We start from the raw sequence: 72,089 nt of genomic DNA on the forward strand, positions 1-72,089 counted from the left end.
TAGACTATAAGGGTACCATTTGGGAAGCAACAATTGCAGTCCACGGAGTAAGGATAGGGATATGGAGGGAATGACTTGTCCATGGAGTAAGGATAGGGATATGGAGGTAATGACTTGTCCATGGAGTAAGGATAGGGATATGGAGGGAATGACTTGTCCATGGAGTAAGGATAGGGATATGGAGGGAATGACTTGTCCATGGAGTAAGGATAGGGATATGGAGCGAATGACTTGTCCATGGAGTAAGGATAGGGATATGGAGGGAATTACTTGTCCATGGAGTAAGGATAGGGATATGGAGGGAATGACTTGTCCATGGAGTAAGGATAGGGATATGGAGGGAATGACTTGTTTACGGAGTAAGGATAGGGATATGGAGCGAATGACTTGTCCATGGAGTAAGGATAGGGATATGGAGCGAATGACTTGTCCATGGAGTAAGGATAGGGATATGGAGGGAATGACTTGTCCATGGAGTAAGGATAGGGATATGGAGGGAATGACTTGTCCATGGAGTAAGGATAGGGATATGGAGGGAATGACTTGTCCACGGAGTAAGGATAGGGATATGGAGCGAATGACTTGTCCATGGAGTAAGGATAGGGATATGGAGGGAATGACTTGTCCACGGAGTAAGGATAGGGATATGGAGCGAATGACTTGTCCATGGAGTAAGGATAGGGATATGGAGGGAATTACTTGTCCATGGAGTAAGGATAGGGATATGGAGCGAATGACTTGTCCATGGAGTAAGGATAGGGATATGGAGGGAATGACTTGTCCACGGAGTAAGGATAGGGATATAGAGCGAATGACTTGTCCATGGAGTAAGGATAGGGATATGGAGGGAATGACTTGTCCATGGAGTAAGGATAGGGATATGGAGGGAATGACTTGTCCACGGAGTAAGGATAGGGATATGGAGCGAATGACTTGTCCATGGAGTAAGGATAGGGATATGGAGGGAATTACTTGTCCATGGAGTAAGGATAGGGATATGGAGGGAATTACTTGTCCACTGAGTAAGGATAGGGATATGGAGCGAATGACTTGTCCATGGAGTAAGGATAGGGATATGGAGCGAATGACTTGTCCATGGAGTAAGGATAGGGATATGGAGGGAATGACTTGTCCACTGAGTAAGGATAGGGATATGGAGGGAATGACTTGTCCATGGAGTAAGGATAGGGATATGGAGGGAATTACTTGTCCACTGAGTAAGGATAGGGATATGGAGCGAATGACTTGTCCATGGAGTAAGGATAGGGATATGGAGCGAATGACTTGTCCATGGAGTAAGGATAGGGATATGGAGGGAATGACTTGTCCATGGAGTAAGGATAGGGATATGGAGGGAATGACTTGTCCATGGAGTAAGGATAGGGATATGGAGGGAATGACTTGTCCATGGAGTAAGGATAGGGATATGGAGGGAATGACTTGTCCACTGGAGTAAGGATAGGGATATGGAGCGAATGACTTGTCCATGGAGTAAGGATAGGGATATGGAGGGAATGACTTGTCCATGGAGTAAGGATAGGGATATGGAGGGAATGACTTGTCCATGGAGTAAGGATAGGGATATGGAGGGAATGACTTGTCCATGGAGTAAGGATAGGGATATGGAGGGAATGACTTGTCCATGGAGTAAGGATAGGGATATGGAGCGAATGACTTGTCCATGGAGTAAGGATAGGGATATGGAGGGAATGACTTGTCCATGGAGTAAGGATAGGGATATGGAGCTTGTCCATGGAGTGAATGACTTGTCCACGGAGTAAGGATAGGGATATGGAGCGAATGACTTGTCCATGAGTAAGGATATGACTTGTCCATGGAGTAAGGATAGGGATATGGAGGGAATGACTTGTCCATGGAGTAAGGATAGGGATATGGAGGGAATGACTTGTCCATGGAGTAAGGATAGGGATATGGAGGGAATGACTTGTCCATGGAGTAAGGATAGGGATATGGAGGGAATGACTTGTCCATGGAGTAAGGATAGGGATATGGAGCGAATGACTTGTCCATGGAGTAAGGATAGGGATATGGAGGGAATGACTTGTCCATGGAGTAAGGATAGGGATATGGAGCGAATGACTTGTCCACGGAGTAAGGATAGGGATATGGAGCGAATGACTTGTCCATGGAGTAAGGATAGGGATATGGAGGGAATGACTTGTCCATGGAGTAAGGATAGGGATATGGAGGGAATGACTTGTCCATGGAGTAAGGATAGGGATATGGAGGGAATGACTTGTCCATGGAGTAAGGATAGGGATATGGAGCGAATGACTTGTCCACGGAGTAAGGATAGGGATATGGAGCGAATGACTTGTCCATGGAGTAAGGATAGGGATATGGAGGGAATGACTTGTCCATGGAGTAAGGATAGGGATATGGAGGGAATGACTTGTCCATGGAGTAAGGATAGGGATATGGAGGGAATGACTTGTCCATGGAGTAAGGATAGGGATATGGAGCGAATGACTTGTCCACGGAGTAAGGATAGGGATATGGAGGGAATGACTTGCCCATGGAGTAAGGATAGGGATATGGAGCGAATGACTTGTCCACGGAGTAAGGATGTTATGTAAGGATGTTATGGTCTGAAAGGTAATGAGTGAAACGTAATGGATGTTCTCCATTCACATCAAGTCAGGAAATTAACTGTAATGCTCTGAGCTGTCTGTGTGACAGACCTCCATCTCAGAGATTAACACTGAGAAGGGGGACAGGGAGAGGGAGAGAGACATGTAGAGGGAGGGATGGAGGGAGGGAGGGAGTAGAGCATTGCAGAGAGAGGGGGTGGAGAAACAGATAAGAGTGAGCTAAATTAAGAGGGAGAGACAGGGCAGGAGGAGGAGAGAGAGAAACAATGGAGAGACGGGGGGTTAAAATGATGCACAGAACACAGTGTCACCCAGGCACTCTGGGAAGAAGAAGAAACCAAGTAAGGAAACTGAGTATAACAGAGGAGAGGAAATGAGAGAACTATTTAAAGAGGCAAATATATTGGGAGACATGGACTTGCATTACCTGAGTGACTGATGTGAATAGGATGCACTCTTCTGTCTCCTCTCAGGACATTAGGTAGAACTGAGCTGTCTGGGGAGAGAGATGAGATCTGAAGTAGGTGCTAAGGAGAATGAAGAAGAGAGAGAGAGAACATTAGGTGGAGAACATTAGGGTAGTGAAAGCTGAAGAGTGTACTAGTCAGCAATGTTGCTCAAGATCCACTTCGAAATCTAACGTCCAGGTACCCATGATGTTGGGAGATGCCTTCAAAACCGGCCACTAGGGGCAACAGTGAGTGCTACTGCCATCAAGTAGGCTTCTGTTTTGGTAGGGCGTTGTGGATGGTGGATGGTTTGGGATAGTTAAAAAAGAAATAAATCCAATACTAAAATTGAAAGGAATAATCGACCCAAAACCACTAATTACTATGATTTACACAGTTGAATATCTCTAATATGTGAGAACAGCATTTTTCGTGAACAAATGTTTAATTTCGTCGTTATAATGAGATTGGGGGCAACATGTGAAAATCGTTGTGGAAATCTGTTGCAGCTAAAGTGGACTACAAAACCCACAATGCAGTGCTCTCAGTCTGGTCGTTACACACAATAATACCAAAGTCAATATCAGCATGTGACGTCGCTAACTCGCTGTAAAATTCCAGAAACAAACTGCTATCAATTTAGGAGTTCTAAGTTGACATATGGAACTGGTAGCAGATGTTTTAAGATGTTTGAAGATGATAGCATAAATAGTATTTGTTTCCTTTCGAAGGTCATACTATGGACATTTAGCTATTTGATTTGGAATTTTAGGACGCCTTTAGGTATAAAAAAAAATCCCACGAAAATATTTGATAAAATATTGAATTTGGCCTTTACTACTATAGCCCATAAAACGCATTGAATAACACATTTATAAATGGCAATAAAGACAGTCAAAAGGTAAATCATAAGGAACAAGGTTTTGAAGTGTCTGTCCTATATAGATAAAAGAAAGATCAAAATATATGTCCCGGTATCAGATACCTACATTCTCCCAGTGTCGGTTACCTTCATTCTCCCAGTATCAGATTCCAACATTCTCCCAGTATCAGATACCTACATTCTCCCAGTATCAGATTCCTACATTCTCCCAGTATCAGATACCTTCATTCTCCCAGTATCAGATACCTACATTCTCCCAGTATCAGATTCCAACATTCTCCCAGTATCAGATACCTACATTCTCCCAGTATCAGATTCCTACATTCTCCCAGTATCAGATACATTCATTCTCCCAGTATCAGATACCTCCATTCTCCCAGTATCAGATACCTTCATTCTCCCAGTATCAGATTCCTACATTCTCCCAGTATCAGATACCTTCATTCTCCCAGTATCAGATACCTACATTCTCCCAGTATCAGATTCCTACATTCTCCCAGTATCAGATACCTTCATTCTCCCAGTATCAGATACCTTCATTCTCCCAGTATCAGATACCTACATTCTCCCAGTGTCGGTTACCTTCATTCTCCCAGTATCAGATACCTACATTCTCCCAGTATCAGATACCTTCATTCTCCCAGTATCAGATACCTACATTCTCCCAGTGTCGGTTACCTTCATTCTCCCAGTATCAGATACCTCCATTCTCCCAGTATCAGAAACCTTCATTCTCCCAGTATCAGATACCTCCATTCTCCCAGTATCAGATACCTACCTACATTCTCATCGGATACCTACATTCTCCCAGTATCAGATACCTTCATTCTCCCAGTATCAGATACCTTCATTTTACCGGTGTAGGTTACCTTCATTCTCCCAGTATCAGATACCAACATTCTCCCAGTATCAGATACCTTCATTCTCCCAGTATCAGATACCTACATTCTCCCAGTATCAGATACCTTCATTCGCCCAGTATCAGATACCTACATTCTCCCAGTATCAGATACCATCATTCTCCCAGTATCAGATACCTGCATTCTCCCAGTATCAGATACCTTTATTCTCCCAGTATCAGATACCTACATTCTCCCAGTATCAGATACCTTCATTCTCCCAGTATCAGATACCTACGTTCTCCCAGTATCATTTACCTTCATTCTCCCAGTATCGGTTACCACCATACTCTCGGTGTCGGTTACTGGGAAGTATCGGTTACCACCATACCCACGGTGTCGGTTACTGGGAAGTATCGGTTACCACCATACTCCCGGTGTCGGTTACTGGGAAGTATTGGTTACCACCATACTCACGGTATCGGTTACTACCATACTCCTGGTGTCGGTTACCACCATACTCCCGGTGTCGGTTACTGGGAGGTATCGGTTACCAACATACTCACGGTATCGGTTACCACCATACTCACGGTATCGGTTACCACCATACTCCCGGCATCGGTTACCTTCATACGAGTCCTGTGATACTTGTGGGGGTCATAGACCCAACAGAGAACACAATCGGGTACATGAGAATCTCCCCTTTCCACTGTCGGGTCACATTAGTGGGTACGTGAGAATCTCCCCTTTCCACTGTTGGGTCACATTAGTTCCACGCTACAGACGTTTTCGTGAGATGACCGATTTTTGGGATGTCTCCTTCCCTTCCCTTCCCTTCCATTCCATCCAAGGCGGCCATTAGCGGATTGAGGTGGATTGAGATGCAGAAGGCGGCCATTAGCGGATTGAGATGGATTGAGATGCAGAAGGCGGCTGTCGGCAGATTGAGGTGGATTGAGGTGCAGAAGGCGGCCATTAGCGAATTGAGATGGATTGAGATGCAGAAGGCAGCCGTCGGCAGATTGAGGTGGATTGAGGTGCAGAAGGCGGCCATTAGCGAATTGAGATGGATTGAGATGCAGAAGGCAGCCGTCGGCAGATTGAGGTGGATTGAGGTGCAGAAGGCGGCCATTAGCGAATTGAGATGGATTGAGATGCAGAAGGCGGCCATTAGCGGATTGAGGTGGATTGAGATGCAGAAGGCGGCCATTAGCGGATTGAGGTGGATTGAGATGCAGAAGGCGGCCATTAGCAGATTGAGGTGGATTGAGTTGCAGAAGGCGGCCATTAGCGGATTGAGGTGGATTGAGGTGCAGAAGGGGCCATTAGCGGATTGAGGTGGATTGAGATGCAGAAGGCGGCCATTAGCGGATTGAGGTGGATTGAGGTGCAGAAGGCGGCCATTAGCGGATTGAGGTGGATTGAGATGCAGAAGGCGGCCATTAGCGGATTGAGGTGGATTGAGATGCAGAAGGCGGCCGTCGGCAGATTGAGGTGGATTGAGGTGCAGAAGGCGGCCATTAGCGAATTGAGATGGATTGAGTTGCAGAAGGCGGCCATTAGCGGATTGAGGTGGATTGAGATGCAGAAGGCGGCCATTAGCGGATTGAGATGGATTGAGTTGCAGAAGGCAGCGTAGCCTAGTGGTTAGAGCGTTGGACTAGTAACCGGACAAGGTACAAATCTGTCGTTCTGCCCCTGAACAGGCAGTTAACCCACTGTTCCCAGGCCGTCATTGAAAATAAGAATGTGTTCTTAACTGACTTGCCTAGTTAAATAAAGGTACATTTTTTTTTTACAAAAATATATATATTTTTAAAGGCGGCCATTAGCGGATTGAGGTGGATTGAGATGCAGAAGGCGGCCGTCGGCAGATTGAGGTGGATTGAGATGCAGAAGGAGATGCATCTCATGCAAAACAGATATCTCTATCTTCAACTGACAGATTTTGAAGGGAATTGTTTTATTAAACTACTTAGATTGACGCACCGATGCGTCAATAGACTCTAGGGGGTTTTAATCATTCGGAATGAATGCCTAAACTTAAAATCAGCCGCGAGATGCGGACGACAGCCGTGGAGCAACCCGGGAGGCAGCTGCAGCAGGAGGAGCAACCTGGGGTGCAGCTGCAGCAGGAGGAGCAACCTGGGGTGCAGCTGCAGCAGGAGGAGCAACCTGGGGTGCAGCTGCAGCAGGAGGAGCAACCTGGGGTGCAGCTGCAGCAGGAGGAGCAACCCGGGGGGCAGCTGCAGCAGGAGGAGCCACACGGGCTGTTTAAAACACCTCAGAATTTGACATTTGGAGCATCTAAATGTGATGTTTGGAATACAAGAAGTCAATCTGAGAGATGTTGTTCATTAGATGTTTATTTTATTTAACAAGTCAGTTAGTTATGAACAAATTATTATTTACGGTGACATTCTACCCCGGCGATACTGGGCCAATTGTGAGCCGCCCTATGCGATTCCCCCAATCACAGCTGGATGTGATTCAGTCTGGATTCAAACCAGGGACTGTAGTGACGCCTCTTGCAATGAGATGCAGTGTCTTAGACCACTGTGCCACTCGGGAGCCCATATTGTGGAGAGCAGAGGAGAGGCATTAGAATGTAAAGACACACACAAACACACAAATTGAGACATTAGGGTAGTGTATGAGTGTATCCATTTGTTAGAACAGGAGGCCACTGGCTATTTGTTCTGAGACTAAGTGCAGACTAATGAGATCATACTAACATGACCTCTCCTGCTCCATCCCAACTGTCAGAGAAAGACAGAACGAGAGAGAGTGACAGAGACAGAGAGAGAGAGAGAGAGAGACAGAGAGAGATCGAAGGGGGAAAGGATGGATGAAAGAGAAAAATAGAGGGTGGAGAGAATGAGAGAGAGGGTGCGAAAGAGAGTGAAATTGTGAGCTCAGCCGAGAAAGAAGGAAAGAGAGAGAGAGTAAGCGAGAGAGAGAGAAAGAGAGAGAGAGAGAAAGAGAGAGAGAGAGAGAGAGAGAGAGAGAGAGAGAGAGAGAGAGAGAGAGAGAGAGAGAGAGAGAGAGAGAGAGAGAGAGAGAGAGAGAGAGAGAGAAAGAGACAGAGGCAGAGCAGAGTCATTACACATCACTCCCACATCCAGATAACTCAGGAGGAGAGAAACATGTAAAAAGGAAGAATGGAGGAGAAGGCTACTATACCGCTACATCTATACACAACATTATATGCTCGACCCAGATCCCTCAACACAAGAAAAGAGAGGGAGGAGGAGGAGAAGGGCTCCATTACACAGCAGTTGGATGAGAGGGGATGAGGGGATGAGAGGGGTAGGAGAGGGAGTGAGAGCGTATAAGAGGGGGTGGAAGGGGGGATGAGAGGGGTAGGAGAGGGAATGGTGGAAGGTGACATGTAAAGAGAAGTTGAGTAAATCAAGAGGAGGAGAGGAAAATAAAGAGGACAGGGAAGAGGAGGGCAGAGAGGGAGGGAGGAGGGGAGAGAGGAAGGAGGGGAGTAGAGGGAGGGAGAAGGGGAGAGGGGAGAGAGGGAGGATGGGAGAGAGGAAGAAGGGGAGAGAGGAAGGAGGGGAGTAGAGGGAGGGAGAAGGGGAGAGGGGAGAGAGGGAGGATGGGAGAGAGGAAGAAGGGGAGAGAGGAAGAAGGGGAGAGAGGGAGGAGTGGAGAGGGAGGAGGGGAGAGAGGGAGGAGAGGAGAGAGAAGAGTAGGTTAGCGAGGGAAAAGGAGGGGAGAGAGGGAGGAGAGGAGAGAGAAGAGTAGGTTAGAGAGGGAAAAAGAGGGGAGAGGGAAGAGGAGGGAAGAGGAGGGGAGAGAGGGAGGAGGGGAGAGAGGGAGGAGAGGAGAGAGAAGAGTAGGTTAGAGAGGGAAAAAGAGGGGAGAGGGAAGAGGAGGGAAGAAGAGGGGAGAGAGGGAGGAGGGGAGAGAGGGAGGAGAGGAGAGAGAAGAGTAGGTTAGAGAGGGAAAAAGAGGGAAGAGGGAAGAGGAGGTGAGAGAGAGAAAGGAGGGGAGAGAGGGAAAGTAGGAGACAGATGGAGGTGAGAGGAGGAGATAGTTGGGAGAGTGGGAGGGAGGGAAGAAGGAAGATGAGGGGAGAGTGGGAGGAGGAGGGGAGACAGAGAGGAGGAGAGATTGGGAGGAAACAAGAGAGGGAGGAGGGAAGAGGGGAGAGGGGAGAGGAGGGGAGAGTGGGAGAAGGAAGCAGGAGAGAGTGGGAGGGAAGAAGGAAGAGGAGGGAAGAGTGAAGCGGTGGTGAGAGTGGGAGGAGGAAGGGAAACGGAGAGTGGAAGAAGGGAGGAGGAGAGAGTGGGGGTAGGGGAGAGTGGGAGGCAGAAGGGAAGAAGGAAGAGGAGGGAAGAGAGAAGAGGTGGTGAGAGTTGGAGGAGGATGGGAGACAGAGAGGAGGGGAGATTGGGAGGAAAAGAGAGAGGGAGGAGGGAAGAGGGGAGAGGGAAGAGGAGGGGAGAGTGGGAGGAGGAAGGGAGATGGAAAGGAGGGGAGATTGGGAGGAAAAGAGAGAGGGAGGAGGGAAGAGGGGAGAGGGAAGAGGAGGGGAGAGTGGGAGGAGGAAGGGAGATGGAGAGGAGGGGAGATTGGGAGGAAAAGAGAGAGGGAGGAGGGAAGAGGGGAGAGGGAAGAGGAGGGGAGAGTGGGAGGAGGAAGGGAGATGGAGAGGAGGGGAGATTGGGAGGAAAAGAGAGAGGGAGGAGGGAAGAGGGGAGAGGGAAGAGGAGGGGAGAGTGGGAGGAGCATCTCTTTAACAGGATATTTATGCTACTTTACATCCTGAGGCTTTTGTAGATCTCTGTATCTTTCCTTGCAATGAGTGATACAGTATAGCAAAGAAATGCACACAAAACTATCTTTGTTCCCTGAACGATTCTGGAATATTCAGTGTTGCAGTCCTCTATTCTCCAACCTAGATCTGTCCAATGTTGTAATCATTGTCAGAACGTTCCTTCAGAAAACATTCCAGGAAGAGTCAATAAATGTTACCAGAGCTCCAGGGGAACCGTCTTTTGAACGTTGAATTATGAAAAGAGGAGACTGTTCTCCACTGACGTTGTCAGAACGTTTTTGGATCATCATGCTTGACGAGGATAAAAACATTCTGACAATATTTAGAAAACAATCATTCGGAATGAAGCAAGGGAAGGGAAGGAGATGGAAGGGAATGGAGGGGAGGGAAGGGAAGGAAGGAAGGGAAGGGAAGGAAGGAGATTGAAGGAAGGGAAGGAAGGGAAGGGACAGGAAGGGAGGGAAGGGAAGGGAAGGAAGGGAAGGGGGAAGGGAAGGGAAGGAGAAAGGAATGGAAGGAAGTGAATGGAAGGAAGGAAGGAGATGGAAGGAATGGAAGGAAGGGAAGGGAAGGGAAGGGAAGGAAGGAAGGGAAGGAAGGAAGGAGATGGAAGGAATGGAAGGGAATGGAATGGAAGGAAGGGAAGGAAGGGAAGGAAGGAGATGGAAGGGAAGGGAATGGAATGGAAGGGAAGGGAAGGAAGGGAAGGGAAGGGAAGGGAAGGAGATGGACGGAATGGAATGGAATGGAAGGAAGGGAAGGAGGGAAGGAAGGGAAGGAAGGGAAGGGAAGGGAAGGGAAGGGAAGGGGATGGAAGGGAAGGGAAGGAGATGGAAGGGAATGGAAGTGAAGTGAAGTGAAGAGAAGGAGATGGAAGGGAATTGAAGGGAATGGAAGGGAAGGGAAGGGAAGGGAAGGGAAGGGAAGGAGATGGAAGGGAATGGAAGGGAAGTGAAGGGAAGGAGATGGAAGGGAATTGAAGGGAAGGGAAGGGAAGGGAATGGAAGGGGAGGGAAGGGAAGGGAAGGGAAGGGAAGGGAAGGAGATGGAAGGGAATGAAATGGAAGGGAACGAGGTGGAAGGGAATGGAATGGAAGGGAATGTAAGGGAAGGGAAGGGAATGGAAGGGAAGGGAAGGAGATGGAAGGGAATGGAATGGGAGGGATGGGAAGGGGAGGGAAGGGGAGGGAAGGGAAGGGAAGGGAAGGGAAGGGAAGGAGATGGAAGGGAATGAAATGAAATGGAAGGGAAGGGAATGAGGTGGAAGGGAATGGAATGGAAGGGAACGGAAGGGAAGGGGATGGAAGGGAAGTGAAGGGAAGGGAAGGGAATGGAAGTGGATGGAGGGGAAGGTGATGGAAGGGAAGGGAAGGGAAGGGAAGGAAGGGAAGGGAAGGGAAGGGAAGGAAGGGAATGGAAGGGGAAGGAAGGGAATGGAAGGAAGGGAAGGGAATGGAAGGAAAGGAAGGGAAGGGAAGGAAGGGAAGGGAAGGGAAGGGAAGGGAAGGAACGGAAGGAAGGGAATGGAAGGCAAGGCAAGGCAAGGCAAGGCAAGGCAAGGCAAAACAAGGCAAGGCAAGTGAAGGGAAGGAGATGGAAGGAATTGAAGGAAGGGAAGGGAAGGAAGGGAATGGAAGGGAAGGGAAGGAAGGAAGGGAAGGGAAGGAAGGGAAGGATATGGAAGGGAAGGGAATGGAATGGAAGGAAGGGAAGGAAGGGAATGGAATGTAAGGAATGTAAAGGGAAGGAAGGGAAGGAATGGAAGGGGAAGGGAAGGAGATGGAAGGAATGGAATGGAAGGGATGGGAAGGAGGAGGGAAGGAAGGAAGGGAAGGAAGGAAGGGAAGGAGAAGGAAGGAATGAAATGGAATGGAAGGAAGGAACGAGGTGGAAGGAATGGAATGGAAGGAACGGAAGGGGATGGAAGGAAGGGGATGGAAGGGAAGTGAAGGGAAGGGAAGGGAATGGAAGTGGATGGAGGGGAAGGTGATGGAAGGGAAGGGAAGGGAATGGAAGGGAAGGGAAGGGAAGGAAGGAAGGGAAGGAAGGGAAGGGAAGGAAGGGAAGGAAGAATGGAAGGAATGGAAGGAAGGAAGGAAGGAAGTGAAGTGAAGTGAAGTGAAGTGAAGTGAAGTGAAGTGAAGTGAAGGAAGGGAAGGGAAGGGAAGGAATGGAAGGAAGGAACGGGATGGAAGGCAAAGGCAAGGCAAGGCAAGGCAAAGGCAAGGCAAGGCAAGGGAAGGAAGGAAGGGAAGGAGATGGAAGGAATTGAAGGGAAGGGAAGGGAAGGGAAGGAAGGAAGGGAAGGAAGGAATGGAATGTAAGGAATGTAAGGGAAGGGAAGGAAGGGAATGGAAGGGAAGGGAAGGAAGGAGATGGAAGGAATGGAATGGAAGGGATGGGAAGGAAGGAAGGGAAGGGAAGGGAAGGGAAGGGAAGGAAAGGGAAGGAGATGGAAGGGAATGAAATGGAAGGGAACGAGGTGGAAGGGAATGGAATGGAAGGGAACGGAAGGGGATGGAAGGGAAGGGGATGGAAGGGAAGTGAAGGGAAGGGAAGGGAATGGAAGTGGATGGAGGGGAAGGTGATGGAAGGAAGGAAGGGAAGGGAAGGGAAGGGAAGGAGATGGAAGGAAGGAAGGGAAGGGAAGGGAAGGGAAGGGAAGGGAAGGGAAGTGAAGTGAATTAATGTGAAGTGAAGTGAAGTGAAGGGAAGGGAAGGGAAGGGAAGGGAAGGGAACGGAAGGGGATGGAAGGGAATGGAAGGCAAGGCAAGGCAAGGCAAGGCAAGGCAAGGCAAGGGAAGGGAAGGGAAGGGAAGGGAAGGGAAGGGAAGGGAAGGGAAGGGAAGGGAAGGGGATGGAAGGGAATGGAAGGGAAGGGAAGGAGATGGAATTGAATGGAAGGGAAGGGGTTTGACCGCTGCAAACATAGCCCGTTGCACTGTCTGGGTGGGCATATTACAGGGCATGAGGTGGACTGGAAACACACAATGGTACTCCATGAAGAGAACTAGAATTTCAAAAAGCACTTTATTGGGTCAAGACCCTACACGTTTGTGCATCACATCAACATTCAGACCTCAGATCTCATGCTCATGTGTACCAGCCTGTAGTTCCAGATTGTATGAAAACAAGGTTAAAAGGATTTACATCTCCAGATCCCCATCATCATTAACACAGCATAACGCCCCCTGAAGGCCTCATGTACTGACGACGGTTCCCCACCAGCAAAATTAAGGCAGTTTCTAAAATGTTCAAAACGTTACAATATATTCACAACACACCGTGTGCCCTCAGGCCCCTAATCCACCACCACCATATATCTCCAGTACAAAATCAAATAAAATCAAATTGTATTCGTCACATGCGCCGAATACAACCTTAAGTGAAATGCTCACTTTCGAGCCAGCAACCAACAATGCAGAATATATATTTTTAAATGAACATGAATAAGAAGCAAAAGAAACAAGCAATTAAAGAGCATCAGTACAATAACAACGGTGAGACTACAGGGGGTACCGGTACAGAGTCAATGTGCAGGGGCACCGGTTAGTTGAGGTAATATGTACATGAAGGTAGCGTTATTAAAGTTACTATGCAAAGATTTTTTTAAAAGACAATAGCAATGGTGTAAAAGAGGGGGGCAATGCAAATAGTCTGGGAAGCCATTTGATTGGATGTTCAGGAGTCTTATTGCTTGTGGGACAGAAGCTGTTTAGAAGCCTCTTGGGCCTAGACTTGGCGGCCCGGTACCGCTTGTAGTGCGGTAACAGAGAGAACAGTCTATGACTTGGGTGGGCCTTCCTCTGACACCGCCTGGTTTAGAGGTTCTGGATGGCAGGAAGCTTGGCCCCGGTGATGTACTGGGCCGTACGCACTACCCTCAGTAGTGCCTTGCGGTCGGAGGCCAAGCAATTGCCGTACTAGGCAAGGATGCTCTCGATTGTGCAGCTGTAGAACATTTTGAGGATCTGAGGACCCATGCCAAATCATTTCAGTCTCCTGAGGGGGAATAGGTTTTGTTGTGCCCTCTTCACGACTGTCTTGGTGTGCTTGGACCATGTTAGTTTGTTGGTGACTTGAACTCCAAGGAACTTGAAGCTCTCAACTTGCTGCACTACAGCCCCGTCGGTGAAAATGGGTGCGTGCCCGATCCTCTTTTTCCTGTAGTCCACAATCATCTCCTTTGCCTTGATCACGTTGAGGGAGAGGTTGTTGTCCTGGCACCACCCAGCCAGGTCTCTGACCTCCTACCTATACGCTGTTTCATCGTTGACGGTGATCAGGCCTACCACTGTTGTTTCATTGGCATACTTAATGATGGTGTTGGACTTGTGCCTGGCCATGCAGTCATGAGTGAACAGGGAGTACAGGAGGGGACTGAGCAGCCAACCCTGAGGGGCCCCTGTGTTGAAGATCAGCGTGGCAGATGTGGTGTTACCTACCCTTACCACCTGGGGGGCGGCCCATCAGGAAGTCCAGGATTCAGTTGCAGAGGGAGGTGTTTTGTCCCAGGGTCCTTAGCTTATTGATGAGCTTTGAGGGCACTATGGTGTGAACGCTGAGCTGTAGTCAATTAAAAGCATTCTCACATAGGTGTTCCTTTTGTCCAGATGAGAAAGGGCAGTGTGGAGTGCAATTGCATCAATTGCAAATAGTAGATTGTGTGGTCTACGGCGTACCATGATATACTCTACCTCAGGTGAGCAAAACCTTGAGACTTCCTTAGATATAGTGCACCAGCTGTTATTTACAAAAATACATAGTCCGCCGCCCCTTGTCTTACCTGTTCCCGGGAAAGCAGTATTTCATTCACATCGGGCTCGTCGGACTCGTTAAAGGAAAAAAAGTATTCTGCCAGTCTGTGGTGAGTTATCACACGTCTGTTGTTTTCAGTCATAAGAGACGGTAGCTGCAACATTATGTACAAAATAAGTTAAAAAAATACTTACAAAAAACGCAAAGTAACTAACAAAAAAACACAATTGGTTAGGAATACATATAACTTCAGCCTTGTTCTCCTGAGCCATCTTTCTAGTCCATCACCCCTTGTCTTACCAGACGCCGCTGATCTATCCACAATTAATGTGTATGTGTGTGTATAGTGCATAGTTGATGTGTATGTGTGTGTATAGTGCATAGTTGATGTGCATGTGTGTGTATAGTGCATAGTTGATGTGTATGTGTGTGTATAGTGCATAGTTGATGTGTATGTGTGTGTATAGTGCATAGTTGATGTGTATGTGTGTGTATAGTGCATAGTTGATGTGCATGTGTGTGTATAGTGCATAGTTGATGTGTATGTGTGTGTATAGTGCATAGTTGATGTGTATGTGTGTGTATAGTGCATAGTTGATGTGTATGTGTGTGTATAGTGCATAGTTGATGTGTATGTGTGTGTATAGTGCATAGTTGATGTGTATGTGTGTGTATAGTGCATAGTTGATGTGCATGTGTGTGTATAGTGCATAGTTGATGTGTATGTGTGTGTATAGTGCATAGTTGATGTGTATGTGTGTGTATAGTGCATAGTTGATGTGTATGTGTGTGTATAGTGCATAGTTGATGTGCATGTGTGTGTATAGTGCATAGTTGATGTGTATGTGTGTGTATAGTGCATAGTTGATGTGTATGTGTGTGTATAGTGCATAGTTGATGTGTATGTGTGTGTATAGTGCATAGTTGATGTGTATGTGTGTGTATAGTGCATAGTTGATGTGTATGTGTGTGTATAGTGCATAGTTGATGTGTATGTGTGTGTATAGTGCATAGTTGATGTGTATGTGTGTGTATAGTGCATAGTTGATGTGTATGTGTGTGTATAGTGCATAGTTGATGTGTATGTGTGTGTATAGTGCATAGTTGATGTGTATGTGTGTGTATAGTGCATAGTTGATGTGTATGTGTGTGTATAGTGCATAGTTGATGTGTATGTGTGTGTATAGTGCATAGTTGATGTGTATGTGTGTGTATAGTGCATAGTTGATGTGTATGTGTGTGTATAGTGCATAGTTGATGTGCATGTGTGTGTATAGTGCATAGTTGATGTGTATGTGTGTGTATAGTGCATAGTTGATGTGTATGTGTGTGTATAGTGCATAGTTGATGTGTATGTGTGTGTATAGTGCATAGTTGATGTGTATGTGTGTGTATAGTGCATAGTTGATGTGTATGTGTGTGTATAGTGCATAGTTGATGTGTATGTGTGTGTATAGTGCATAGTTGATGTGTATGTGTGTGTATAGTGCATAGTTGATGTGTATGTGTGTGTATAGTGCATAGTTGATGTGTATGTGTGTGTATAGTGCATAGTTGATGTGTATGTGTGTGTATAGTGCATAGTTGATGTGTATGTGTGTGTATAGTGCATAGTTGATGTGTATGTGTGTGTATAGTGCATAGTTGATGTGTATGTGTGTGTATAGTGCATAGTTGATGTGTATGTGTGTGTATAGTGCATAGTTGATGTGTATGTGTGTGTATAGTGCATAGTTGATGTGTATGTGTGTGTATAGTGCATAGTTGATGTCTATGTGTGTGTATAGTGCATAGTTGATGTGTATGTGTGTGTATAGTGCATAGTTGATGTGTATGTGTGTGTATAGTGCATAGTTGATGTGTATGTGTGTGTATAGTGCATAGTTGATGTGCATGTGTGTGTATAGTGCATAGTTGATGTATATGTGTGTGTATAGTGTGTATGTTCTCGTGTGTGTATAGTGTGTATGTTCTCGTGTATGTGTGTGTATAGTGTGTATGTTCTCGTGTGTGTGTGTGTATAGTGTGTATGTTCTCGTGTGTGTGTGTGTATAGTGTGTATGTTCTCGTGTGTGTATAGTGTGTATGTTCTCGTGTATGTGTGTGTATAGTGTGTATGTTCTCGTGTGTGTGTTTGTATAGTGTGTATGTTCTCGTGTGTGTGTGTGTATAGTGTGTATGTTCTCGTGTGTGTGTGTGTATAGTGTGTATGTTCTCGTGTGTGTGTGTGTATAGTGTGTATGTTCTCGTGTGTGTGTGTGTATAGTGTGTATGTTCTCGTGTATGTGTGTGTATAGTGTGTATGTTCTCGTGTGTGTGTGTGTATAGTGTGTATGTTCTCGTGTGTGTGTGTGTATAGTGTGTATGTTCTCGTGTGTGTGTGTGTATAGTGTGTATGTTCTCGTGTGTGTGTGTCACGACTTTTGCCGAAGTTGGTTCCTTTCCTTGTTTGGGCGGTGTTCGGCGTGCGACGTCACCGGTCTTCTGGCCATCATCCATCTATTTTTCATGTTCCATTTGTTTTGTCTAGTTGTCGCACTCACCTGGTTTCAATTCCCTAATACATGTTGTGTATGTTCCCTAATTTTTCCCCCATGTCCTTGTCGGGAATTGTTTATTGTAAGTACGTGTGGGCCAGGAGAGATTGGCATGCAGGTTATTTATGTTTGCTCTCTGTGTTCATCCAATGTCCACATTATTTAATACACAATTTAGTTGAGCTTTTGCGTTTAGTGCATGATCTGTCCCAAATACAGTGCTTTCAGTTTTTGAAATATTTAGGACTGACTTATTCCTTGACTCTAATTGGTCGTTGGTAAGCTCTGAAACTGGAGTATTCTGGGTGGTATGGTATTAGACTGGTGTATAATGGGTGGTATGGTATTAAACTGGTGTATGCTGGGTGGTACAGTTAGTTAACTGCAGCTCTTTGTTAGGTTTTGCAGTCATTTCAGTTGCTGTAGTAGCTGACGTGTATAGTGTTGAGTCATCCGCATACATAAACACACGGGCTTTGCTCTAGACATCTAGACAGCTGCAATGGGGTATTCTTGATTTTACCTGGATTATGTTGTAGAGACTTCCATTAAAGAACACCCTCTGTGTTCTGTTAGACAGGTAACTCTACATCCACAATATAGCAGGGGGTGTAAAGCCATAACACATACGTTTTTCCAGCAGTAGACTGTAATCGATAATGTCAAAAGCTGCACTAAAGTTTAACAAAACATCCCCCACAATCTTTTTATAGTCAATTTCTCTCAGCCAATCATCAGTCATTTGTGTAAGTGCTGTGCATGTTGAATGTCTTCCCCTATAAAAGTGCACTGAAAGTCTGTTGTCAATTTGCTTACTGTAAAATATCATTGCAGCTGGTCAAACAACCTTTTTTCCAAAACTTTACTAGGGATTGGTAACAGGCTGATTGGTTGGCTATTTGAGCCAGTAAAGGAGGCTTTACTTTTCTTAGGAAGATGAATGACTTGTTCTTCCCTCCATGCATGAGGGCACACACTTTCTAGTAGGCTCAAATTGAAGATAATTTTTTCACCTCTTCCAGACTCACTTTACAGAATTCAAAATTAGGATTATTGTATTTCATAATCTGGTCAGATATACTCGGATGTGTACAGTAGTGTCAGCATTTGTTGCTGGCATGTCATGCCTAAATGTGCTAAACTTGCCAATGAAACAATCATTAAAGTAGTTGGCAATAACAGTCAGTTTGTAATGAATTAGCCATCTGATTCATTGAATGATGGAGCTGAGTTTGTCTTTTTCTCCCAAAATGTCATTGAAGGTGCTCCAACACTTTTTACTGTCACTCTTTATGTAATTTAACTTTGTTTTATAGTGTGGTTTCTTCTTTTTATTCAGTTTAGTCATATGATTTCTCAATTTGCAGTACGTTTGCCAATCGGTTGTGCAGCCAAACTTATTTGCCATTCCCTTTTCCACATTTATTGAAGATGTGATCAATACATGTTGATGATTTCATTCCTGTGCTGTTTGTATCTACCCTTAAAATGTTTTGACTGATAACCTGCATAGTTTGCCGGAACTGGTTACAATTTGAAGCTTTTTCTTGAGTGAGCAGCTTGATAAAAGCCAGTCAATATTTAAATCACCCAGAAAATATACTTCTCTGTTGATATCATGTACATTATCAAGCATTTCACACATATTATCCAGATACAAACTGTTAACACTTGCTGGTCTAGAGCAGCTTCCCACAAGAATCGGTTTCAGGTGAGACAGATGAACCTGTAGCCATATTACTTGAACAGTATTTAACAATAAATCATTTAGGGCAGTTAGAGGGACATAAATTAGGTTACTTAAGTTGTTTCTACCAATTCCCCTGGTATAATGTACCAGAAGGACAAGGAAATCCTCCCTCTCCCACGCTTTACAGGATGGTGTGGGCCTCCGACAGATGGAGTAGCCCTGCTGGATCCAGATCAGGAAGGAAATAAAGGGAAGGAGTAGGAGTAGGCACAGAGGCCGCAGACACTGTACCCCCAATGACAAAGTTGCAGGAAGATCAGGCTCGAGGATGGCCAAACCATCTGAGCAGTACCCTGAAGATACAATTCAATACCAAGCTCTTACGACCCAACAACTGAACCCTGAAAAGAGTCCCCTAATTCAGTTGGTGACAGTGGGGGGTGCTGAGGTGAGACCTGTTCATAATAATGCCTGGAACAGAGCGAATAGAATACACCAGTCTAATACCGTACCACCCAGAATACACCAGTCTAATACCGTACCACCCAGCATACACCAGTCTAAAACCATACCACTCAGCATACACCAGTCTAATACTGTACCACCCAGCATATACCAGTCTAATACCGTACCACCCAGAATACACCAGTCTAATACCGTACCACCCAGCATATACCAGTCTAAAACCATACCACCCAGCATACACCAGTCTAATACCGTTACCAGCCAGCATATACCAGTCTAATACCGTACCACCCAGAATACACCAGTCTAATACCGTACCACCCAGCATACACCAGTCTAAAACCATACCACCCAGCATACACCAGTCTAATACCGTACCACCCAGCATACACCAGTCTAATACCGTACCACCCAGAATACACCAGTCTAATACCGTACCACCCAGCATACACCAGTCTAAAACCGTACCACCCAGCATACACCAGTCTAATACCGTACCACCCAGCATATACCAGTCTAATACCGTACCACCCAACATACACCAGTCTAATACCATACCACCCAGCATATACCAGTCTAACACCGTACCACCCAGCATATACCAATCTAATACCGTACCACCCAGCATACCCCAGTCTAATACCGTACCACCCAACATATACCAGTCTAATACCATACCACCCAACATACACCAGTCTAATACCGTATCACCCAGCATACACCAGTCTAATACCGTACCACCCAGCATATACCAGTCTAATACCGTACCACCCAACATACACCAGTCTAAACTGTACCACCCAACATACACCAGTCTAATACAGTACCACCCAACATACACCAGTCTAAAACCGTACCACCCAGCATAAACCAGTCTAATACCGTACCACCCATTATCTACCAGTCTAATACCGTACCACCCTACATACACCAGTCTAATACAGTACCACCAAACATACAGCAGTCTAATAGAGAGAGTTGGGTAGAGAAAAGGAGAGAGAGGAGAGTTGGGTAGAGAAAATGAGAGAGAGAGAGTTGGGTAGAGAAAAAGAGAGAGAGGAGAGTTGGGTAGAGAAAGGGAGAGAGGGGAGAGTTGGGTAGAGAAAAGGAGAGAGAGGAGAGTTGGGTAGAGAAAGGGAGAGAGAGGAGAGTTGGGTAGAGAAAGGGAGAGAGAGGAGAGTTGGGTAGAGAAAGGGAGAGAGAGGGGAGAGTTGGGTAGAGAAAAGGAGAGAGAGGAGAGTTGGGTAGAGAAAGGGAGAGAGGGGGAGAGTTGGGTAGAGAAAGGGAGAGAGGGGGAGAGTTGGGTAGAGAAAGGGAGAGAGGGGGAGAGTTGGGTAGAGAAAAGGAGAGAGAGGAGAGTTGGGTAGAGAAAGGGAGAGAGGGGGAGAGTTGGGTAGAGAAAAGGAGAGAGAGGAGAGTTGGGTAGAGAAAAGGAGAGAGAGGAGAGTTGGGTAGAGAAAGGGAGAGAGAGGAGAGTTGGGTAGAGAAAGGGAGAGAGAGGGGAGAGTTGGGTAGAGAAAAGGAGAGAGAGGAGAGTTGGGTAGAGAAAGGGAGAGAGGGGGAGAGTTGGGTAGAGAAAAGGAGAGAGAGGAGAGTTGGGTAGAGAAAGGGAGAGAGGGGAGAGTTGGGTAGAGAAAGGGAGAGAGGGGGAGAGTTGGGTAGAGAAAAGGAGAGAGAGGAGAGTTGGGTAGAGAAAGGGAGAGAGAGGGGAGAGTTGGGTAGAGAAAGGGAGAGAGGGGGAGAGTTTGGCAGAGAAAAAGAGAGAGAGAGACATTTTTGTTGTTTATTTCACTTTAGTTTATTATCTACTTCCCATGCTTTGGCAACGTTAACATAATATGGGAAATTGTGTTTCCCATGCCAATAAAGGCCTTAAATTGAATAGAGAGAGTGGGAGGGGGGCTTAGTGGGTTCTGAGTTCATCTAGAAGAAGAAAAAGAGTTTTTACGCTAATTTGCATCCTGACAGAATGTTGCACCTGTTTCACACATTCCACCTCTATCGGCAACATTCTAGACTCCTAGCTGTTGTAGTAGGTGATTAGTATAATTAGACCGTCCTACTGCAGGTAATGTAGAGATGTCATCAAAGACCATATGGAGACTCTCTCTCTGTCCAGAATATCTCCTGACCTGTGACCTTATTTTACTGTAGCCATGGCAACACGCTGTGTTATCAGGTAACCAAAGTTAATTGGAGTATTATCATGCAGTGGAAGTGCTTACAGTTTGGACTTGTACTGTTATGTTATGTTAGATATTTAGCTAGTTTTACCAAGGTATTCTAAAAGAGAAATTTAGTAATTTAGGTGATAATCCAATTAGTGTATATGTTGAACAATATATTCCTATTAATCTGTCGGATTATACAGATGTCTTTATGTATTTGCATTGTTCTCAGAAAACAATGACTGTTGGCCTTGTGCTTATTTACGGGATAGGGCTGCAGCGTGAGAGAGTGGTATTATATCCTGGATAGGGCTGCAGCGTGAGAGAGTGGTATGATATCCTGGCTAGGGCTGCAGCGTGAGAGAGTGGTATGATATCCTGGCTAGGGCTGCAGCGTGAGAGAGTGGTATGATATCCTGGCTAGGGCTGCAGCGTGAGAGAGTGGTACTGTATCCTGGCTAGGGCTGCAGCGTGAGAGAGTGGTATGATATCCTGGCTAGGGCTGCAGCGTGAGAGAGTGGTATGATATCCTGGCTAGGGCTGCAGCGTGAGAGAGTGGTATGATATCCTGGCTAGGGCTGCAGAGTGAGAGAGTGGTATGATATCCTGGCTAGGGCTGCAGCGTGAGAGAGTGGTACTGTATCCTGGCTAGGGCTGCAGCGTGAGAGAGTGGTATGATATCCTGGCTAGGGCTGCAGCGTGAGAGAGTGGTATGATATCCTGGCTAGGGCTGCAGCGTGAGAGAGTGGTATGATATCCTGGCTAGGGCTGCAGCGTGAGAGAGTGGTATGATATCCTGGCTAGGGCTGCAGAGTGAGAGAGTGGTATGATATCCTGGCTAGGGCTGCAGCGTGAGAGAGTGGTACTGTATCCTGGCTAGGGCTGCAGCGTGAGAGAGTGGTATGATATCCTGGCTAGGGCTGCAGCGTGAGAGAGTGGTATGATATCCTGGCTAGGGCTGCAGCGTGAGAGAGTGGTATGATATCCTGGCTAGGGCTGCAGCGTGAGAGAGTGGTATGATATCCTGGCTAGGGCTGCAGCGTGAGAGAGTGGTATGATATCCTGGCTAGGGGCTGCAGCGTGAGAGAGTGGTATGATATCCTGGCTAGGGCTGCAGCGTGAGAGAGTGGTATGATATCCTGGCTAGGGTTGCAGCGTGAGAGAGTGGTATTATATTCTGGCTAGGGCTGCAGAGTGAGAGAGTGGTATGATATCCTGGCTAGGGCTGCAGCGTGAGAGAGTGGTATGATATCCTGGCTAGGGCTGCAGCGTGAGAGAGTGGTATGATATCCTGGCTAGGGCTGCAGCGTGAGAGAGTGGTATGATATCCTGGCTAGGGCTGCAGCGTGAGAGAGTGGTATGATATCCTGGCTAGGGCTGCAGAGTGAGAGAGTGGTATGATATCCTGGCTAGGGCTGCAGAGTGAGAGAGTGGTACTGTATCCTGGCTAGGGCTGCAGAGTGAGAGAGTGGTATTATATCCTGGCTAGGGCTGCAGAGTGAGAGAGTGGTACTGTATCCTGGCTAGGGCTGCAGAGTGAGAGAGTGGTATGATATCCTGGCTAGGGCTGCAGAGTGAGAGAGTGGTATTATATCCTGGCTAGGGCTGCAGAGTGAGAGAGTGGTACTGTATCCTGGCTAGGGCTGCAGAGTGAGAGAGTGGTATTATATCCTGGATAGGGCTGCAGCGTGAGAGAGTGGTATGATATTCTGGCTAGGGCTGCAGAGTGAGAGAGTGGTATGACATCCTGGCTAGGGCTGCAGAGTGAGAGAGTGGTATTATATCCTGGCTAGGGCTGCAGAGTAAGAGAGTGGTATTATATCCTGGCTAGGGCTGCAGAGTGAGAGAATGGTACTGTATCCTGGCTAGGGCTGCAGAGTGAGAGAATGGTATGACATCCTGGCTAGGGCTGCAGAGTGAGAGAATGGTATGATATCCTGGCTAGGGCTGCAGAATGAGAGAGTGGTACTGTATCCTGGCTAGGGCTGCAGAGTGAGAGAGTGGTATTATATCCTGGCTAGGGCTGCAGAGTGAGAGAGTAGTATGACATCCTGGCTAGGGTTGCAGCGTGAGAGAGTGGTATTATATCCTGGCTAGGGTTGCAGAGTGAGAGAGTGGTATGATATCCTGGCTAGGGCTGCAGAGTGAGAGAGTGGTATTATATCCTGGCTAGGGCTGAAGAGTGAGAGAGTGGTATTATATCCCTGGCTAGGGTTGCAGAGTGAGAGAGTGGTATTATATCCTGGCTAGGGTTGCAGAGTGAGAGAGTGGTATTATATCCTGGCTAGGGTTGCAGAGTGTGAGAGTGGTATTATATATCCTGGCTAGGGCTGAAGAGTGAGAGAGTGGTACTATATCCTGGCTAGGGCTGCAGAGTGAGAGAGTGGTAATTATATCCTGGCTAGGGCTGCACAGTGAGAGAGTGGTACTATATCCTGGCTAGGGCTGCAGAGTGAGAGAGTGGTAATTATATCCTTGCTAGGGCTGCACAGTGAGAGAGTGGTATTATATCCTGGCTAGGGCTGGAGAGTGAGAGAGTGGTATTATATCACTGGCTAGGGTTGCAGAGTGAGAGAGTGGTATTATATCCTGGCTAGGGCTGCAGAGTGAGAGAGTGGTAGCTAGGTGAGAAGTTGAAAGCGGTATCACACTGTTCTGCTGAGAGAAGTGCTTTTCAGAGCTGAGTGTTTGAGACCCTTGATTGTTTCATGCTGACACCCACATAAACACCCCCCCCAGAGAGTTTCAGCAGACATGTGTGGGAGAACTAGATAGCAGTGTTGAGGGAGGAGTCCGTGTTTGATCCAGGGAGGGGGCACATTAAAACCACGGGAGGCTGCTGAGGGGAGGACGTCTCATAATAATAACTGGAATGGAGTCAATGGAATGGCACCTGGAAACCATGTGTTGGATGTGGTCCATACCATTCCATTCATTCCCTTCCAGCCATTACTACTCCCCAATTAAGGTGCCACCGGCCACCTGTGGTTAAAAAAAACATTCCTTCTCTGACTCAGCCACGCCAACAAGGAACTTCAGGAGAGTAATTCCATCGTTTTCAACTTCTCAATAGACTGCTGTGAACATCCCATGTGACCTTCTGCTTGAAACCATGTCTTACACACTCTGAAATAAAAACCCATTCTGTTTTTTTCTGCTTTTCGTTCCCTAACTTTCTGGTGCTTTTCAAAGCACTTAGCGAAATTGCATATTTTTAAAGGTTGAAATAGATTGGTTGGCGCTAGGCAAAGCCGTCACAGGGACAGTGTTCTAAATCTGCTTCTATACCGGAAACATGAGAAAAGGAGAGAGAACCCCAATTATTGGATTTAACACGATAAGAGAGAGAGATATCTCAGATTACTGGACATAACAACATGATGCTTTGGTAATGTTAACATATGTTTCCCATGCCAATAAAGGTCTTATATTGAAAATGTAATTGAGAGAGAGATAACCCAGATTACTGGATTAACAACACTATGAGAGAGAGATATATCCCAGATTACTGGACTTTACAACACAATGAGAGAGAGATATTTAACAACACAGAGCGAGAGAGAGATAACCCTGATTACTGGACTGAACAACACAATGAGAGAGAGCGAGAGAGAGAGAGAGAGAGAGAGAGAGAACCCTGATTACTGGATTTAACAACACGGAGCGAGAGAGAGAGAGAGATAACCCTGAATACTGGACTGAACAACACAATGAGAGAGAGCGAGAGAGAGAGAGAGAGAGAGAGAGAGGGAGGGAGAACCCTGATTACTGGATTTAACAACAAGATGAGAGAGAGCGAGAGAGAGAGAGAGAGAGAGAGAGAGAGGGAGGGAGAACCCTGATTACTGGATTTAACAACAAGATGAGAGAGTGAGGGAAAGAGGGAGAACCCTGATTACTGGCATTAACAAAACAATGGGAGAGATAACAATAAAGCTGATTACTGTGTGTATCATGAGGCCAATGGTGACTTTAAAACAGTTACAGAGTTGGATGGCTGTGATAGGAGAAAACTGAGGATGGCTCAACAACATTGTAATTACTCCACAATACTAACATAATTGACAGTGAAAAGAAGGAAACCTGTACAGAATAAAAGTATCCCTAAATGGTCATCCTGTTTGCAACGAGGCACTAAGGTAATACAGCATTTGGCAAGCAATTTACTTTTTGTCCTAAATACAAAGTGTTATGTTTGTGTGTGTGTGTGTGTGTGTGTGTGTGTGTGTGTGTGTGTGTGTGTGTGTGTGTGTGTGTGTGTGTGTGTGTGTGTGTGTGTGTGTGTGTGTGTGCGTGCGTGCGTGCGTGCGTGCGTGCGTGCGTGCGTGCGTGCGTGCGTGCGTGCGTGCGTGCGTGCGTGCGTGTGAACGCCCATGCACCCACACTCAGTGTTTTGTTCTGAGGTGAGATGGACAGATAGGGGAGCTGTTGATGAAATAACAGCACAAAAAAGAGAAGAGCAACACCAACAAATGGACAAAATGCCACCAGTCTAACAAAACACAGCTCTGTGTGTTCGCCTGGCTGGAGGAGAAGAAATTAAATTGGACTTTCTTTTTTATTTGGAGCAACGTGGAGCAATTTCCAGGAGAAACGTCCTGTATCTGATGACTCAGGCAGGGCTTCACTTCCTTTCTCCTCCACATCTCCTTTTACCACTGAGTCCACACCTTTAAAATGAACATAACCTTTTACCACTGAGTCCACACCTTTAAAATGAACATAACCTTTTACCACTGAGTCCACACCTTTAAAATGAACATAACGTTTTACCACTGAGTCTACACCTTTAAAATGAACATAACGTTTTACCACTGAGTCTACACCTTTAAAATGAACATAACGTTTTACCACTGAGTCCACACCTTTAAAATGAACATAACATTTTACCACTGAGTCTACACCTTTAAAATGAACATAACCTTTTACCACTGAGTCCACACCTTTAAAATGAACATAACATTTTACCACTGAGTCTACACCTTTAAAATGAACATAACCTTTTACCACTGAGTCTACACCTTTAAAATGAACATGGTCACATTCTGACCTTTATTTCCTTTGTTTTGTCATTATTTAGTATGGTCAGGGCGTGAGCAGTCTATGTTTGTTTTTCTATGATTTGGGTATTTCTATGGTTCGGCCTACTATGGTTCTCAATCAGAGGCAGGTGTCATTAGTTGTCTCTGATTGAGAATCATACTTAGGTAGCCTGGGTTTCACTGTGTGTTTGTGGGTGTTTGTTTCTGTGTCTGTGTTTTTCACCACACGGTACTGTTTTGGGTTTCGTTCATTCCACGTTTATTGTTTTTGTATTCAGTTGTTCATATGTACTATTTCCTATTAAAAGAACCATGGACACTTACCACGCCGCATATTGGTCCTCCGATCCTTTTCGCCTCTCCTCTTCGGAAGAAGAGGAGGAAATCCCTTACAAACATAACATTTGACCACTGAGTCTACACCTTTAAAATTAACATAACATTTTACCACTGAGTGTACACCTTTAAAATTAACATAATCTTTCTATTTCTCTATATGCTGTATCTGACCATCTGTCTGTATTTACCTGTCTATCATTCTGTCTCTTCCTCTTTCTATCTGTCTGTATATTCCCGTCTATCATTCTGTCTCTTCCTCTGTCTGTATTTACCCGTCTATCATTCTGTCTCTTCCTCTTTCTATCTGTCTGTATATTCCCGTCTATCATTCTGTCTCTTCCTCTGTCTGTATTTACCTGTCTATCATTCTGTCTCTTCCTCTGTCTGTATTTACCCGTCTATCATTCTGTCTCTTCCTCTGTCTGTATTTACCCGTCTATCATTCTCTCTTCCTCTTTCTGTATTTACCCATCTATCATTCTGTCTCTTCCTCTGTCTGTATATTCCCGTCTATCATTCTGTCTCTTCCTCTGTCTGTATTTTCCCGTCTATCATTCTGTCTCTTCCTCTGTCTGTATTTACCCGTCTATCATTCTGTCTCTTCCTCTGTCTGTATTTACCCGTCTATCATTCTGTCTCTTCCTCTGTCTGTATTTTCCCATCTATCATTCTGTCTCTTCCTCTGTCTGTATTTACCCGTCTATCATTCTGTCTCTTCCTCTGTCTGTATTTTCCCGTCTATCATTCTGTCTCTTCCTCTGTCTGTATTTACCCGTCTATCATTCTGTCTCTTCCTCTGTCTGTATTTACCCGTCTATCATTCTGTCTCTTCCTCTGTCTGTATTTACCTGTCTATCATTCTGTCTCTTCCTCTGTCTGTATTTACCTGTCTATCATTCTGTATCTTCCTCTGTCTGTAATTCCCTGTCTATCATTCTGTCTCTTCCTCTTTCTATCTGTCTGTATTTTCCCGTCTATCATTCTGTCTCTTCCTCTGTCTGTATTTACCCGTCTATCATGCTGTCTCTTCCTCTGTCTGTATTTAATGTCTATCATTCTGTCTCTTCCTCTCTCTGTCTGTATTTACCTGTCTATCATTCTGTCTCTTCCTCTGTCTGTATTTACCCGTCTATCATTCTGTCTCTTCCTCTGTCTGTATTTACCTGTCTATCATTCTGTCTCTTCCTCTGTCTGTATTTACCTGTCTATCATTCTGTCTCTTCCTCTGTCTGTATTTACCTGTCTATCATTCTGTCTCTTCCTCTGTCTGTATTTACCTGTCTATCATTCTGTCTCTTCCTCTGTCTGTATTTCCCTGTCTATCATTCTGTCTCTTCCTCTTTCTATCTGTCTGTATTTTCCCGTCTATCATTCTGTCTCTTCCTCTGTCTGTATTTACCCGTCTATCATGCTGTCTCTTCCTCTGTCTGTATTTAATGTCTATCATTCTGTCTCTTCCTCTCTCTGTCTGTATTTACCTGTCTATCATTCTGTCTCTTCCTCTCTCTGTCTGACTCTCTCGTCTCTCTTCCAATCCACCTGTCTCACTGTGTCTATATTTGTAGTTTTCCCTCGTTCCCTCAGTCTAACACCTTTAATATTTCCCTCTCCCTCTCTTCCACCATTTCTACCCCTCTCTTTTCTCCCTATCCCCCCTCTCTCCACCCCCCTTTCTCTCTCTCCCTTTCCCTTCCTCCTCTCCTTCATTATAGCTTGGTCTTGGCTGTGTCTGCTTTCTTCCCTTCTGCGGTGCTCAATTACTCTGTCTTCCCGGGCCAAGCGCTGGTGTCAAGCTACCCTAATGACTTTCTGATTATCTGTCTTTAACTGATGAATGAGATGGAAATGCACCACCTCGGCCAAACAGGGGACTGGCGCTGTGACAACAGGGTATGGGAGGGAGAAAGGGAGGTAGGAAGGAAGGAAGGAAGGAAAGGGAGGGAGGGAGAAAGGGAGGTAGGAAGGAAGGAAGGTAAGGGAGGGAGGGAGAAAGGGAGGTAGTAAGGAAGGAAGGTGAGGGAGGGAGGGAGAAAGGGAGGTAGGAAGGAAGGAAGAAAGGTAAGGGATGGAGGGAGAAAGGGAGGTAGGAAGGAAGGAAGGTAAGGGAGGGAGGGAGAAAGGGAGGTAGGAAGGAAGGAAGGTAAAGGTGGGAGGGAGATATTCACAGCACAAATAACATGAATATGCAGAAGTACAAGTATGTTGTTATAGCTCGTATAGAGCAACCTCAGTATAGGATCTATCCCAATGACAGACACTAAGCGTGGAGCGAGACTTTAACCTCTAAGTAACATACAGTATGCACAGTACCAGTCAAAAGTTTGGACACACCTACTCATTCAAGGGTTTTTATTTATGTTTTACTATTTTCTAAATTGTAGGATAATAGGGAAGACATCAAATCTATGAAATAATACATATGGAATCATGTAACAACCAAAAAAGTGTCAAACAAATGTATTATGTTCTTCGAAGTAGCCACCCTTTGCCTTGGTGACAGATTTGCACACTCTTGGCATTCTCTTAACCAGCTTAATGAGGAATAATTTTCCAAAGGAGTTCCCACATATGCTGAGCACTTGTTGGCTCCTTTTTCTTCAATCTGTGGTCCAACTCATCCCAAACCAACTCAATTGGGTTTAAGTCAGGTGATTGTGGAGGCTAGGTTGTAAGGCGTCTAGGTGTAGCAGGTAAGGCGGAGTCAGGCGCAGGACACAAAGATGAGTAATTCATATAACTTTACTCAAAACAACAAATATTCCAAGAAAGAAAATAATCAAGCTCACAGATACAGACCAACCTACAACGAACAAACTCGTACAAAACCATGGGGGAAACAGAGGGTTAAATAAAGAACATATAATTATGGGAATGGAAACCAGGTGTGTACAATGAAGACAAAACAAATGGAAAATTAAAAGTGGATCGGTGGCGGCTAGAATACCTGTGACGTCGACCACCAAAAGCCACCCGAACAAGGAGAGGGACCAACTTTTTGCGGAAGTCGTGACAGGTCAACTGATGCAGCAGTCCATCACTCTCCTTCTTGGTCAAATAGCCCTTACACAGCCTGGAGGTGTGTTTTGGGTACTTGTCCTGTTGAAAAACAAATGACAGTCCCACTAAGCACAAACCAAATGGGATGGCATTTCGCTGCAGAATGCCATGAATTCTAAATAAATCACGGACAGTGTCACCAGAAAAGCACCCCCACACCATCACAACTCCTCCTCCATGCTTCACCATGGGAACCACACATGCAGAGATAATCCTTTCACTTACTCTGCTTCTCACAAAGACACGGTGGTTGGAACCAAAAATCTAAAATTTGGACTTATCAGACCAAAGGACAGATTTCCACCAGTCTATTGTCCATTGCTCGTGTTTCTTGGCCCAAGCAAGTCTCTTCTTCTTTTTGGTGTCTTTTAGTCAAAGTTTTTTTGCAGCAATTCGACCATAAAGGCCTGATTCACGCAGTCTCCTCTGAACAGTTGATGTTGAGATCTGTCTGTTACTTGAACTCTGTGAAGCATTTATTTGTGCTGCAATCTGAGGTGCAGTTAACTCAAAGTACCTTATCGACATCACGCTACCACGTCCCCCTAGGGGTACCACACCCCCCGCTCAACTGAAACAGTGGCGCACAGAATGAAATATTTAACCTCCACACATTAACAAGTCCAATAGCTCAAATGAAAGATAAACACCTTGTTCATCTAGCCAGCGTGTCAGATTTCTAAAATGTTTTACGGCGAAAACATAGCACATATTTATGTCAAACCACCACCAAAGACACCAGCCAATATACAGCCATTTTGTCTAACAATAGATGCAATCACAAACGCAGGATTAAAAGAAAAATAATTCACTAACCTTTTGAAAATCTTCATCAGATGACAGTAATAGGACATGTTACACAGTACATTTATGTTTTTTTTCAATAATTTGCCATTTATATCCATAAATCTCTGTTTACATTGACGCCATGTTCAGAAAATGCTACAAAAATGTCCAGAGAATTTTCGATAACTCCGCCAGATAACGCCAGATAACAGCAATACACATCATAAACTTTGACTAAATATACATGTTCTACATATAGTTAGAAAGATACACTGCTTATTAATGCAATCGCTTTGTCACATTTCTTTTTAACGTTACAGAAATCGTTCATTTTTCAATAATCTGAGACGGCGCTCAGACATAAGCAATATTTCTCCGCTATGTTGGAGTCAACAGAAACACAAAATTACAACATAAATATTCCCATACCTTTGATGGTCTTCGATCAGAAGTAGTGGAAGGACTCATACTTACCGAAAACAGCGTTTGGTTTCCAGTAGTGTGTCTTTGTGTTATCAAACGCGTCAAATTCTGGCTGAAATGCAGCCAAAATTCGAGGGGTTGCGCATCAAAACTTCAAAGTTACATATTATATGTCAACTAAACTGGTCAAACTAAGTGCAGAATCAAGCTTTAGGATGTTCTAAACGTGGAAAACAATTCTCAACTCGAACAGACAAACTGACATCGTCTCGTGGTTCATGGTCCAAAGGACAATCCGAGCGCAATGCGCGCAAGAAAGTGCATGTGTTTTCTCGCGACACCAAGGTTTTTGCATGCCAAAGGGCCAACGCCCGCGGGATATTCACAATGACACGCTCTATTGAAAGAAGACATCTCGCCGAGGACCTAGAAACTGATCCCAGACCCATAGCTGGTTGGGAAGGGTGGGGGCGATGACGTCAAAGTTGGCCCAACTTTCCTGATGAGAGAAATAGTTTGGAAAATTGGCTGCCCTGTGAGTTCTGCTATACTTACAGACATAATTGAAACGGTTTTAGAAGCTTTAGAGTGTTTTCTATCCAATAATAATTATTATATGCATATATTAGCAATTTTGTACAGATTTTCTTCGGTTTACTATGGGCACGCAATTGCTCCAAAGGGGGCAGTATTCTGCCTAGCTCTAACTGTTTTTAACCTCTGCAGCAGAGATAATACTGGGTATTCCTTTCCTGTGGTGGTCCTCATGAGAGCTAGTTTCATCATAGCGCTTGATGGTTTTTGCATCTGCACTTGAAGAAACTTGAAGAAACTTTCAAAGTTCTTGACATTTTCTGGAATGACTGACCTTCACGTTTTACAGTAATTTCTCTTAGCTTTTTTAGCTGTTATTGCCATAATATGGACTTGGTCTTCTACTAAATAATATTCTGTATACCACCCCTACCTTGTCAAAACCCAACTGATTGGCTCAAACGCATTAAGAAGGAAACAAATTCCGTAAATTAACAAGACACGCCTGTTAATAATTGAAACCTGGAATATATTCCAGGTGACTACCTTGAATATATTCCAGGTGACTACCTCATGAAGCTGGTTGAGAGAATGCCAAGAGAATACAAAGGTGTCATCAAGCTACTTTGAAGAATATATCAAATATAAAATATATTTTGATTTGTTAAACACTTTCGTGGTTACTATATGATTCCATATGTGTTATTTCATAGTTTTGATGTCTTCAACATTATTCTACAATGTAAAAAATAGTAAAAATAAAGAAAAACCCTGGAATGAGAAGGTGTGTACAAACTTTTGACTGGTACTGTATGTATAGATCCTAGAGGACAGTTTTATGTACAGAGACGTACACTACATGACCAAAAGTATTTGAACACCTGCTCGTCGAACATCTCATTCCAAAATCATGGGCATTAATATGGAGTTGGTCCCCCCTTTTCTGCTACAACAGTCTCCATTCTTCTGGAACATTGATGCGAGGACTTGCTTCCATTCAGCCACAAGAGCATTAGTGAGATCGGGCACTGATGTTGTGCGATTAGGCCTGGCTCACAGTAGACGTTCCAATTCATCCCAAAGGTGTTCGATGGGGTTGAGGTTAGGGCTCTGTGCAGACCAGTCAAGTTATTTCTCACCGATCTCAACAAACCATTTCTGTATGGACCTCGCTCTGTGCACAGGGGCATTGTCATGCTGGAACAGGAAAAGGCCACAAAGTTGGAAGCACAGAATTGTCTAGAATGTCATTGTATGCTGTAGTGTTCACATTTATCTCCACTGGAACTAAGAGAACTATCCCGAACCATGAAAAACAGCCCCAGACCATTATTCCTCCTCCACCAAACTTTACATGGCACTATGCATTCTGGCAGGTAGCGTTCTCCTGACATCCACCAAACCCAGCTTCGTCCATCAAACTGCCAGATGGTGAAGCGTGATTCATCACTCTGGAGAACGTGTTTCCACTGCTCCAGAGGCAAATAGCTGCAAGCTTTACACCACTCCAGCCAACGCTCGGCATTGCAAATGGTGATTTTAGGATTGCGTGAAGCTGCTCGACCAAGGAAAGCCATTACATGAAGCTCTCGTCGAACAGGTCTTGTGCTGACGTTGCTTCCATGGGAAGTTTGGAAATCTGTAGTGAGTGTCTCTGAGCCGTCGCCCAATGCATAACAACATCTCCATCAAGGACATGATGATTGCAGCGTCTTAATCTCCACCACCACTACCATAATCCTCATTATCACCACCACCACCACCACCATCATCACACCACCACCACCATCATCACCAACCCCACCACCACCAACATCACCACCATCCCCACCACCATCATTATCACCACCACCACCACTATCACCACCATTACCACCATCCCCACCACCATCATCACCACCACCATCACCATTACCAACATCCCCACCTCCATCATTACCACAACTACCACAATCATCACCACCATCCCCACCACCACTACCACCACCACCACCAAACCATCATCACCACCATCCCCACCACCACCACCACCACCACCACCATCATCACCACCATCCCCACCACTACCACCACTACCACCCTCATCACCACCATCCCCACCACCACCACCACTACAATCACCACCATCCCCACCACCACCACCAATTAAGTAGAATGGCGTTGGAGGGGATGGCTGACGTTTTACATGCTCTTAATTAAGCCACGATGCTATTTTGTTCACGTTTTATTTTTGTTGCGTTGTTTGTAACTAGTTTTTTTTACGTATTTTGTACATAATGTTGCTGCTACCGTCTCTTATTAAAGAAAATAACTTCAGGACATCAAAACAACGATTACTCCCCTCAAACTGGAAGACGATTTTTACTTTAACGAGTCCGACTCGAAGGATAGGCTGCTATCTCTGGAACGGTCCCAAATCCCCGTCATTTGCGTGAAGAAGCCTTCTGAGAATTCATAGGCAAGTGAGTAAACCCCCACCTCCATCCGTTCTATTGGCCAACGTGCAATCATTGGGAAATAAAATAGATGACCTACGATCAAGATTATACTACCAACGGGACATTAAAAACCTCTTGTAACTACCCATCCTGGATCCGGGAGCGTAATCATCAACTGACACTAATTAGCATAACGCAACGGACATAAATATTACTAGAAAATATTCCTATTCATGAAATCACAAGTGAAATATATTGAAACACAGCTTAGCCTTTTGTTAATCACCCTGTCATCTCAGATTTTAAAAATATGCTTTACAGCAAAAGCAAGACAAGCATTTGTGTAAGTTCATCGATAGCCTAGCATAGCATTATGCCTAGCTAGCAGCAGGCAACCTGGTCACGAAAATCAGAAAAGCAATCAAATTAAATTGTTTACCTTTGATGAGCTTCAGATGTTTTCACTCACAAGACTCCCAGTTAGATAGCAAATGTTCCTTTTTTCCAAAAATATAATTTTTGTAGCCGAAATAACTCCGTTAGTTCTTCACGTTTGTCTGAGAATTCGAACGGAAATTGCGGTCACGAAAACGCTGAAAACTATTCAAAATTAGCTCCATAATATCGACAGAAACATGGCAAACATTGTTTATAATCAATCCTCAAGGTGTTTTTCAAATATCTATTCGATAATATATCAACGGGGACAGATGGCTTCTTAGTAGGAAAGAGAGAAACAATGGCCGCATTTGTCCTTTACGCACAAAACACTCTGAGAGACTCCAGCTGACCACTGACGCAATGTTGACGTTCAGGCTCATTTTTCAAAATAAAAGCCTGAAACTATGTATTGTGACACTAGACACATTGGGGGAGCCATAGAAAAAGGAATCTGGTTGATATCTCATTCACTGCTCAATAGGGACGCATAGGAACGCAGAGCTTTCTAAATAAGAGTCACTTCCTGATTGGATTTTTCTCAGGCTTTCGCCTGCAATATCAGTTCTGTTATACTCACAGACAATATTTTTACCGTTTTGGAAACTTTAGAGTGTTTTCTATCCTAAGCTGTCAATTATATGCATATTCTAGCATCTTGTCCCGACAAAATAGCCTGTTTACTTAGGGAACGTTATTTTTCCAAAAATGAAAATAGTGCCCCCTAGATTCAAGAAGTTAAAAACTGTAATATCTTATATTTCACAGAGTCGTGGCTGAACGACGACACGGATAATATAGAGCTGGCAAGATTTTTCATGTACCGGCAGGACATAGAAATGACGTCTGATAAGACGAGGGGTGTGGGTGTGTGTCTACTTGTCAATAACAGCTGATGTGTGATGTTTAATATTATAGAAGTCTCGAGGTAGGGCTTGCCTGATTTAGAGTACCTTATGATAAGCTGAAGACCACACTATCTACCAAGAGAGTTCTCATCTATATTATTCGTAGCTTTCTATTTACCACCACAAACCGATGCTGGCACTAAGACTGCACTCAACCAGCTGTATAAGGCATAAGCGAAGAAGAAAATGCTGGACGGGGGCTTGCAGTCAATGCAGTCAAACTTAAATTAGTTTTACCTCATTTCTATCAGCATGTCACATGTGCATCCAGAGAAGAAAAAAAACTCAAGACCACCTCTACTCCACACACACAAAGCTCTCCCCCGCCCTCCATTTGGTAAATCTGGCCATAATTCTATCCTCCTGATTCCTGCTTACAAGCAAAAACTAAAGCAGGAAGTACACATGTCTCGCTCAATATGGAAGTGGTCAGATGACTCAGATGCTATGCTACAGGACTGTTTTGCTCGCACAGATTGGAAAATCTTCCACGATTAATCAAATGGCATTGAGTAGTATACCATCTCAGTCATCGGCTTCATCAATAAGTGCATCGACTACGGCGTCGTCCCCACAGTGACCGTATGTACATATCCCAACCAGAAGCCATGGATTACAGGCAACATCCGCATCGAGCTAAGGGCTAGATCTGCAGGACACTAATCTGGACGCTTATAAGAAATCCCGTTATGCCCTCCGACGAACCATCAAACAAGCAAGCATCAATACAGGATTAAGATTGAATACTACTGTTGGTTAAGGACTTGTAAGTAAGCATTTCACTGTTGGTTAAGGGCTTGTAAGTAAGCATTTCACTGTTGGTTATGGGCTTGTAAGTAAGCATCTCACTGTTGGTTAAGGGCTTGTAAGTAAGCATTTCACTGTTGGTTAAGGGCTTGTAAGTAAGCATTTCACTGTTGGTTAAGGGCTTGTAAGTAAGCATTTCACTGTTGGTTAAGGGCTTGTAAGTAAGCATTTCACTGTTGGTTAGGGCTTGAAAGTAAGAATTTCACTGTTGGTTAAGGGCTTGTACGTAAGCATTTCACTGTAAGGTCTATACTTGGTGGATTCGGCGCATGAGACAAATACAGTTGGATTTGATTTGACCATCATCACCACCACCATTATCATCACCACTATCATCATCACCACCACCATCATCATCACCACCACCACCATCATCACCACCACCATCTTCACCACCATCATAATCACCACAATCATCATCGCCGCCACCATCATCACCACCACCACCATCACCATCAGCACCACCATCATCATCACCATCATCTTCAACACAGTTATCACCACCACCATCATCACCACCACAAGTACCACCACCATCACCACCACCATCATCATCACCATCATAATCACCACCACCATCATCACCACCACCATCATCACCACCACCACCATCACCATCAGCACCACCATCATCACCAACACCATCATCACCACCATCATCATCACGACAATCATCATGACCACCACCATCATCACCACCGCCATCATCATCACCACAATCATCACCACCACCATCATCACCAACACCATCATCACCACCATCATCATCACGACAATCATCATGACCACCACCATCATCACCACCGCCATCATCACCACCATCAGCACCACCACCACCATCATCACCAATAGCATCATCATCATCACCATCATCATCATCATCACCACCATCATCACCACCACCATCATCACCACAATCATCATCACCACCGTCATCACCACAATCATCACCACCACCATCATTACCAACACAAATACCACCACCATCACCACCACCATCATCACCATCACCACCACCATCATCACAAATATCATCATCACCACCATCACCACCACCATCATAACCACCATCATCATCACCACCACCATCATCACCAACACCATCATCATCACGACAATCATCAACACCACAAGCACCATCATCATCACCATCATCACCACCATCATCATCACCACCACCATCATCACCACCACCACCATCATCATCATCATCATCATCATCATCATCATCATCATCATAACCACCATCATCACCACCACCATCATCTACACCATCATCATCACCACAATCACCACCGCTACCAGCATCATCACCACCAGCATCATCACCACCACCACCACCATCATCACCATCACCACCACCATCATCATCACCACCACCATCATCACCACCATCATCATCAACATCATCATCATCATCATCATCACCACCACCATCATCACCACCATCATCATCAACATCACCATCATCACCACCATCATCATCATCATCATCATCATCATCATCATCATCATCATCATCATCATCATCATCACCACCACCATCATCACCACCACCACCATCATCACCACCACCAGCAGCATAATCACCAATATCAGCATCACCACCACCACAATCAGCACCACCACCACCACCATCATCACCAATAGCATCATCACCACCACCACCATCATCACCATCATCATCATCATCACCACCATCATCACCACCACCATCATCACCACAATCATCATCACCACCGTCATCACCACAATCATCACCACCACCATCATTACCACCACAAGTACCACCACCATCACCACCACCATCATCACCACCATCATCACCATCACCACCACCATCATCACCAATATCATCATCACCACCATCACCACCAACACCATCATCACCACCATCATCAACACCACAATCATCACCACCACAAGCACCATCATCATCACCATCATCACCACCATCATCATCACCACCACCATCATCACCACCACCATCATCATCGTCATCATCACCACCATCATCACCACCACCACCATCACCACCACCATTTCTATTTACCACCACAAACCGATGCTGGCACTAAGACTGCACTCAACCAGCTGTATAAGGCATAAGCGAAAAAGAAAATGCTGGACGGGGGCTTGCAGTCAATGCAGTCAAACTTAAATTAGTTTTACCTCATTTCTATCAGCATGTCACATGTGCATCCAGAGAAGAAAAAAAACTCAAGACCACCTCTACTCCACACACACAAAGCTCTCCCCCGCCCTCCATTTGGTAAATCTGGCCATAATTCTATCCTCCTGATTCCTGCTTACAAGCAAAAACTAAAGCAGGAAGTACACATGTCTCGCTCAATATGGAAGTGGTCAGATGACTCAGATGCTATGCTACAGGACTGTTTTGCTCGCACAGATTGGAAATCATCACCACCACCATCATCACCACAATCATCATCACCACCGTCATCACCACAATCATCACCACCACCATCATTACCAACACAAATACCACCACCATCATCACCACCATCATCACCATCACCACCACCATCATCACAAATATCATCATCACCACCATCACCACCACCATCATAACCACCATCATCATCACCACCACCATCATCACCAACACCATCATCATCACGACAATCATCAACACCACAAGCACCATCATCATCACCATCATCACCACCATCATCATCACCACCACCATCATCACCACCACCACCATCATCATCATCATCATCATCATCATCATCATAACCACCATCATCACCACCACCATCATCTACACCATCATCATCACCACAATCACCACCGCTACCAGCATCATCACCACCAGCATCATCACCACCACCACCACCATCATTTACATTTACATTTAAGTCATTTAGCAGACGCTCTTATCCAGAGCCACAAATTGGTGCATACACCTTATGACAACCAGTGGAACAGCCACTTGCATCTAAATCTTGTTGGGGGAGAAGGGGGTGAGAAGGATTACCCCTTACTTACCCTATCCTAGGTATTCCTTGAAGAGGTGGGGTTTCAGGTGTCTCCGGAAGGTGGTGATTGACTCCGCTGTCCTGGCGTCGTGAGGAGTTTGTTCCACCATTGGGGGCCAGAGCAGCGAACAGTTTTGACTGGGCTGAGCGGGAACTGTACTTCCTCAGTGGTAGGGAGGCGAGCAGGCCAGAGGTGGATGAACGCAGTGCCCTTGTTTGGGTGTAGGGCCTGATCAGAGCCTGGAGGTACTGAGGTGCCGTTCCCCTCACAGCTCCGTAGGCGAGCACCATGGTCTTGTAGCGGATGCGAGCTTCAACTGGAAGCCAGTGGAGAGAGCGGAGGAGCGGGGTGACGTGAGAGAACTTGGGAAGGTTGAACACCAGACGGGCTGCGGCGTTCTGGATGAGTTGTAGGGGTTTAATGGCACAGGCAGGGAGCCCAGCCAACAGCGAGTTGCAGTAATCAAGACGGGAGATGACAAGTGCCTGGATTAGGACCTGCGCCGCTTCCTGTGTGAGGCAGGGTCGTACTCTGCGGATGTTGTAGAGCATGAACCTACAGGAACGGGACACCGCCTTGATGTTAGTTGAGAACGTCAGGGTGTTGTCCAGGATCACGCCAAGGTTCTTAGCGCTCTGGGAGGAGGACACAATGGAGTTGTCAACCGTGATGGCGAGATCATGGAACGGGCAGTCCTTCCCGGGAGGAAGAGGAGCTCCGTCTTGCTGAGGTTCAGCTTGAGGTGGTGATCCGTCATCCACACTGATATGTCTGCCAGACATGCAGAGATGCGATTCGCCACCTGGTCATCAGAAGGGGGAAAGGAGAAGATTAATTGTGTGTCGTCTGCATAGCAATGATAGGAGAGACCATGTGAGGTTATGACAGAGCCAAGTGACTTGGTGTATAGCGAGAATAAGAGAGGGCCTAGAACAGAGCCCTGGGGGACACCAGTGGTGAGAGCGCGTGGTGAGGAGACAGATTCTCGCCACGCCACCTGGTAGGAGCGACCTGTCAGGTAGGACGCAATCCAAGCGTGGGCCGCGCCGGAGATGCCCAACTCGGAGAGGGTGGAGAGGAGGATCTGATGGTTCACAGTATCGAAGGCAGCCGATAGGTCTAGAAGGATGAGAGCAGAGGAGAGAGAGTTAGCTTTAGCAGTGCGGAGCGCCTCCGTGATACAGAGAAGAGCAGTCTCAGTTGAATGACTAGTCTTGAAACCTGACTGATTTGGATCAAGAAGGTCATTCTGAGAGAGATAGCGGTAGAGCTGGCCAAGGACGGCACGCTCAAGAGTTTTGGAGAGAAAAGAGAGAAGGGATACTGGTCTGTAGTTGTTGACATCGGAGGGATCGAGTGTAGGTTTTTTCAGAAGGGGTGCAACTCTCGCTCTCTTGAAGACGGGAGGGACGTAGCCAGCGGTCAGGGATGAGTTGATGAGCGAGGTAAGGTAAGGGAGAAGGTCTCCGGAAATGGTCTGGAGAAGAGAGGAGGGGATAGGGTCAAGCGGGCAGGTTGTTGGGCGGCCGGCCGTCACAAGACGCGAGATTTCATCTGGAGAGAGAGGGGAGAGAGAGGTCAGAGCATAGGGTAGGGCAGTGTGAGCAGAACCAGCGGTGTCGTTTGACTTAGCAAACGAGGATCGGATGTCATCGACCTTCTTTTCAAAATGGTTGACGAAGTCATCTGCAGAGAGGGAGGAGGGAGGGGGGGAGGATTCAGGAGGGAGGAGAAGGTGGCAAAGAGCTTCCTAGGGTTAGAGGCAGATGCTTGGAATTTAGAATGGTAGAAAGTGGCTTTAGCAGCAGAGACAGAGGAGGAAAATGTAGAGAGGAGGGAGTGAAAGGATGCCAGGTCCGCAGGGAGGCGAGTTTTCCTCCATTTCCGCTCGGCTGCCCGGAGCCCTGTTCTGTGAGCTCGCAATGAGTCGTCGAGCCACGGAGCGGGAGGGGAGGACCGAGCCGGCCTGGAGGATAGGGGACATAGGGAGTCAAAGGATGCAGTAAGGGAGGAGAGGAGGGTTGAGGAGGCAGAATCAGGAGATAGGTTGGAGAAAGTTTGAGCAGAGGGAAGAGAAGATAGGATGGAAGAGGAGAGAGTAGCGGGGGAGAGAGAGCGAAGATTGGGACGGCGCGATACCATCCGAGTAGGGGCAGTGTGGGAAGTGTTGGATGAGAGCGAGAGGGAAAAGGATACAAGGTAGTGGTCGGAGACTTGGAGGGGAGTTGCAATGAGGTTAGTGGAAGAACAGCATCTAGTAAAGATGAGGTCAAGCGTATTGCCTGCCTTGTGAGTAGGGGGAGGGTGAGAGGGTGAGGTCAAAAGAGGAGAGGAGGGAAAGAAGGAGGCAGAGAGGAATGAGTCAAAGGTAGACGTGGGGAGGTTAAAGTCGCCCAGAACTGTGAGAGGTGAGCCGTCCTCAGGAAAGGAGCTTATCAAGGCATCAAGCTCATTGATGAACTCTCCGAGGAACCTGGAGGGCGATAAATGATAAGGATGTTAAGCTTGAAAGGGCTGGTAACTGTGACAGCATGGAATTCAAAGGAGGCAATAGACAGATGGGTAAGGGGAGAAAGAGAGAAAGACCACTTGGGAGAGATGAGGATCCCGGTGCCACCACCCCGCTGACCAGAAGCTCTCGGGGTGTGCGAGAACACGTGGGCGGACGAGGAGAGAGCAGTAGGAGTAGCAGTGTTATCTGTGGTGATCCATGTTTCCGTCAGTGCCAAGAAGTCAAGGGACTGGAGGGAGGCATAGGCTGAGATGAACTCTGCCTTGTTGGCCGCAGATTGGCAGTTCCAGAGGCTACCAGAGACCTGGAACTCCACGTGGGTCGTACGCGCTGGGACCACCAGGTTAGGGGTGGTCGCGGCCACGCGGTGTGGAGCGTTTGTATGGTCTGTGCAGAGAGAGAGAACAGGGATAGACAGACACATAGTTGACAGGCTACAGAAAAGGCTACGCTAATGCAAGGAAATTGGAATGACAAGCGGACTACACGTCTCGAATGTTCAGAGAGTTAAGCTTACGTAGCAAGAATCTTATTGACTAAAATGATTAAAATGATACAGTACTGCTAAAGTAGGCTAGCTGGCAGTAGCTGCGTTGTTGACACTACACTAATCAAGTCGTTCCGTTGAGTGTAATAATTCTACAGTGCTGCTATTCGGGGCTAGCTGGCTAGCTAGCAGTGTTGTTTACGTTACGTTGAGTTAAAAGAACGACAATAGCTGGCTAGCTAACCTAGGGAATCGGTCTAGACTACACAATTATCTTTGAAACAAAGACGGCTATGCAGCTAGCCACGATCAAACAAATCAAACCGCTGCACTGCAATGAAACGAAAATGTGAAACCACCTGACCGGGTTGTTGAATTCAAAACAGCAGACGTTGGCTAGCTGTTAGCAGTTAGCTGTTGGCTAGCTAGCAGAGTCTCCTACGTTAAGGACGACAAATAGCTGGCTAGCGAACCTCAGTGAATTAAGATAATCACTCCAAGGCTACACACACTAAACTACACAATTATCTTGGAAACAAAGACAGCTATGTAGCTAGTTAACACTGAACTAATCAAGTCGTACAGTTGAGTGAATAGCACTACAGTGATGCTAATCTGTGTGCGTTAGCTAGCTCCTGGGCGAATAGCAGTGAAGGCTACGTTAGGGCGACGAAATACGATAATTATGCAATTATCTCTGATACAAGGACGGCTATGTAGCTAGCTAAGAAGAATTGCTAAGATTAGACAAATCAACCGTTGTACTATAATGAAATGTAATGAAAAAGTTATAAAAAGTTATACAACCTGCAGAGCGAAGTGCGAATGCGACCGCTCGCTCCATCACCATCACCATCATCATCACCACCACCATCATCACCACCATCATCATCAACATCATCATCATCATCATCATCACCACCACCATCATCACCACCACCATCATCAACATCACCATCATCATCACCACCACCATCATCACCACCATCATCATCAACATCATCATCATCATCATCATCATCATCATCATCATCATCATCATCATCATCACCACCACCATCATCACCACCACCACCATCATCACCACCACCAGCAGCATAATCACCAATATCAGCATCACCACCACCACAATCAGCACCACCACCACCACCATCATCACCAATAGCATCATCACCACCACCACCATCATCACCATCATCATCATCATCATCACCACCATCATCACCACCACCATCATCACCACCACCATCATCATCGTCATCATCACCACCATCATCACCACCACCACCATCACCACCACCATCATCATCTACACCATCATCATCACCACAATCATCACCACCACCAGCATCATCACCACCAGCATCATCACCACCACCACCACCATCATCACCAATACCATCATCACCATCATCACCATCACCACCACCATCATCATCACCACCACCATCATCACCACCATCATCATCAACATCATCATCATCACCACCACCATCATCACCACCATCATCATCAACATCACCATCATCATCATCACCACAATCATCACCACCACCACCACCATCATCACCACCACCAGCAGCATCATCACCAATATCAGCATCACCACCACCACAATCATCACCACCACCACCACCACCATCATCATCACCACCACCATCATCACCATCATCACCACCATCATCATTACCACAATCATCACCACCACCACCATCATCACCACCACCATCATCACCACCATCATCACCACCACCACCACCATCATCACTACCACCACCATCATCATTACCACCACCATCACCACCATCATCACAATCATCACCACCACAATCATCACCACCACCATCAACACCACCATCATCACCACCACAATCATCACCACCACCACCATCATCACCACCACCACCATCATCACCACCACCACCCCGGCAGCCTGCTCTACATGCATCAGATAAAGTGATTGTTGATGCTTGACTTTGACCTTCTAAAACACTCCCATTGATTTCTCCTTCTCTTCCAGATCAGAGTTGATGTCTGTTAGGCCTTTAATGCATTCTGGGTGAAAAACGAGTCAGACGTTAAAAGGATACGTAAAGTGTGTGTATGTGTTGAGGGGGATTAGCTGTGCTTGTGTGTGTGTTAAGCACTGTGATTCCACCCAATAGCTCCAAGATGCCTAAAAATCCTAATTTGATCACTATTTTGATGCTGAGCAAATTCTAATTTATGGTATATTCTAAAGTTTGAAATTGAAATACATAGAACATTCAGATTTGAATTGCCTTAAAGATATAGTCCATTACTTACAATCCACATAATAATTAAATATTTTTGCTGCAGGACTTTAATCCTGCTGTAGGAAACTGGCTCAAATCAAGATCCTACAACCGTAGGACCAGGACACACTTGACACTATTTATCACTAACTCTATAGTTGTTTCTCTATATCACCGCCTCTCTAAAGCGGTCTCTCTTTATCACTAACTCTCTTTAGTTGTCTCTCTTTATCAGTGCCTCTCTATAGTTGTCTGTCTCTTTATCACTGCCTATCTATAGTTGTCTCTCTCTATCTATAGATAAGTCTATATAGTTGTCTCTCTCTATTTATCACCATCTCTCTATAGTTGTCTCTCTCTATATATAACTTCATCTGTATAGTTGTCTCTCTCTTCATCACTGAATCTCTATAGTTGTATCTCTCTCTTAATCACTCTATAGTATCACTCTCTCTATACCTCTTTCTTCTCCCTTACCTTCGCTCTATCACCACATCTTTCTCTCCCTTACCTTCGCTCTATCAACACCTCTTTCTCTCCCTTACCTTCACTCTATCACCACATCTTTCTCTCCCTTACCTTCTCTCTATCACCACCTCTTTCTATCTCCCTTACCTTCGCTCAATCACCACCTCTTTCTTCTCCCTTACCTTCGCTCTATCCCCACCTCTTTCTATCTCCCTTACCTTCACTCTATCACCACCTATTTTTATATCCCTTACCTTCGCTCTATCACCACCTCTTTCGCTCAATTACCTTCACTCTATCACCACATCTTTCTCTCCCTTACCTTCGCTCTATCACCACCTCTTTCTATCTCCCTTACCTTTGCTCTATCACCACCTCTATCTCCCTTACCTTCACTCTGTCATCACCTCTTTCTATATCCCTTACCTTCGCTCCATCATCACCTCTTTCTATATCCCTTACCTTCGCTCTATCACCACCTCTTTCTATATCCCTTACCTTCGCTCTATCACCACTTCTTTCTATATCCCTTACCTTCGCTCTATCACCACCTCTTTCTATATCCCTTACCTTCGCTCTATCACCACCTCTTTCTCTATCACCCTCTTTTTCTGTTTCTCTCTCCACCCCTTCTCGTTCTATATCAACCCCTCTTTCTCTCTTTTTGACCTCCCTTTCTCTCATTTATACTCTTTCTCTTCCTCTATTATTCATCCCCCTTTTAGAATGTCTTTTATGCTACTCAATTACCCCTCCTTTCCTTCATCCCTCCATCGGGCCAGTGTGGACACAGTAATGACATTCTGATTATCACTCTGTAAATGAGAATTGAAATGAGTGTGTGAAGCCGTGCCAAGGAAGATTAGAATAGAGCAACGAAAGGCCTTCCAATATGAAATGGAGGGAGGGAGGGAGGGTCTCTGGCTATGGAGATGACAAGACTTTGGAAAAAGGCTAAATATTTGACGCCACACTGCGGATTAAATGAAATTACACTTTAGGATTTAATTGACCCCTGTTGAAGTTCTGGATTAGTGTCCTCAAACAATTATACTGCTATAAAAGAGCTCTGTTGAAATATGTTCTAATATGTTCTATTTCCTTCAAAGACGGCATGAATTACAGTTATCCTCTTATGTGACCCTGGATGTCGAAATGGTCTGTGCAAAAAAAATGGAATCTTCTGGTTAACAATCGTGTGTGTGTGTATGTGTGTGTGTGTGTGTGTGGGGGGGGCATGTGTGTGTGTGTGTGTTTAATGCATGCATTTTTGCATGTGTCTGTGTGTGCATGTCTGTGAAGAAGATGCTGCTTGCTTCCTGAAAAGCCCTCTGTAGCCGTCTCTGCTGCCTGAATCCATCCAATTGCATTGGTAAGAGAGGAGCCTTTTAAGAGAAGGAGACAGCCCTCCTCACCTTGCGAAAAAACCAGGTCTGTTGACACATATCCTAAAAAGATGACAAAGTTGACTCTGCCAATCTGTAAATGAAAAATCCCTCAAGCTTCATATCCAATCTATGGCTTCCAAAACAAGAATAAAAATCTTAAATGAAAAATAAATGTTGATTTAAGTCAGTCACAGTGAAGAAAAACGCAGATTAAATGGAATACATTTGTAAAGTCATAAAAAAAGAATCCTTATCTTGAATATGTTTCTTCCTATAGACATACAGTATACTCTTAACTTCAACCATGATATCTAACTACTCTGGGAGAAATTAACATGGATGTGTAAGGACAAAATGTCATGAACACTGCTGTAAGTCCCATCGGTTTTATATTGGAGCACTACCAGCCAAACAATGGTGTACATTATGCTCACCTACAGATGTAGGATCTCACCCAGCTAACACATAACGTTCAATAACGTTATCTGCAGGTTTCCTCACGGTTCAATTTAAAGTTATGTTCTCAGAACACTAACAAAACGTTCCATAAAAAAAACACAAGAAAACATTAGTAATAATAAAAGAACGTGATATAAGCGTCACGGTTTTCATAAGGTGAAGGAGAGTCGGACCGAACTGCAGCGTGTATATTGTGATCCATGTTTAATAAAACAAACGTAACACGAATCCAAAACACAAACTCTACAAAACAATAAACGTAATGAAACCCAAAACAGCCTAAACTGGTGCAAACTAACACAGAATAAGGACATCAAGACACTCAGGACAATCACCCACCACAAACTCAAAGAATATGGCTGCCTAAATATGGTTCCCAATCAGAGACAACGATAAGCACCTGCCTCTGATTGAGAACCATTCCAGACAGCCATAGACTTTGCTAGATAACCCCACTAGCTACAATCCCAAATACATACACACCAAAACCCCAAGACAAAACACACCACAATACAAAAACTCCATGCCACACCCTGGCCTGACCCAATACATGAAGATAAACACAAAATACTTAGACCAGGGCGTGACAATAAGAATGTTATTTAAAAACATTCTGTTCTCTGCATCCTCAAACTCTCTCTATCCACTATCGTGTTAACCTTAATGAGTGCTTGTTTCCTTTGAAATTGGGTCTGTTTGAATAGACTAAAATGAACAGCTTGCATCAATAAAAAAAATATGGCATAACTTTCAGGGAACCATAGTAGAATGTTATCAGAACCTTGCTGCAACCTAAACATGTACGTTCACAGAACAGGCTACATTTTCACTTCTGTTATCAGAACATTTAAAAAACGTTATAAGAAACTTATGGCTTCATTCCCACAACTTCCCAGGACCCAAATGCGCTAGCTGGTTACTCTAATCACCGTGTTGCAGGAGAACTTTCAGGAAGTGGAAAACTTGTAGTGTAATTGAGGGGTTGAAAGGTTCTGAAGTTTGTAATTTCCACTTTAATAAAATGTCAGAATTGATTTTCTCACATGAAAAATGTATCAACCACTACAGAAATGTCCATGAATTATAATCCACATAATAATGAACATTTCCTGTTGCTGCAGGATTATTTTCCTGCTGTAGCAAACTCGCTCAAATTAAGATCCTACACCTAGTTGAACACAACCCAGTTGTCAGGGCAATGTACCAGCAATGCCAATGTAGTGATTATAACCCCACAAGATGTAGCCTGGTCCCAGATCTGTTTGGGCTGTCTAGCCAAGCTTGGTGTGACAATGACCATAGGAGTTGACTAGACAGCACAGGCAGACAAACGTCCATAGAAATTGGCAAGACAGGACTAACAAGTCTGGGACTAGGCTACCACCCATGACAATGCTTCTTCACCTGCATTGCTTGCTGTTTGGGGTTGTAGGCTGGGTTTCTGTACAACATTTTGTGACATCATCTGATGTAAGAAGGGCTTTATAAATACATTTGATTGATTGACCTTAGGAGATGGCAAGACAGAACAAACTGATCTGGGACCTGGCTAGAACAGAGTAGCATTTACTAGCAGATACTCAGAGTCTCTCTCATTCCAGTCCAATTAGCTACGCTCCTCTCCAGCTCTATAGACTGCTGTTTAATAGCATCTTAACATCCTGATCAATCACTTTAATTGATATTTCTCCAGCATTAACACTGGGAGGGCCTGACAGATCCAATTGAAAGATAGAGACTCACATCCCAGTGGACTGTAATTGGGCCCATTATGACTGCAGGCTTGACTGGGGGACTGGAGAATGATGCCAGTGGCATGATAGATATAGAGAGGTAGATAGAGAGATAGAGGGGGGCTTGAATGAAGAGATACAGGACTAGCACTGATTTTGACTGATTTTTCCCTCTACTTTGGTGAGGGAAAATGGACTTGCTACGATTGTGACATGTTGTTGTCTCACCTCGCTATCTGAAGAAGAATGCATCAACGTCCGTGGCTCTGGATAAGAGCGTCTGCTAAATGGTTGTGAGGATCAGAACGACATTCATGTTCTATGGCATCAGTGGGGGATGCTAAACTGAACGTGTTTGTAAGTGCAGTGATTACAAGCTTTTACGTTTTGATATGTTTGCGTTCCCTTATTGTCGTATCATGTTCTTAAAGGCAGAGTGCAGTCAAAACTGGTGATTTCCTATGTGTTTTATCTATTTCAACCCTATGGGGTTGGAGTAATACTGTGAAATTTTGAAAATTATGATAATGCCCTTTAATTGTAAGAGCTTTTTGAAAAGAGTGTCTGAAATGCCAGCCTGTTTCAGTGGGATGGATTTTGGCATGCCTGGTGACATCACTATGCGGTACATTAGATAAAAGACCAATAAGAAAGAGAGTTCCAAACCTTTGCCAATAACAGCAAATGTTCTGTTTTTCCCTCCCCACAGACCACTCCCCAATAGTCCTAGCTAAATTCTTGCTTGAGAAATTGCCCTTTACAAAGCAGCTATTCGTGTTTCTTTTTGACCATATTAATTGAAAACATGAACAGTAAGGTACCTAAATTGTTACCCAGAAATGGTTTTATATTGAGATAAAACCGACTGCGGTGGACCTTACACCTACAACTGCACCTGTGTGTGGTGTTAGCAATTTATGTTTCTCTTTAATAACACAACCCAAAAGCAAATCAAGGGGAGGAAAATAGGTTTGTTCTCAGTGATGCTCTCTCAGTGATTCTCTCCCCAGAACCGAGGGACAGCATGTAGTTTTATAACCCAGCCCTAGCCTGTGGTTGACCCATTAGAATCCCTTGCAATAAAACTAGCCAATGGCCAAATAACAAATACCCTATTTTAGAAGACATATTCCCCCCTCCGAACCATTGATCAATAATTCCCTATTACAGAAAAAAAACACTTTTTCCATTGATCGTTATTACTCTATTGACTCTCGTACTCTGTCGCCGCGTTGTGTATTTATTTTGAAATATTATTAGTGGTTTACTGTATGTATTCAGTGCTTGTAGCTCTAGTTAAGTCTCCTCTCTACCTCAGCCCAGTGTTTGTAGCTCTAGTTAATTCTCCTCTCTACCTCAGCCCAGTGCTTGTAGCTCTAGTTAAGTCTCCTCTCTACCTCAGCCCAGTGTTTGTAGCTCTAGTTAAGTCTCCTCTCTACCTCAGCCCAGTGCTTGTAGCTCTAGTTAAGTCTCCTCTCTACCTCAGCCCAGTGTTTGTAGCTCTAGTTAAGTCTCCTCTCTACCTCAGCCCAGTGCTTGTAGCTCTAGTTAAGTCTCCTCTCTACCTCAGCCCAGTGTTTGTAGCTCTAGTTAAGTCTCCTCTCTACCTCAGCCCAGTGTTTGTAGCTCTAGTTAATTCTCCTCTCTACCTCAGCCCAGTGTTTGTAGCTCTAGTTAAGTCTCCTCTCTACCTCAGCCCAGTGCTTGTAGCTCTAGTTAAGTCTCCTCTCTACCTCAGCCCAGTGTTTGTAGCTCTAGTTAAGTCTCCTCTCTACCTCAGCCCAGTGTTTGTAGCTCTAGTTAATTCTCCTCTCTACCTCAGCCCAGTGTTTGTAGCTCTAGTTAAGTCTCCTCTCTACCTCAGCCCAGTGTTTGTAGCTCTAGTTAAGTCTCCTCTCTAACTCAGCCCAGTGCTTGTAGCTCTAGTTAATTCTCCTCTCTACCTCAGCCCAGTGCTTGTAGCTCTAGTTAATTCTCCTCTCTACCTCAGCCCAGTGCTTGTAGCTCTAGTTAATTCTCCTCTCTACCTCAGCCCAGTGTTTGTAGCTCTAGTTAAGTCTCCTCTCTACCTCAGCCCAGTGTTTGTAGCTCTAGTTAATTATCCTCTCTACCTCAGCCCAGTGCTTGTAGCTCTAGTTAAGTCTCCTCTCTACCTCAGCCCAGTGCTTGTAGCTCTAGTTAATTCTCCTCTCTACCTCAGCCCAGTGTTTGTAGCTCTAGTTAAGTCTCCTCTCTACCTCAGCCCAGTGTTTGTAGCTCTAGTTAATTATCCTCTCTACCTCAGCCCAGTGCTTGTAGCTCTAGTTAAGTCTCCTCTCTACCTCAGCCCAGTGCTTGTAGCTCTAGTTAAGTCTCCTCTCTACCTCAGCCCAGTGTTTGTAGCTCTAGTTAAGTCTCCTCTCTACCTCAGCCCAGTGCTTGTAGCTCTAGTTAAGTCTCCTCTCTACCTCAGCCCAGTGTTTGTAGCTCTAGTTAAGTCTCATCTCTACCTCAGCCCAGTGCTTGTAGCTCTAGTTAAGTCTCCTCTCTACCTCAGCCCAGTGCTTGTAGCTCTAGTTAATTCTCCTCTCTACCTCAGCCCAGTGCTTGTAGCTCTAGTTAATTCTCCTCTCTACCTCAGCCCAGTGTTTGTAGCTCTAGTTAAGTCTCCTCTCTACCTCAGCCCAGTGCTTGTAGCTCTAGTTAAGTCTCCTCTCTACCTCAGCCCAGTGTTTGTAGCTCTAGTTAAGTCTCCTCTCTACCTCAGCCCAGTGCTTGTAGCTCTAGTTAAGTCTCCTCTCTACCTCAGCCCAGTGCTTGTAGCTCTAGTTAATTCTCCTCTCTACCTCAGCCCAGTGCTTGTAGCTCTAGTTAATTCTCCTCTCTACCTCAGCCCAGTGCTTGTAGCTCTAGTTAATTCTCCTCTCTACCTCAGCCCAGTGTTTGTAGCTCTAGTTAAGTCTCCTCTCTACCTCAGCCCAGTGTTTGTAGCTCTAGTTAAGTCTCCTCTCTACCTCAGCCCAGTGTTTGTAGCTCTAGTTATTTCTCCTCTCTACCTCAGCCCAGTGTTTGTAGCTCTAGTTATTTCTCCTCTCTACCTCAGCCCAGTGTTTGTAGCTCTAGTTAGGTCTCCTCTCTACCTCAGCCCAGTGCTTGTAGCTCTAGTTAAGTCTCCTCTCTACCTCAGCCCAGTGTTTGTAGCTCTAGTTAAGTCTCCTCTCTACCTCAGCCCAGTGTTTCTTCCCTGGATCGGAATGTCACTGGCAAAGATGCCATATGGCATTCCCGTGTTCCGCATTCTGCATTCCATGTTCCGCCATTAGATACGGAACCTCAGGAGTCACTCCCAATGTCTTCATTAATCTTGACTAACTCCTGTGTGCCCGAGAGCTGCTGCCTCCAATGTAGTGATCTGGGGCCCAGCCCTGCTGACGATGGCACAATCACACACCACTCACTCCGTCACCACCCTGCGCTCAGGTCCCCACTGTCAGCAGTACAGGAGGAAGAATGGGTCTGATTGTTTGCAGTGTTTTTACATTTCTCTGTTGGAAATTATCTGACCAACAGTCCTTGTAGCTAACATCTCTGTATTCAAATAGGTAAAGCATTGTTGTGCTATAACAACAGAAACCGTTATTGTATCTTCTCTACCGGTATGCTTTTCTCTTTGTTGGAAATTAGGCATTCGTGTAGAATGGCTTCCATTCAATAGTATGTGTTGATGAACTGGACTATCTACAGGTTATTAAGAGAGAACAAGAGAGGAAGAAAGGCGATGAGAAGTTTTTATGAGAAGAAATAGTCTGAAAATCCCTACGACAAAGACATACCTCTGTAATTCACAGTCATTCATACAGTCTGTATGCCCTTTGTGTAGTGATTTATAGATGTGTCTTTCTCTAGGTCATGTTGGGGTGTTGGACACAGTGAAGAGGCATAGAGGATGCAGACAGTGTCTTTAAGCTGTCTCACTCAAACTGACTGCTGAATACAACATCAGCTATTCCCACTGACGCAAGTCCAGCAAATAGGTAAAGCTTTTACAAAGATAATGAAGGCTATTCAATGTCCTGTAGAAGCTGAAAATGTGGTTGGTAACAGGTTTGAATGTGTTGCTGTTAGCAGGTTTGAATGTGTGGCTGTTATCAGGTTTGAATGTGTGGCTGTTGGCAGGTTTGAATGTGTTGCTGTTATCAGGTTTGAATGTGTGGCTGTTAGCAGGTTTGAATGTGTGGCTGTTATCAGGTTTGAATGTGTGGCTGTTAGCAGGTTTGAATGTGTTGCTGTTATCAGGTTTGAATGTGTTGCTGTTATCAGGGTTGAATGTGTGGCTGTTATCAGGTTTGAATGTGTGGCTGTTAGCAGGTTTGAATGTGTGGCTGTTAGCAGGTTTGAATGTGTTGCTGTTATCAGGTTTGAATGTGTTGCTGTTATCAGGGTTGAATGTGTGGCTGTTATCAGGTTTGAATGTGTGGCTGTTAGCAGGTTTGAATGTGTTGCTGTTATCAGGTTTGAATGTGTTGCTGTTATCAGGTTTGAATGTGTTGCTGTTATCAGGTTTGAATGTGTTGCTGTTATCAGGTTTGAATGTGTTGCTGTTATCAGGTTTGAATGTGTGGCTGTTATCAGGTTTGAATGTGTGGCTGTTAGCAGGTTTGAATGTGTGGCTGTTAGCAGGTTTGAATGTGTTGCTGTTATCAGGTTTGAATGTGTTGCTGTTATCAGGTTTGAATGTGTGGCTGAGCACTACTGCACATTAGCCCTTCCTTGACATGGATGAGCTTTTCTATCTGTCTTTAAATTATAGTAATAATAAATCATGTATATACAGTGCCTTTGGAAAGTATTCAGAGCCCTTGACTTTTTCCACATGTTGTTACATTTTCTAAAAGTGATTATACATTTAATATCCCCCCATCAATACCCCATAACGAGAAAGCAAAAACAGTTATTTTTTTTATTTTTTTTGCAAATGTATAAAATATTAAAAACAGAAAAACCTTATTTACATAAGTTTTCAGCCCCTTTGCTATGAGACAAAAACTATTGATTCAAATTCAATTGATTGACAGTGCACATCAGGGCAAAAACCAAGTCATAAGGTCAAAGGAATTGTCCGTAGAGCTCAGAGACAGGATTGTGTCGAGGTACAGATCTGGGGAAGGATAGAAAAACATTTATACAGCATTGAAGTTCCCCAAGAACACAGTGGCCTCCATCGTTCTTAAATGGAAGATGTTTAGAACCACCGAGGCTCTTCCCAGAGCTGGCCGCCCGGTCAAACTGAGCAAGGGATTTAACCAAGAACCTGATGGTCACTCTGACAGAGCTTTAGAGTGTTGAGATCAGAGAACCTTCCAGAAGGATAACCATCTCTGCAGCACTCCACCAATCAGGCCTTTATGGTAGGGTGGCCAAACGGAAGCCACTTCTCAGTGAAAGGCACATGACAGTCTGCTTGGAAGAAGATTCTCTGGTCTGATTAAACCAAGATTAAACTCGTTGGCCTGAATGTCAAGCGCCACGTCTGGAGGAAACCTGGCACCATCCTTATGCTGAAGCATGGTGGTGGCAGCATTGTGCTGTGGGGATGTTTTTCAGCAGCAGGGACTGGGAGAATAGTTGTGATCAAGGCAAAGATGAAAAGAGAAAAGTACAGAGAGATCCTTGATGAAAACCTGCTCCAGAGCATTCAGGACCTCAGACTGGGGTTAAGGTTCACCTTCCAACAGGACAACGACCCTAAGCACACAGCCAAGAAAACTCAGGAGTGGCTTCGGGACAAGTCTCTGAATGTCCTTGAGTGAACCAGCCAGAGCCCAGACTTTAACCCAATCGAACATCTCTGGAGAGACCTGAAAATACCTGTGCAGCGACGCTACCCATCCAACCAGACAGAGCATGAGAGGTTCTGCAGAGAAGAATGGGAGAAACTCCCCAAATACTGGTGTGCCAAGCTTGTAGAGTCATACCCAAGAAGATTTGATTCTGTAATCACAGCCAACGGTGCTTCAACAAAGTACTGAGTAAAGGGTCTGAATACTTAAATGTGATATTGCATTTTAGTATTTTTTTATGAATTAGCAAACAATTCTAAAAAACTGTTTTTGCTTTATCGTTATGGGGTGTTGTGTGTTGATTGCTGAGGGAAGAAAACTATTTAATACATTTAAAATAAGGCTGTAACGTAACAACATGCGGAAAAGGTCAAGGGGTATACTTTCTGAAGGCACTGTAAATACCATTTAGCAGAATATTTTATCTAAAGGAGCTACTGTCATGCGTCATATCCTGAGCTGTTTTACAGAACACAGGAAACATCCTCTGTTGCCAAAATCAGAGACAGACGCAGATCAATCAGATTTAGAAGTTGATTCATCTAATAATAATGCTTTTGTGAACTGGACGGTGTTCATACGCTGCTGTTGCTTTGGGGCAGAGGTATTGCTGTATTGTTGCTAGAATGGATGGTGTGATTGTGAGGGTGGAACAAAAAGAGGTTTTATTCTTTTGTTGTTTGAGGTTTTGTCATTTTACGAAGAGAAAATAGAAGATAGAGACAGAACTAAGGAGAGAGAGAGTGGGGGAGAGAGCGAGAAAGAGAGACACAGAGAGAGAGAGAGAGCGAGAGAGATAGACAATAGACAGAGACAGAGCAGAGTCATTACACATCACTCCCACATCCAGATAACTCAGAAGGAGAGAAAAAGGGGAAAAGAGAGAAGGGAGGAGAGTGCTATCCTTTTTTGGCGTCTAAACATGTAAGTTAACAGAAACAAGTCTAGAGAGAGAGAGAGAGAGAGAGAGAGAGAGAGAGAGAGAGAGAGAGAGAGAGAGAGAGAGAGAGAGAGAGAGAGAGAGAGAGAGAGAGAGAGAGAGAGAGAGAGAGAGAGAGCGAAAGAGAGAGAGAGAGAGAGAGAGAGAGAGAGAGAGAGAGAGAGAGAGAGAGAGAGAGAGAGAGAGAGAGAGAAAGAGAGAGAGGGAGAGAGCTAGAAATAGAGAGAGAGGGAGAGAGAAAGAGAGAGAGAGGAAGAGAGAAAGAGAGGGAGAGAGCTAGAAATAGAGAGAGAGGGAGAGAGAGAGAGAGAGAGAGGGAGAGAGAGAGAGAGAGAGAGAGAGAGAGAGAGAGAGAGAGAGAGAGAGAGAGAGAGGAGAGAGAGAGGAGAGAGAGGGAGAGAGAGAGGGAGAGAGAGAGAGAGAGAGAGAGAGAGAGAGAGAGAGAGAGAGAGAGAGAGGAGAGAGAGAGGGATGGAGAAGGAGAGAGAGAGGCAGAGAGAAATAGAGAGGGAGAGAGAAAGAGAGAGAGGGAGAGAACTAGAAATAGAGAGAGAGGGAGAGAGAAAGAGAGAGAGAGGGAGAGAGAAAGAGAGGGAGAGAGCTAGAAATAGAGAGAGAGGGAGAGAGAAAGAGAGAGAGAGAGGGAGAGAGCTAGAAATAGAGAGAGAGGGAGAGAGAAAGAGAGAGAGAGAGGGAGAGAGAAGGAGACAGAGAGAGAGGGATAGAGAAGGAGAGAGAGGGTGAGAGAAAGAGAGAGAGAGGGAGAGAGAAAGAAAGAGAGGGAGAGAGAGAGAGAGAGAGAGAGAGAGAGAGAGAGAGAGAGAGAGGGAGAGAGAAGGAGAGAGAGGGTGAGAGAAAGAGAGAGAGGGAGATAGAACTAGAAATAGGGGGCGAGAGTTAGAAACACTTAAAGTTGCTCTCCCAAAGCTTCTCTCTCTTTCTTTCTTTCTCTCGTCAGCATGAAAATTCATTAGAGATCATGTGACTGAGAGCATTCTGTCTTCCTTTCCTCTCAGAGAGGCAGAGAGTCAGTCCAACCTGACGTGGCACATTTGTGCTTTTGCATGAGGCACACATCAGCAGTTCATCTTGATAACATCGAAAGGGCCATGTCAACAGATTTGAGGAGATAACCTTTTGTGAATATAATTTCATACTTTGTAAATCTGGGGTGGTGCAGTAGTTCTGCAATGACCTCTATACACTGTTAGTTATCATTGATTTGATTGGCTTGTACACCTCCAGCTACCTGGGGCGGCAGGTAGCCTAGTGTTTATAGCGTTGGACTAGTAACCAAAAAGGTTGCAATATCAAATTCCAAAGCTGACAAGGTAAAACTCTGTCGCTCTGCCCCTGAACAAGGTAAAACTCTGTCGTTCTGCTCCTGAACAAGGCAGTTAACCTGTTCTTAAGCTGGCATTGAAAATAACTGACTTGCCTTGTTACATAGAGGTAAAAAAAACTAAAAGAGACAAATATAGCAACAGTATTTGATGGTAGAGAAATAGGAAAACAGCAGCAAACAGAAGAGAAAAGCACATCTAAGAATCATTGTTACATATTCTAACAGATTTCTAGAGACACAGCATATGCGAACAGAGCAGAAACAGAACCGAAAGAGAAAAAATTAATAAATCAATAGGCTAGCTCCAAACAGATTTAAAGCATCTTTGTACTGACCTGCCTAGTTAAATGAAGGTTACATAAAAAAAAATACATGTTTGTAGAATGACTCAAGACGTCTCTTTGCGTCCAGTGATGACTACATTAAAGTGGCAGCATGGAACACAGGCGTGGGTCAGAACCCTCCAGAGCAACCCTCAGAACCTCTTACAAATGGAATCCTCTCCAGCCAATGGCAAGCCTGAAGTGGGCATCAAGTTGATCCCCATGGTAACAGAGAGGAATGGTAGAGCACTCTCCACCTCCCTCTGCTCCTTCTCTCCCTCCTTCTCGCTCCTTCTCTCCATCCTTTCCTTTCATGTCTAAATGCTTGTCCATTGTTAGGATTCCGTCTTGGAGATTCTGAGGATGAGAGTGGAGAGGGGTGTTCAGAAAAAAGAGGAGAGGAGAGGCAGCTACTATCCCAAGGAATGGATGAGTGTTTGTGTTGTCTGTACTCTATGTGTATGATGTATAATGGAAGGGTCTGGCTGAGACAAGGGCTTTGTTTGTTTGTGTGTCAGTTCAAGCTCAAGATGACTGGTGAGGAGCTTTGACATTACACAGCCTGAACTGTAGCTGAGTTCTTCACTCCTGGTCTCACACACACACACGCACTCACACACACACACACACACACACACACACACACACACACACACACACACACACACACACACACACACACACACACACACACACACACACACACACACACACACACACACACACACACACACCTGCTGAGACACACACACACACACACACACACACACACACACACACACACACACACACACACACACACACACACACACACACACACACACACACACACACACACACACACACACGCGCACACACACACCTGATCCTGCTGAGACATAGGGTTTTGTTCCTGGTTCAGGCTTCTAACTTAAGCTAACATACCCTGTAGTTCTCCAGGTCTAGAGATCTAACTAAAGCTAACATAACCTGTAGTTCTCCAGGTCTAGAGATCTAACTAAAGCTAACATAACCTGTAGTTCTCCAGGTCTAGAGATCTATCTAAAGCTAACATAACCTGTAGTTCTCCAGGTCTAGAGATCTAACTAAAGCTAACATACCCTGTAGTTCTCCAGGTCTAGAGATCTAACTAAAGCTAACATAACCTGTAGTTCTCCAGGTCTCGAGATCTAACTAAAGCTAACATAACCTGTAGTTCTCCAGGTCTAGAGATCTAACTAAAGCTAACATACCCTGTAGTTCTCCAGGTCTAGAGATCTAACTAAAGCTAACATAACCTGTAGTTCTCCAGGTCTCGAGTTCTAACTAAAGCTAACATACCCTGTAGTTCTCCAGGTCTAGAGATCTAACTAAAGCTAACATAACCTGTAGTTCTCCAGGTCTCGAGTTCTAACTAAAGCTAACATAACCTGTAGTTCTCCAGGTCTAGAGATCTATCTAAAGCTAACATGACCTGTAGTTCTCCAGGTCTCGAGATCTAACTAAAGCTAACATACCCTGTAGTTCTCCAGGTCTAGAGATCTAACTAAAGCTACATACCCTGTAGTTCTCCAGGTCTAGAGATCTAACTAAAGCTAACATAACCTGTAGTTCTCCAGGTCTCGAGTTCTAACTAAAGCTAACATAACCTGTAGTTCTCCAGGTCTAGAGATCTAACTAAAGCTACATACCCTGTAGTTCTCCAGGTCTAGAGATCTAACTAAAGCTACATACCCTGTAGTTCTCCAGGTCTAGAGATCTAACTAAAGCTAACATAACCTGTAGTTCTCCAGGTCTAGAGATCTATCTAAAGCTAACATAACCTGTAGTTCTCCAGGTCTCGAGATCTAACTAAAGCTAACATACCCTGTAGTTCTCCAGGTCTAGAGATCTAACTAAAGCTAACATAAGTTATGGCAAGGCGATCCCCGAGGGGAACTCCACCCCCCCATTCAGCTGAAAAGGTGGCGCAGGAAATTCAAAAATATTCTTTAGAAATATTTAACTTTCAAACATTAACAAGTCCAATACAGCAAATGAAAGATAAATATATTGTTCATCTACCCATCATGTCTGATTTTTTAAATGTTTTACAGCGAAAACACAACGTATATTTATGTTAAACCACCACCAAATCAGAGGAAAAATGCAGCCATTTTTTCCAGCCAAAGATAGAGTCACAAAAGCAGGAGTAGAGATAAAAATGAATCACTAACCTTTTGAAAATCTTAATCAGATGACACTCATATGACATGTTACACAATACATTTATGTTTTGTTTGATAATATGCATATTTATATCCACAAATCTCGGTTTACATTGACGCCATGTTCAGAAATGCCTCCAAAATATCCGGAGGAATTATAGAAAGCTATGTCAGATAACAATTACTCATCATAAACTTTGACTAAAGATACATGTTCTACATATAATTAAAGATACACTGGTTCTTAATGCAACCGATGTGTCAGATTTTTTTTAAACGTTACGAAAAAAGCCTACCATGCAATAATCTGAGACAGCGCTCAGACTTAAAAGTATTTCTCCGCCATGTTGGAGTCAACAGAAATACGAAATTACATCACAAATATTCCCTTACCTTTGATGATCTTTCATCAGAATGCAGTGCAAGGAGTCCTAGTTCCACAATAAATCGTTGTTTTGTTCCATAATGTCCAATACTAGTGTCCAATTAGCTGCATTTGCTAGCACTTTCAGCTCACGTGCCCAAAAGCTGACGCTGGTCCAGGACAACTCGCACGAAAACTTCAAAAATATATATTCCAGGTCAAATAAACTGGTCAAACTAAGTAGAGAATCAATCTTCAGGATGTTATTTTCATATATCCAATAACGTTCCAACCGGATCATACATATTCAGCTGCAGCCAAATGGAACGACGGTGGCACCCACAGAGAAACGCGCCACAGGGAAATTGCATTCTGCCAAGACCGTGACTATTTCCCCTCCCATTCGGTAAAAGTTCACACCAAAAGCTCGATTCCATGTTCTTCAGAGTGTTTTCTGTCCAATAGTAATAATAATATGCATATATTAGTAATCTAGGACAGAGTAGGATGCAGTTCACTATGGGCACGCAATTCATCCAAAGTGAAAATACTACCCCCTATCCTCAACAAGATTTATAACCTGTAGTTCTCCAGGTCTAGAGTTCTAACTAAAGCTAACATACCGTGTAGTTCTCCAGGTGTAGAGTTATATCTAAAGCTAACATACCCTGTAGTTCTCCAGGTCTACAGTTCTAACTAAATCTAACATACCCTGTAGCTCTCCACGTCCACCGTTCTAACTAAAGCTAACATACCCTGTAGGACCAGAGAAGGTGACAACTGCCTCAAAGTTTAGGAGTACTTTTTCATCTGACAAGTAAGATGAATGTGATGAATGATGATCTGAAGTGATGAATTGCTGGCTGAAATGGCTAATAAGGAGATGCAGTAATGAATAAATGGGTATGGATGTGTTTATTTGGGAAGATGGGTCTAACCAAATAAGAATTCATCACCACATATCATTTCTCTGTGTGAACATATGGGATTTGCTAGTTTTTTTTGTCTGCAGTGTTATATGTGTATCAGGAAGGAGAAGGGGGGAATGGAAGGAAGAGAGGGATAAGTTGAGGGTGAGTCAAAGTGTTTAGCATGGAAGAGTGGAGATGCACAGTAATGGCTTATGATGAAGGCAATCTTATGTAGTTGGATGGATTTTTAAAGCCGTAAAAATAGCGAGTAATAAACTCAGTGACATTGATGTGCTATCCAGGTCACTCACCGTAAAAAGGAAAAACTTTTCTGTTATACCTTTCGTACTAAGATGTTTTTTCCGCCAACTATAACATCCCACTAACTGTAGCATCTCGCTAACTATAGCATCCCACCAACTTCGGCATCCTGCTAACTTTGGAATCCCACCAACTTTAGCATCCCGCCAATTTTTGCAGACTTTTCTCATGAAAGGTGTTGCTGGCGACAAAACCAATACTTTTATTTCCACCAACCAACCTAGTCATGATTACAGTAAAGTTCTGCCTATGGCTTGCTATGAAATAGAGCCATACTGCTGAAGAGGAATTGGCACGCACTACACTCTTAGCACTGTAACTTTGAGTTCCTGATGCACAACTCTCATTTGTGGAAATCAATCACAAAGTTTCACAGAGATGACGCACTTCCTGCTTCTACCATATCAGCTTCGTATTGTCGCGTACTTAATCGGTATAACAAGAACATTTTCAAACACCCATCACTTTATAAACATAGATCAGGGGTGGACAACCCTGATGAAGAGCAAGCTGGATTTCGTTCCAACCCTATTTTAAGGAAAGTTCACCCAAGTGACAAAATATCGACAACAAACTAACATCACTCAGAAAGTCCATCTGACACATAATTTACACGCAATATCAATTTCCAACACCTCCCACCGTTCAGAGTTCACAACCCTTCCCATTGTTCAGAGTTGCCAAACCTTCCCACCATTCAGAGTTCCCAACCCCTCCCACCGTTCAGTTCCCAACCCTTCCCACCGTTCAGAGTTCCCAACCCCTCCCACCATTTAGAGTTCCCAACCCCTCCCACCGTTCAGTTCCCAACCCCTCCCACCATTCAGAGTTTCCAACCCCTCCCAACCCCTCCCATCGTTCAGAGTTCCCAACCCCTCCCACCGTTCAGTTCCCAACCCTTCCCACCATTCAGTTCCCAACCCCTCCCACTATTCAGAGTTCCCAACCCCTCCCACCGTTCAGTTCCCAACCCTTCCCACCGTTCAGAGTTCCCAACCCCTCCCACCGTTCAGAGTTCCCAACCCCTCCCACCATTCAGTGTTCTCAACTCCTCCCACCGTTCAGTTCCCAACCCTTCCCACCGTTCAGTTCCCAACCCCTCCCACTATTCAGAGTTCCCAACCCCTCCCACCGTTCAGTTCCCAACCCTTCCCACCGTTCAGTTCCCAACCCTTCCCACCGTTCAGAGTTCCCAACCCCTCCCACTATTCAGAGTTCCCAACCCCTCCCACCGTTCAGTTCCCAATCCTTCCCACCGTTCAGAGCTCCAACCCCTCCCACCGTTCAGAGTTCCCAACCCCTCCCACCATTCAGCGTTCCCAACTCCTCCCACCGTTCAGAGTTCCTAACCCCTCGCACAGTTCAGAGTTCCCAACCCCTCCCACCGTACTGAAATGGGGCCAGGAGATAAAGAGAGTCCAGTTACAGTGGGGCAAAAAAAGTATTTAGTCAGACACCAATTGTGCAAGTTCTCGCACTTAAAGAGATGAGAGAGGCCTGTAATTTTCATCATAGGTACACTTCAACTATGACAGACAAAATGAGGAAAAAAAATCCAGAAAAACACATTGTAGGGTTTTAATGAATTTATTTGCAAATTATGGTTGAAAATAAGTATTTGGTCACCTACAAACAAGCAAGATTTCTGGCTCTCACAGACCTGTAACTTCTTCTTTAAGAGGCTCCTCTGTCCTCCACTCGTTACCTGTATTAATGGCACCTGTTTGAACTTGTTATCAGTATAAAAGACACAAGTATATCTCCCTCGATCTGGGGCTCCACGCAAGATCTCACCTCGTGGGGTCAAAATTATCACAAGAACGGTGAGCAAAAATCCCAGAACCACATAGGGGGACCTAGTATATGACCTCCAGAGAGCTGGGACCAAAGTAACAAAGCCTACCATCAGTAACACACTACGCCACCAGGGACTCAAATCCTGCAGTGCCAGACGTGTCCCCCTGCTTAAGCCAGTACATGAGAGCATTTGGATGATCCAGAAGAAGATTGGGAGAATGTCATATGGTCAGATGAAAACTCAACTTGTCGTGTTTGGAGGACAAAGAATCCTGAGTTGCATCCAAAGAACACCATACCTACTGTGAAGCATGGGGGTGGAAACATCATGCTTTGGGGCTGTTTTTCTGCAAAGGGACCAGGACGACTGATTTGCAAATAAATTCATAAAAAATCCTACATGTGTGTGTGTGTGTGTGTGTGTGTGTGTGTGTGTGTGTGTGTGTGTGTGTGTGTGTGTGTGTGTGTGTGTGTGTGTGTGTGTGTGTGTGTGTGTGTGTGTGTGTGTGTGTGTGTGTGTGTGTGTGTGTGTGTGTGTTTTAGGCATGACTCTGAATTAGGGAGTTTAGGATCGATGTCTGGTGTAATTATATGGATCAGCCACTAGCCAGGGTGTACTGTTCACGACTCTACTTTCCTTAGCTAACCTTCCCCCTTAACAGGCAGTCCCTGGGCCGCTCTCAATACACACCCTGGACCGCTCTCAATACACACACTGGGCCGCTCTCAATACACACCCTGGACCTCTATCAATACACACCCTGGGCCGCTATCAATACACACCCTGGACCGCTCTCAATACACACCCTGGGCCGCTATCAATACACACCCTGGACCGCTCTCAATACACACCCTGGACCGCTCTCAATACACACTCTGGACCGCTCTCAATACACACCCTGGACCGCTCTCAATACACACCCTGGACCTCTATCAATACACACCCTGGACCGCTATCAATACACACCCTGGACCACTCTCAATACACACCCTGGACCGCTCTCAATACACACCCTGGACCGCTATCAATACACACCCTGGACCGCTATCAATACACACCCTGGACCACTCTCAATACACACCCTGGACCGCTCTCAATACACACCCTGGACCGCTCTCAATACACACCCTGGACCGCTATCAATACACACCCTGGACCGCTATCAATACACACCCTGGACCGCTATCAATACACACCCTGGACCGCTCTCAATACACACCCTGGGCCGCTCTCAATACACACCCTGGACCGCTCTCAATACACACCCTGGGCCGCTATCAAACAAACAAACAAACACACAATGCAGCAAACTCAGCAGCCACCTCCCAATGGACCTAGAAAATGTCAAGAACAATCTATTTTTCTATTTGTTCTACTTGTAATTGTACCAGGCAAAGTCTGTTTGAGTTTTGCAAGTTTTTTTTACAAGAGAGACCTGCATTAAATTGCTGCAAACATTTAGTTACAGAAAATGATCCAAAATAGAATAACATTAAAAAAGTATAAATTATGACAGAGATATAAACATTAAAATAGAAATATTTGGGGGAAGATTTTTCCCCCTCTGTTAATCCTCATGTTTTTTCCCCAAAATAAGTATGTCATTATCAGACTACCTGTCTGTCTTAGATAGAACCTGTCTGTCTTAGATAGAACCTGTCTGTTTTAGATATCAACTGTCTGTCTTAGATAGAACCTGTCATAAATATAATTTGTCTGTCTTAGATAGATATAACCTATCGAAGACAGACGGGTTATATTTACGACAGGTTGAATCTAAGACAGACAGGTTATATCTATCTAAGACAGACAGATCCTAAAACAGACAGGTTCTATCGATCTAAGACAGACAGGTTCTATCTAAGACAGACAAGTTCTATCTAAAACAGACAGGTTCTATCGATCTAAGACAGACAGGTTATATCTAAGACAGCCAGTTCTATCTATCTGTTTTAGAACCCATCTGTTCAGTGGTTGGAGTTAAACAAAGCAACGTTCACACAATTTCTTTGTGCAGTTGGTTGCAAGTTACATCATCTCAAGCAACTCTGCTGTTACTTTAAGCAACTCAAATGCCATTAAAATTGCATGAACAGCCAATCACATTAAAACTGCTTCTGTCATGTTGTTTGAGAATTCTAAACTCACCCCATGTTGTTCTGTTGCATTACAAATGATTTGTTTATCCAACCATTTGGTTATTGTAACAGCATGGATATAGACAAAATGCAGCCTGTGCAATTTAGCCAGCTAGCCAAAATGATATTGCAAACACCAACACAGCTCGCACCAAACTAACCAAGGAATAAAGCTAATGTTAGCTAGCTAGCACAATTCATGGAGAACAATTTCAGTTGAGACTGGTCAAGCAGAGGTTTGGGTTGAATAATGTCTCAGATAGACATTATCACATGATGACAATCAAATCTCTTCAACTCCTCCCATCAGACACAACTATATGATTCATCTATTCTCTTTGATCTACAGAGATGTTCCACATTCTCCTGGCTCATTGGATAATTGATACGCCTCTCTCTCGCTCTCTTTATCTCGAGCTGTCTCACGCTGTCTCTCTCTCTCCTACAATCTCTCTTTCAATCTCTCTCTCTCTCTGGCTGTCTCATGCTGTCTCTCTCTCCTACAATCTCTCTTTCAATCTCTCTCTCTCTCTGGCTGTCTCATGCTGTCTCTCTCTCCTACAATCTCTCTTTCAATCTCTCTCTCTCTCTGGCTGTCTCATGCTGTCTCTCTCTCTCCTACAATCTCTCTTTCAATCTCTCTCTCTCTCTGGCTGTCTCACGCTGTCTCTCTCCTACAATCTCTCTTTCAATCTCTCTCTCTCTGGCTGTCTCATGCTGTCTCTCTCTCTCCTACAATCTCTCTTTCAATCTCTCTCTCTCTCTGGCTGTCTCATGCTGTCTCTCTCTCTCCTACAATCTCTCTTTCAATCTCTCTCTCTCTCTGGCTGTCTCACGCTGTCTCTCTCCTACAATCTCTCTTTCAATCTCTCTCTCTCTCTGGCTGTCTCACGCTGTCTCTCTCCTACAATCTCTCTTTCAATCTCTCTCTCTCTCTGGCTGTCTCATGCTGTCTCTCTCTCTCTCTCTGGCTGTCCCCGTTTCTCTCTACATGTCGGAATTGACTCCTAATGTGATTGGCAACTCAAATATGGACATAAATTAGACATTTTATGAATAGTTAAATTGTTCTGCCTGCTCCCAGATATTATCCCATGGAAACTTAGGAAGATTTTCTTTCCATATACTTGTATATGTACATATTTTTCTTGCTTTCATTTGTAATCCTTATAAAGTGTTCGGTCTATAATGATAATAGGTCTGTCAGTCAGAGATATGAGACCGATTTCAAAGCTTGAAATATTCATGAGTCGATTAAACAAACGCAAAAAGGGACAAAGAGGTGAAAAAGAGCTGTGAGATTTGGCAAAATGGAAACATTCTCATTACCCTTAAAAACAACACTGTGCAAAGGGCCTGGCCATTTCACGGACAATAGACGAGCTTGAGTTGAAAATGACCATGCTAGAAAATGTTGTTTTCAAAGTATTGTCTTCAGTTCAGAATGGCGGTGATGGTGCAATGGGACATCTACAGTACATGGGACCATTCTGTTAGGGAAGCTATTTATTTACAGAGCTCTAAACCTATACACACAGACACACACACACACACTGGCACACACAGGCACACACACAGACACACACAGACACACAGACACACACACACACACACACACACACACACACACACACACACAGGCACACACACAGACACACGCACAGGCACACACACACAGACACACACACAGACGCACATATACACACACACTGGCACACACACGCACACACAAAGGCACACAAACAGAGCCTTCTATCCATCAGAGGACAGTAATTAACAGTATTGACCTTTTCAGACAAACTGTTTGTATGTTGATTACATTTATCACACTTCTACTTCAGCTGTTGGTCCTGTTGTTGTCCTACAGGAGGAAATAGAAAACCTGCTAACACACACACACACACACACACACACACACACACACACACACACACACACACACACACACACACACACACACACACACACACACACACACACACACACACACACACACACACACACACACACACATGTTGCTTCAGTATAAGGGTAGTTGCAGTAATGATACAAGATAAATAGGATGTGTCCCCAACAACCCCAGCATTGGTGAATGAATAATCCCCTCCTCTTCTTTACAGAGCCCAGACTACCCTGTTCCCTATACAGCACACCCTCCTCTTCTTTACAGAGCCCAGACTACCCTGTTCCCTATACAGCACACCCTCCTCTTCTTTACAGAGCCCAGACTACCCTGTTCCCTATACAGCACACCCTCCTCTTCTTTACAGTGCCCAGACTACCCTGTTCCCTATACAGCACACCCTCCTCTTCTTTACAGTGCCCAGACTACCCTGTTCCCTATACAGTACACCCTCCTCTTCTTTACAGAGCCCAGACTACCCTGTTCCCTATACAGCACACCCTCCTCTTCTTTACAGTGCCCAGACTACCCTGTTCCCTATACAGCACACCCTCCTCTTCTTTACAGTGCCCAGACTACCCTGTTCCCTATACAGCACACCCTCCTCTTCTTTACAGTGCCCAGACTACCCTGTTCCCTGTACAGTACACCCTCCTCTTCTTTACAGAGCCCAGACTTCCCTGTTCCCTATACAGTACACCCTCCTCTTCTTTACAGTGCCCAGACTACCCTGTTCCCTATACAGCACACCCTCCTCTTCTTTACAGAGCCCAGACTTCCCTGTTCCCTATACAGTACACCCTCCTCTTCTTTACAGAGCCCAGACTTCCCTGTTCCCTATACAGTACACCCTCCTCTTCTTTACAGAGCCCAGACTTCCCTGTTCCCTATACAGTACACCCTCCTCTTCTTTACAGAGCCCAGACTTCCCTGTTCCCTATACAGTACACCCTCCTCTTCTTTACAGAGCCCAGACTTCCCTGTTCCCTATACAGTACACCCTCCTCTTCTTTACAGAGCCCAGACTTCCCTGTTCCCTATACAGTAAACCCTCCTCTTCTTTACAGAGCCCAGACTTCCCTGTTCCCTATACAGCACACCCTCCTCTTCTTTACAGAGCCCAGACTTCCCTGTTCCCTATACAGTACACCCTCCTCTTCTTTACAGTGCCCAGACTACCCTGTTCCCTATACAGCACACCCTCCTCTTCTTTACAGTGCCCAGACTACCCTGTTCCCTATACAGCACACCCTCCTCTTCTTTACAGTGCCCAGACTACCCTGTTCCCTATACAGCACACCCTCCTCTTCTTTACAGTGCCCAGACTACCCTGTTCCCTATACAGTACACCCTCCTCTTCTTTACAGAGCCCAGACTACCCTGTTCCCTATACAGCACACCCTCCTCTTCTTTACAGTGCCCAGACTACCCTGTTCCCTATACAGCACACCCTCCTCTTCTTTACAGTGCCCAGACTACCCTGTTCCCTATACAGCACACCCTCCTCTTCTTTACAGTGCCCAGACTACCCTGTTCCCTATACAGCACACCCTCCTCTTCTTTACAGTGCCCAGACTACCCTGTTCCCTGTACAGTACACCCTCCTCTTCTTTACAGAGCCCAGACTTCCCTGTTCCCTATACAGTACACCCTCCTCTTCTTTACAGTGCCCAGACTACCCTGTTCCCTATACAGCACACCCTCCTCTTCTTTACAGAGCCCAGACTTCCCTGTTCCCTATACAGTACACCCTCCTCTTCTTTACAGAGCCCAGACTTCCCTGTTCCCTATACAGTACACCCTCCTCTTCTTTACAGAGCCCAGACTTCCCTGTTCCCTATACAGTACACCCTCATCTTCTTTACAGAGCCCAGACTTCCCTGTTCCCTATACAGTACACCCTCCTCTTCTTTACAGAGCCCAGACTTCCCTGTTCCCTATACAGTACACCCTCCTCTTCTTTACAGAGCCCAGACTTCCCTGTTCCCTATACAGTACACCCTCCTCTTCTTTACAGAGCCCAGACTTCCCTGTTCCCTATACAGCACACCCTCCTCTTCTTTACAGAGCCCAGACTTCCCTGTTCCCTATACAGTACACCCTCCTCTTCTTTACAGTGCCCAGACTACCCTGTTCCCTATACAGCACACCCTCCTCTTCTTTACAGTGCCCAGACTACCCTGTTCCCTATACAGCACACCCTCCTCTTCTTTACAGTGCCCAGACTACCCTGTTCCCTATACAGCACACCCTCCTCTTCTTTACAGTGCCCAGACTACCCTGTTCCCTATACAGCACACCCTCCTCTTCTTTACAGTGCCCAGACTACCCTGTTCCCTATACAGTACACCCTCCTCTTCTTTACAGTGCCCAGACTACCCTGTTCCCTGTACAGTACACCCTCCTCTTCTTTACAGTGCCCAGACTACCCTGTTCCCTATACAGCACACCCTCCTCTTCTTTACAGTGCCCAGACTACCCTGTTCCCTATACAGCACACCCTCCTCTTCTTTACAGTGCCCAGACTACCCTGTTCCCTATACAGCACACCCTCCTCTTCTTTACAGTGCCCAGACTACCCTGTTCCCTATACAGCACACCCTCCTCTTCTTTACAGTGCCCAGACTACCCTGTTCCCTATACAGTACACCCTCCTCTTCTTTACAGTGCCCAGACTACCCTGTTCCCTGTACAGTACACCCTCCTCTTCTTTACAGTGCCCAGACTACCCTGTTCCCTATACAGCACACCCTCCTCTTCTTTACAGTGCCCAGACTACCCTGTTCCCTATACAGTACACCCTCCTCTTCTTTACAGTGCCCAGACTACCCTGTTCCCTATACAGTACACCCTCCTCTTCTTTACAGTGCCCAGACTACCCTGTTCCCTATACAGTACACCCTCCTCTTCTTTACAGTGCCCAGACCACCCTGTTCCCTATACAGCACACCCTCCTCTTCTTTACAGTGCCCAGACTACCCTGTTCCCTATGCAGTACACCCTCCTCTTCTTGACCAAACCAAATGTAGCACACTATATAAGGATTAGGGTGTCACTTGAGACTCAACCAGACACTCAAAATTAGAGATCTATTAGAGTAACCAATTCCTCCAAGTCTGAATACCTTTCTCAGCAGTCAGGCCTGGTTAGTCTCTGGGCTGCTATGTGTAACCAATTCCTCCCAGTCTGAATACCTTTCTCAGCAGTCAGGCCTGGATAGTCTCTGGGCTGATATGTGTAACCAATTCCTCCCAGTCTGAATACCTTTCTCAGCAGTCAGGCCTGGATAGTCTCTGGGCTGCTACTGTTGAAGTTGGAAGTTTACATACACCTTAGCCAAATACATTTAAACTCAGTTTTTCACAATTCCTGATGTTTAATCACAGTAAAAATGTCCTATTGTAGGTCAATTAGGATCACCACTTTATTTTAAGAATGTGTCAGAATAATAGTAGAGAGAATGATTTATTTCAGCTTTTATTTCTTTCATCACATTCCCAGTGGGTCAGAGGTTTACATACACTCAATTATTATTTGGTAGCATTGCCTTTAAATTGCTGAACTTGGGTCAAACGTTTCAGGACAGATGAACGTGGTAACTTCAGGCATTTGGAAATTGCTCCCAAGGCTGAATCAGACTAGGACGGTAGGCCTTGAAATACATCCACAGGTATACCTCCAATTGGCTCAAATGATGGCAATTAGCCTATCAGAAGCTTCTAAAGCCATGACATCATTTTCTGGAATTTTTATAAGCTGTTTAAAGTCACAGTCAATGTAGTGCATGTAGACTTCTGACCCACTGGAATTGTGACACAATGAATTATAAGTGAAATAATCAGTCTGTAAGCAATTGTTGGAAAAATTACTTGTGTCATGCACAAAGTAAATGTTCGAACCAACTTGCCAAAACTATAGTTTGTTAAACAAGAAATGTGTGGAGTAGTTGAAAAATGAGTTTTAATGACTCCAACCTAAGTGTATGTACACTTCTGACTTCAAATGTATGTGTAATTCCACCGGGCCCAACAATCCTGCAGTCCTGCGTAATCTCAGAAAGATGTTTTCTCTCACACACACACACACACACACACACACACACACACACACACACACACACACACACACACACACACACACACACACACACACACACACACACACACACACACACACACACACACACACACACACACACACACACACACACACACACACACAAATAAATAAATAAAAGCAAAGGGATAGAATATGGTTGAATCGCTGAGCAAAATGAGACAGAATAATTTGCTCCTTACAAGTTTTAAAACAAACTTTTGCCTTAAAAAAATCTTCAGTGAGCAAGATGTTTCTTCTGGGATGTATGAAAGGGTGTTTGGGGATTTTTAGGTTCGATACTTTCTGTAGCTGTGGAGGAATGGAAATGACAGTGCATAGACAAGACTACTTTCACTGACGAATATCATAAACACTCTGGGATCTAGATGAATCTCCCAGATATCTTTTATGTAAGAAGTTTCACCCAGAAAAGGTACCTTTTCAATGTTTCTGTTCGAAGTGAAACTTCAATGTCTTTGATCTGCTAGACAATCGCTCCAGGATTCTGTGATCACAAAATGTTTTGCAAAATCAACAATTCCCTGCATTTTAGGCGAAGCTTGCAAACTTGATTAATCACTGCACAATTTCCGCGTAAAACAGTAAAATCATTGCATAAAACGGATCTATCACAACAGTACAAAAAGAGGACTCTTAATTTCAACCAATCACACATATTTACTGAATAATATGGTTGAATCAAGCCACACGTCAACAACCTTTTTCCTCATCAATATATTTTAGATTGTATGCGATTGACTGGTTTCAAATCATTTCAACAAGGCCTAAATGTATAGTATATAGAGGCTTCATCTATGCCTGGCCTATTCCCAGTGAGACACACTGTAACTGTTTGGATTCTCATCTAACCACAGGGTTATTTCTGTTGGAAGAGTCATATAGTGAGCCACAGATGTGTCTTTCCATTTGAGTGGAATGCACGGTGACACATACACTGTGGTGTAAAGTACTTAAGTAAAAATACTTTACAGTACTCCTTAAAAGTAAAACATTTTCTGTTTCTGTACTTTACATTACTATTTATATTTTTAACAATTTTTACTTTTAACTTCACTACATACCTAAAGAAAATAATGTACTTTTTACTCTGACTCGCATTTTCCCTGACTCGCAAAAGTACTTGTTACATTTTGAATGCTTCGCAGGCCAGGAAAATTGTAAAATTCACGCATTTATCAAGAGAAAATCCTTGATCATCCCTAGTGCCTCTGATCTAGCGGACTCACTAAACACAAGTTTGTTTGTAAATGATGTCTCACTGTTAGAGTGTAAATTGCTTAATATAAGACATTTTAAATGATGTATACTTATTTTGATACTTTAAGTATATTTAAAACCAAATACCTTTAGACTTTTACTGGGTGACTTTCACTTTTACTTGAGTCATTTTCTATTAGGGTATCTTGACTTTTACTCAAGTATGACAATTGGGTACTTTTTCCACCACTGCACACACACAGACAGACACACAGACAGACACACACACACACACACACACACACACACACACACACACACACACACACACACACACACACACACACACACACACACACACACACACACACACACACACACACACACAGACACACACACACAGACAGACACACACACACAGACAGACACACAC

This window comes from Oncorhynchus keta, chromosome 4 (genome assembly GCF_023373465.1).
Source record: "Oncorhynchus keta strain PuntledgeMale-10-30-2019 chromosome 4, Oket_V2, whole genome shotgun sequence".
Classification (NCBI taxonomy): Eukaryota; Metazoa; Chordata; class Actinopteri; order Salmoniformes; family Salmonidae; genus Oncorhynchus; species Oncorhynchus keta.